The sequence below is a fragment of the Phyllostomus hastatus genome, unplaced genomic scaffold (genome assembly GCF_019186645.2).
Source record: "Phyllostomus hastatus isolate PE091 unplaced genomic scaffold, TTU_PhHast_1.1 phas_contig_30, whole genome shotgun sequence".
Taxonomy (NCBI): domain Eukaryota; kingdom Metazoa; phylum Chordata; class Mammalia; order Chiroptera; family Phyllostomidae; genus Phyllostomus; species Phyllostomus hastatus.
In genome coordinates, this window is record NW_025333841.1 from 8986550 (window position 1) to 9047497 (window position 60948).

Below are 60948 nucleotides of genomic sequence, written 5' to 3' on the forward strand. Positions count from 1 at the left end.
AAAACACTCAATCAGAGAAGGAAAAAAAAGAAAAAAGAATTAAAAAAAATGAGGCTAGTTTAAAGGATCTTTGGAACAACACAAAGCATAACAACATCCACATCATTGGGGCAGCAGAAGGAGAAGAGAGATAGAAAGGGATTGAGAACATGTTTGAAGAAATAATAACAAAAAACTTCCTTAACCTGGTGAAGGACAAAGACACACAAATCTAGGAAGCACTAAGTGTCCCAAACAAGATGAACCCAAAGAGGCCTGCACAAAGGCACATCATAATTAAAAAGACAAAGGTTAAAGGCAAAGAGGGACTCTTAAAGCAGCTAGAATAAGATAGTTACTACAAGAGAGCTCCCATAAGACTGTCAGTTAATTTCTCAGCAGAAATATTTCAGGCCAGAAGGAATTTGTGTGTTAAAAGTGATGAAAAGCAGAGACTTACAACCAAGACTACTTTACCCAATGAAGACATCATTTAAAACTGAAGAAGAAATGAAGAGCTTCTCAGAAAAGAAAAAGCTAAAAGAGTTCATTACCATCAAACCAGTATTACAAGAGGTGTTAAAAGGAAGAAGAAAAAGAAGAAGGAGGAGGAGGAAGAGGAGAAGAAGAAGGAGAAGATGAAAGAGGACCATAGTTACAAAGAATAAAATTGCAATAAATATGTACTTATCAATAATTACCTTAAATGTAAAGGGCTGTAATGTTCCAACAAAAAGACATAGGGTAGCTGAACAGATAAGAAAACAAGACTTGTATATATGCTGCCTACAAGAGACCCACCTCAAAATAAAAGACCTACACAGACTAAAAGTAAAAGGATGGAAAAAGATATTTCATGCAAATGGAAATGAAAAAGAAAGTGGGGTAACAGTACTTACATCAGCTAAAATAGACTTTAAAAGGCTATAATAAGAGACAAAGAAGGATGGAGTTTTCTCAAAAAAAAGTTAAAATGAAACTGTCTTATGACCCAGTAATTCCACTTCTGGGACTATATCTGAAGAAACCCAGAACACTAATTTGAAAGGATATATGAAGCCTTATGTTCATTGCAGTGTTATTTACAATAGCCAAGATTTGGCAGTAGCCCATCAGTAGAAGAATCTATTTAAAAAGTTGTGGTACATTTACACAATGGAATACTACTTGGCAATAAAAAATAGAATCTTTTATAAGATTCTATTTATTTGTTTTTAGAGAGAAGAGAAGGGAGGAAGAAAGAGAGGGAGAGAAACATCTATGTGTGATTGCCTCTCACATGCCCCCAACTGGAGACCAGGCCTGCAACCCAGGCATGTGCCCTGACTAGGAGTCAAACAGACAACCTTTTGGTTCACAGGCCAGCGCTCAATCCACTGAGCCACACCAGCCAGGGAAAAAAGAGGGAAATCTTAAGTTTTGTAACTTCATGGATGGACCTGGAGAGTATTATGCTAAGTGAAATAAACCAGTCAGAGGAAGACAAACACATGATTTTTCTTATATGTGGAATCTAATGAACAAAATAAACTAACAAAATAGAAACAGACTCATAGATAGAGAGTAGACTGACAGCTGTGAGAGGGGAAGGGTGTTGAGGGGTTGGGTGGCTGGGTAAAAAAGTTCAAGTGATTAATGAAGAAAACCTCACAGACACAGACAACAGTATGGTAATTACCAGAGGGAAGTGGGGTGGGGAGAGGGTAAAGGGGAGATAAATAGTCACAGAAGGATACATGACTTCGAATGGTGGACATACAATACACTCTACAGATGATGTTTTACAGAATTGTACACTTGAAATATATATAATTTCATTAACCAATGTCATCCCAATAAATTCAATAATTTTTTTAAATTTAAGAAACACAAAATACATGTTATATTTTCACAGTAGCTGCAGGATGATGTTACAGCAATAACAATCTCATCAGTTTGTGAAAGCATTTAGTATACAATTGTCAATATGAAAACTGGCCACATCATTTATTAAGGTCCAAATATAGCAGTATTATACAAGGGAAAAACAAAAAGACTAGAAACCTGGTTCTTGAGTAGACCTTCATATCAAGGTTTAGAATTGGATATGAACCTAAATACTTTGTAGAACTAAAAATTTAAGTGTCATAGCTATAACATGCCAGCAAATATATGAGTATAATTTGGAAAACATTTTTTAAAAGATTTTATTTATTTTTAGAGAGTGGGGAAGGGAAGGAGAAAGAGAGGGAAAGAAACACTGATGTGAGAGAGAAACATTGATGAGTTGCCTCTCATATGCATCCCAACTGGGGACCGAACCCACAACCTAGGAATGTGCCCTGAATGGGAATCAAACTGATCAGGACTAATTTGAAAAATTCTTGACATTTAACATATTCATGAACTTGAAGGGATAGAAAGAATGAGGGTAGGGGGTTATGTGGATTTCATGAAGAAAATAAAGTTTGGTGTTTTTTAAAAATGCATTGCAATTTCACTTATGTAATTTCAAATTGAGGGCCAGTGAAAAACTAGTGAGTTAGGAGAAATCAAGAAAACTGGAATTGTATCATGGCAATGTTGCTTGTATCACTTCCTTCACCTCTCTGGAGCTCCATTTTGTCATCTGTACAATGAAGGTTTGACCATATGATCTGTAAAGTCAGCTCATTCTTTTTCTTTTTAATTCATAGTCATTGTCATAAGAGGAAAAGTGGACGTTCTTGAGAAAAACCCTTCAGTGGAAAATACCTTGTCTCACGAACCTAGAGGACATTATGCTAAGTGAAATAAGCCAGACATAGAAAAATAAATGCTACATACCACTTAAATGAGCAATATAAAATAGTCAAACTTATAGAAGCAGAGACTAGAATCATAGTTACTGGGGGAATGGAGAGTTGCTACTCAATGGGCTTAAAGTTTCAATTATGCAAGATGAATAAGTTCTAGAGATCTGCTGTACACATTGTGCCTATAGTTAATAGGATTGTATTGTACAATTAAAAATCTGCTAAGAATGACTATCATCATATGATCTCACCTATAATAACATATAAATAAATATCATATGAACTCACCTATAAGTGGAATCTAATCAACAAAACAAATAAGCAAGCAAAATATAACCAGAGACATCAAAATAAAGAACAAACTGACTGTAACCAGAGGGGAGGTGGGAGGGGATAATGGGAGGAAAAGGGGGAAGGATCATCAAGGAATATGTATAAAGGACCCATGGACAAAGCCAACAGGGGTAGGCTTGAGGGTGGGAGGTGGGGATGGTGGAGCAGGGTTGGGAGTGGTTGGGAAGAAATGGAGACAACTGTACTTGAACAACAAAAAATATATTTTAAATAAATAAGAATGGATATCACCAATAAATCAACAAACAAAAAGTGCCAGCAAGAATGTGGAGAAAAGAGAACCCTAGTGCACTGTTGGTAAAAATGCACACTGCTGCAGCCACTGTGGAAAACAGTGTGGAGTTTACTCAAAAAAATTAAAAATGGAATTGCCTTATGACCTAGCATATCCACTTCCAGGACTATATCCAAAGAAACCAGAAACACTAATTTGAAAGAACATGTGCACCCCATTTTCACTGAAGCATTTTTTACAATTGCCAAGATATGTAAGGAACCCAAGCATCTATCAGTACATGAACGGATTAAAAAAAAAAAAAGATGTGGGCCCTGGCTGGTGTGGCTTAGTAGACTGAGCGCTGGCCTGTGAACTGGGGGTTTACTGGTTCAATTCCCAGTTGGGGCACATGCCTGAGTTGGGGGCCGGGTCCTGGGTTGGGGGAGTATGAGAGGCAACCACACATTGATGTTTCTCTCCCCCTCTTTCTCCCACCCTTCCCCTCTCTCTGAAAATAAATACATAAAATATTTTCTTTTTTTAAATAGATGTGGTAGAAACATTTACCTCAGTCTGTTGAGATCTTGCTTCCAGGTGCATCCTCTATTTGGCTCAATGGACTTTCTATTTATCTATCTATCATCTATCTATCTATCTATCTATCTATCTATCTATTACTTCATTTGTTCATTTATTTATTTATTTTTACATTTTGATACCTGGTAGTTGTTTATTTGTTTTTTGCACTTTCTAATTTTATTATTTATACATTTTCATTGCAAAAAGTTGATAATGGCTTCTTTCTCTTCCATCAGCTTTGCACTTGTGATCATTTATTTTATATCTCAGGTTGCTCCTTTTATTCATATTACATCCTCATTGACATTTTCTTTTACCACATGCCAAGAACAAAAAGAAGAGTTGGTTTTATAACTCTTAGAGAACACATGCCACCCTGGCTGGTGTGGCTCAGTGGATTGAATGCCCGCCTGGGAAGCAAGGGGTCTCTGGTTCAATTCCCTCAGGGCACATGCCTGGGTTGCAGGCTAGGTCCCTAGTAGAGGGTGCATGAGAGGCAACCACACATTGATCTTTCTCTCCCTCTCTTTCTCCCTCCCTTCCCCTCTAAAACAATAAAAATAGAAGACATTCCCACACCTTTTATTTTTATTTTTTTTTAAAGATTTTATTTATTTATTTTTAGAGAGGGAAGGGAGGGAGGGTGGGGGGGAAGAGAGAGAGAGAGGGAGAGAGAGAGAGAAACAGAGAAACAGAGAAACATCAATGTGCGGTTGCTGGGGGTTATGGCCTGCAACCCAGGAATGTACCCTGGCTGGGAATCGAACCTGGGACACTTTGGTTCCCAGCCCGCACTCAATCCACTGACCTATGCCAGCCAGGGCTTATTTTTATTTTTTATTATTGTTTTTCAGTTATAGTTGTCCCACCTTTTCCCCTATTGCTCTCCCTTCCCCCATGCCCCCACTCCTACAGTCACTCCTCACCCCATTGTTGGTGGCCATGAGTCCTCTATTCATGTTTCAAATAAACTTTTTTTAAAGATTTTATTTATGTGTGTATGTATTTATGTATTTTTAGAGAGAAGGGAGGGAGGGAGAAAAAGAGGGAGAGAAACATCAATATGTGAAAGAAAGCATCGACTGTTTGCCTCTTGCACACCCCCAGCCAGGGAACTGGCTTGCAACCCAGGCATGCACCCTGATGGGAATCAAATCAGAGACCTTCCAGTTCACAGGCCGATGCCCCATCCACTGAGCCACACCAGCCAGAACTCAAACAAACTTTCATAATTTTTTTTAAAAAACAAGCTCTTGTATATATACATCATGGAACACTACTTGGCCATCAAAAAGAATGAAATCTTACTTTTTACAACATGGATGAACCTCGAGGGTATTATGCTAAGAGAAATAAGTCAGACAGAGGAAGACAAATACCATATTATTTCACTTATGTGTGGAATCTAAAGAACAAAATATACAAACAAAATAGAAACAGACTCATAGATAAACAAAACAGACTGACAGTTGTCAGAGGAGACAGAGGTAGGGGGCCTGGGTGGAAATAGTGAAGGGATTAAGCAGTATAAATGGTAGTTACAGAATAGTCACAGAGATATCAATTACAGCATAAGGAACCTAGTCAGTAATATCATGATAACTATGTAAGGAGTCAGGTGGGTATTTGAAGCATCAAGGGAGATCACTCTGTGAAGTACATGATTTTTTAAGGATGTTGCTATACATATGAAACAAATACAGAATAATATTAAGTATAAACTATAATTGAAAAAACTTTTAAATCTGTTAACAGAGTGGATCTTATGGTTAAGTGTTCTTATCACATAATAATAATAATAATAATAATAATAATAATAATAATAATAATAATAATAATAATGGGGGTGAAAGGAAATTTTGGATATGATAAATGTGTTTATGGCAAAGATTTTGATGATAGTTTTACAGGTGTATACTTATTTTCAAATTCATCAAGTTGAATATGTTGATATATAATGTTCAGCTTTTTGTATGTCAATCATATCAATAAAGTGGTTTGTTAAAAAAGGAAAATACCCTGTCTAGAGCTAAAGGTACTTGGAGACTATGAGGCTCTTCATTCAATTCTGGATATAATAACATATTCCATATGTATATTAGTTAGGATTCTTGTGGTTGCCAGTGACTTAAACCCAGATGGAATTTTGCTTAGGCAAAAATGGGACACTTAGTGGTTCATATAACCAAGTCATCAGGACAGGGACAACTGAAACAAAGAACTTGATTAACTGACAAGATTCTTTCTCTTCCTTCCCCTGTTCTTCCTTCTTCACATTTCCATCTCTACTTCTCTTGAGTGTCAGCTTCATTCTCTCAGACTAATTTCTTTCACACAGCTAGAGCATGGCAGCTGGCAGTCCTGTACTCATAACTCTCAGAGTTGCTGCCAGAGAGGAATTTATACTTAATCTTTTTATTATTATTATTATTTTATTGTTGTTCAAGTACAATTGTCTCCATTTTCCCATGCCACCCACCCCCACCTCCCACCCTCAATCCTTCACCCCTTTGGCTTTGTCCATGGGTCCTTTACACATGTTCCTGGGTGACACTTTCCCATCTTTCCCCTGTTATCCCCTTTCCTCTCCCCACTGGTTATTGTCAGTTTGTTCTTTATTTCAATGTCTCTAGTTATATTTTGCTTACTTTTTGTTTTGTTGACTAGGTTCCACTTATAGGTGAGATCATATGGTATTTGTCTTTCACCACCTGGCTTATTTCACTTAGCATAATGCTCTTCAGTTCCATACATGCTGTCGTGAAATGTCAGAGTTCCTTTTTTTGCTGCATTGTATTCCATTATATAAATGAACCACTGTTTTTTTAAATATATTTTATTGATTATGCTATTTCAATTGTCCCTTCCACCCCTTTATTCCCCTCACCCTACACCCCCCACCCACATTATCCTTCCATATTTTGTGTCTATGGGTTTCATATATAAGTTTTTTGGCTTCTACATTTTCTCTACTATTCTTAACCTCCCCCTGTCTATTTTGTACCTACCATTTATGCTTCTTATTCCCTGTACCTTTTCCCCTATTTTCCTCCTCCCCCTGCCTGCTGATAACCCTCCATGTGATCTCCATTTCTGTGATTCTGTTTCTATTCTACTTGTTTGCTTAGTTTGCTTTTGTTTTTGTTTTTTTTTAGGTTCAGTTGTTCATAGTTGTGAGTTTGTTGTCATTGTACTGTTTATACATTTGATCACCTTGTTTTTCTTAGATAAGTCCCTTAAACATGTCATATAATAAAGGCTTGGTGATGATGAATTCCTTTAACTTTACCTTATCTGGGAAGCACTTTATCTACTCTTCCATTCTAAATGATAACTTTTCTGAGTAGAGTAATCTTGGATGTAAGGTCCTTGCCTTTCAGGACTTTGAATACATTCCAGCCCCTTCTTTCCAGCCCCTTGTTGCCTGTAAGGTTTCTTTTGAGAAATCAGCTGACAGTCTTATGGGAACTCCTTTGTAGGTAACTGTCTCCTTTTTTCTTGCTGCTTTTAAGATTCTCTCCTCTTTTTAAAAAAGATTTCATTTATTTATTTTTAGAGAGGGGGAAGGGAGGGAGAAAGAGAGGGAGAAATATCAACGCGTGGTTGCCTCTCATGTGCCCTCTACTGGGGACTGGGCCTGCAACCCACTCATGTGCCCTGACTGGGAATCGAACCAATGACCCTTTGCTTCACAGTCCAATGCTTAATCCACTGAGCCACACCAAGGCTCTCCTTATCTTTAATCTTTTCTAATGTAATTAGGATGTGCCTTAGTGTGTGCTTCTTTGGCTCCAACTTCTTTGGGACTCTCTGAGCTTCCTGGTTTCCTGGAAGTCTATTTCCTTTGCCAGATCGGGGAAGTTCTCCTTCATTATGTTTTCACATAAGTTTTCAATTTCTTGCTCTTCCTCTTCTCTTCAGGCACCCCTGTGATTCAGATGTTCAAATGTTTAAAGTTTTCCCAGAGATTCTTAAGCCTCTCCTCATTTTTTCCAATTCTTGTTTCTTCATTCTGTTCTGGTTGAATGTGTATTTCTTTCTTCTGCTCCAACCTGTTGATTTGAGTCCTGGTTTCCTTCCCTTCACTGTTGGTTCCCTGTGCATTTTCCTTTATTTCACTTTTCCTAACCTTCACTTTTTCCTCTGTTGTTCAACCATATTCAGCCAATTCTAGGAACATTCTGATTATCAGTGTTTTGAACTCTACATCTGATATATTGGCTATCTCTTCATTGCATAGTTGTATTTTTTCTGGAGGTCTGAGTTGTTCTTTCATTTGGGCCATTTTTTTTTTTGTTTCAGTGCACCTGTTACATAGTAAGGGGCAGAGACTTAGGTATTTGTTAGGGTGGGGAAACTACTGTGCTTCATTGTGATGCTGTGTGTGGGGGAGGGGTCTGAGAGGGAACACTGCCACTTGCTCATCTCTTGGCTGACTTTCAGTCACTTCCCATGCTATCCACAAGGAAATTGGGCCATTCTGGTGCTGATTCCTGGGTGGGTGGGCTTGTGTGTGTTCTAGGACCCTGCGGGTCTCTCCAACAAACTCTCCTGTGAGGCTGAGAGTTTCTCCCACTGCTGCACCACCCACAGGTTTTTTCAGTCAGAGGTTTTGAGGCTTTATTTCCCCACACTGAAACCCTGGGTTGCTTGGTCTGTCCAGCTCTCCAGTTGTTCCTCCCCATTTATCTGCATGCAAATGTGAGACCATCAGCTCCGCCAGTCACTGTTTGCCCCAGTCCTCTAGCCACCACCGTGCTGCCTTGCTGTGAGTCCTCTCTGCCCCAGTGGCCCATCTCTGCCCCTCCTACAAGTCTGGATGAATGTTTATTCTTTAACTTCTTTTCCATACAGTTTGATTTTTTGGAAGTTCTGGTTGCTTTTTGTTTTTATATTTGTTTTTGTCCTTCTTTTGGTTTTGCTAGGAGGTACAGTGTATCTACCTATGCTTCCATCTTGGCTAGGGGTCTCTGTACCACAGTTTTTTGATCCACTCATTTGCTGATGGGCACTTGGGTTGCTTCCAGAGCTTTGCTATTATGAATTGTGCTACTATGAACATTGAGGTATATAGGTTCATTTGAATTAGTGTTTCAGAATTCTTAGGGTATAATCCCAGCAGTGGTGTTGGTGGGTCAAAAGGCAGTTCCATTTTTAGTTTTTTGAGGAAATTCCATAGTGTTTTCCACAGTGGCTGCACCAGTCTTTATTCCCACCAACACTGTACTAGGGTTCCCTTTTATCCACAATCCCTCCAGCACTTGATGTTTGTTGATTTGTTTATGATGGACTTTCTGACCATTGTGGAGTGGTATCTCATTGTGGTTTTAATTTGCATCTCTCTGATGGCTAATGATGCTGAGCATCCCTTCATATGTCTCTGGGCCCTCTGTATGTCCTCCTTGGAGAAGTGTCTGTTCAAGTCTTTTGTCTATTTTTTAATTGGGTTTTTTGTCTTCCTGAAGTGGAGTCATGTGAGTTCTTTATATATTTTAGAGATCAAACCCTTGTCTGAGATACCATTGGTAAATATGGTCTCCCATATGGTTTGTTCCCTTTTCATTTTGCTGATGTTATCTTTATCCATGCAGAAGCTTTTTATTTTGATGTAGTCCTTACTCTTTCTAATGTCAAGTACTGAAAGTCCCAGGAAGGATTTTGACTGGCCTTTCTGGGATTAGGTGCATGTGTCTATACCAATCACTGTGTCCAGGCAACAGAGTTTTTAAAGAATATAACAATCAGCCAAATAAATTGTTGGAGTAGAGAAAGGAGTATTTCCCAGAAGAAGAGTGCTACTCTGGGTAAATAAAACACTAGATAGCCACTGTAGTGAGGCCTCCTTGTCTTTGATGGAAGAATGCTGAGTACAATCAACAATAATGCCAAAAGATCCTATTGCATTTTTGTAATTAAGTGATGCTATAGACTGAATGTTTGTGTCCCCCTCAATATCCCTATGTTGAAATACTAATCCTCAATGTGATGGCATTAGGAGGTGGGACCTTTAGGAGGTGATTTGGTCACAAGGGTGGAGCCCTCATGAATGGCATTAGTGCCCTTATGAGAGGTCCCTTGCCCCCTTCAGCCATGTGAGAATATAAATAATCAATGCTGCCCATGAACCTGGGAGCGTGGTCTCACCAGACACCAAATTTGTGGGTGCTTTGATCTAGGACTTCCAGTGTCCAGATCTGTGAGAAATAAATTTCTGTTGTTTGTAAATCACCCAGTCTATGGTAACCCATAGACTGCAGCCCAAATGGACAACAGAGTCTTGAAAAGAAAATATATTGCTATGTTGAAGCCCAAATGGACAGCAGAGTCTTGAAAAGAAAATATATCACTATATTGAATCCAAAGGACTGTAAAATATGTTTTACAAACTTCTTTTCTGTGATGAATGTATAACCTATGATTTTGCAAGAGACATCCACTTTCTATCATTTCACTCAAGGAGTAAGCAACAGGAACTTCATCCATTGTTATTATTCATAGCAATACTTGATATTTACATACTATGGCATTTTCATCAAAGTATCTCAGAGCACACAATTAGCAAGTATTAGTCAGTTTTCAGATGGGAAGTCAGAGGTGCTGAGAAGGCAAAGCCAGGCATGATGAGTCTGCCTGGGATGATAAACTTCTGGAAAGTACCTTTTCTAACCCTGGCCTCATCAACCAGTTCAAAGATTACATGACCTCCAGTCTAGAAGCCCCATTCCAGTCAGAAGTCAAGAAAAAAGGAAAGTCATGCTTTCATGGAATCAGAGACTCTCAGATATGGAGGAGGACTTGGGCATCAGTTGCAGCCCAACTTCCCACCTGTGCATAAACTCTTTCTAGATGATCATCTATTGTGAGTGGTCATGCAATGTCTAGAGGCTGACCACTATTTATCTCACTAAGCAACACATTTTATTGTTGGAATGAGAAGGTTATTCTTTGCATTGTACTCCAACTTCTCCAGGGCAGTCAGTCTCAATTTTTTAATTCACTCTCAACAACTTGTTCTGTGAATGATACCCATCTAGTATAGATATTTAGACTAAGAACTACTCTCTGTTTTCCAGGATCTCAGTGTCCAGTGGAGAAAACAGATATATCCATCTATGGTAGGTGCTTTAGTGAAGGTGTAAACATGGGAGCACAAAAGTGTAAATTCTTACTTTTCTCTAGAGAAGTCAAGGAAGTTTTCCTGGAAGGGATAACCCCATACCTGATTTTTGAAAAGATGAGTAGGAATCTCTCAGATGAACATGATAAGAGTGTGAGAAAAGGCATGATGATGAATTCCAGGATCAGAAAGAAGGTCACTATGACTGGAGTCTAATGTGTAAAGGAGAGAGAGCTCATAGATGTGGATGTACACTTGGAGTCAGGTCTTAGAGTCTTGTAGGACAACTTAAGGAGCTCAGAATATATTGTGAGAGCAACTGAGGGTTTTAAACAGGGGAAACAAGATCAGATTAATATTTTAGAAGGATCCCTCTAGCTGCAGGGTAAAGAAGACTGACAGCAGCCAAAGGGGAATGGGGAGGGCCGATAAGGGTGGGAAGAAGAAGAAGGGAGTAAGTAGTAAAGGAACATGTATGAATGACCAATGGAGATGGACAATGGTGTGGGGACTGACTGTGGGAGTGGGGTTGGGAGGTGGACTGGGTGGAGGAGAGCAAAGGGGGAAAACAGGTACAACTGTAATAGAGTAACAATAAAATATTTTTTAAAAGAGTGGATTTGCCCTGGCCAGTGTGGCTCAGTGGATTGAGTACTGGCCTGTAAGCCAGAGTTGTTGGTTCAGTTCCCAATCAGGGCACATGCCTGGGTTGCAGGCCAGGTCCCCAGTAGGGGGCATGAGTAGGGGGTGTGTGAGAGGCAGCCAACTAATGTTTCTCTCACACACCAATGTTTCTCTCTCTCTTTTTCCCTCCCTTCCCCTCTCTCTGAAAATAAATAAATACAATCTAAAAAAAGAATGGATTCGAGAGCACCAAGAGTGGCAGCTAGAGAGGCTATTACAATAATCCAGTGAGAGATAATGATGGCTTGGAACAAGGTAGTAGTGACAGAGGTGGAGAGAACTAGATAGATCCAGAATATAATTTTGAATTAGTGCCAATAGGACCTCCAGGTAGAGCTATCCCAAAGGTAGTTGGAAATATTCGTGAGGATCCCCTCTCTTCCCTGCACCATGCATTTCTCCTTTCTTATTGCATAAAAGCCATCAGCAATCAAACACATTCTAGTAATTCCTATCTTAAAATAAATTCTCTTTTGATCTTGTATACACATGTAGCTATTTCCTTCCCAAACAAGTTTTGGCAATTTTTTTTGCAAAAATAAATTGACTATACTGGCTCCATTTCATTTCTCATTCACTCTTTAAAAAATAGCTTTATTGAATATATAATTCCCATATTATACATTTCACCCATTTTAAGTATATAATTTAATAGGTTTTAGTGTTATAATTGTGATGGTGGTGGTTATATAAATCTTCAAATGTAATAAAATTGCATAGACACACACACAAGTACCTATAGTATAATGCAGAATTTTAATAAACTGTGGATTTTACCAATATCAAATTCTTAACTTTGATATTATACTATAGTTGTATAAGATGTCAACATCAGAGGAAAGCTAGAAAAAGGCTGCTCAAGACTTCTCTGTGTATTTCTTTTCAACTGCCTGTGAATTTATAATTCTTTCAACATAAAACATTACAAAAAACATCTGGAGGCCAATTAAGAGACTCCAAATATGAAGTTGTTTGTCAGCTGAGAAGAATGTATACATGCCCATTATTAGTGCTATTATTTCTCTCTTACCCTGTTGATCAAACTTTCCCCATGTATAACAGCCCAAAATAGTATTGCCAAAGTAAGTAGCTTTGCCCATTGTGGTCACTCCAAGCAAAACCAAAACCCTTTTTTTAAACCTTGCTAAAGCTTTCAGTCCTCTATCAAGCCACCTCTTCCAAGTCCTTTTCCCTTGCTTCAAGAAAGCAACATTTCCGATCAGGTACTAAAACATTTTTATTAGCATGGTTAGAGGCACTTATACAAGGCTGTTACATCTAGTCAGAATACAAGTTAACAAGAGCACCAGCACCCTGAAATTTACAGACTATATATGTATATATTGTATATATAATGACTGTGACATTTATCATTAACTAACCAGAATCCAGACATAATAAGAACACTCTGCTCTTTTGCTTCAGAAATTAGCTTATTATTAGTTTAAGTATTTCCCACTCTCCCTAGACTGGGTTAAGAACAAGGGCATTGGAATAAGGTTCAAATTCAGCTCTTACACATGGGATGTGAGAATGCAGGCCAGTTGCATTGACTTCTACAAGCCTCATTTCTTTATCTATAAAATAAGGTCATAATTACAACTGTCTTAGAGGTTTGCTGGTATGAGCCAATGCAATATTTAAAAATGCTTAGCATGGTATCTTCTGGTATAAGATAAAAACTTAATACAGAATAGTACTACTAGTAGTTTATCATCATCATCATCATCATCATCATTATCATTATCATTATCATTGTCATTATTAGTTTACCACTCACGTATAGTGGTAGCAAATGTCTAGAACACATGGTTTTAGATTTCACCCCTTGTAAATCTGAGTGAGGCTAGTCTTTTCTATCTGTACCCTCCCAAAAACTCTTGAGAAAATCTTCAGGTTTTAAGTAACCCTTTACTTCTTTGGGGTCTACACTATGGTTTTGATTGAATTTCACTCTGACATTTAGGTTCAGTCAAAGGTAGAGTTCAAAGTGAAATTTAAAGGCACTTTTATGCAATTGTAACTGAGAAAATTGTGCGAAATGGAAAGTGCTGAGTTTTGCACAAATTTTAGGTCAATTTTCTTTCTTAGGCCAGACAACTCTGCTACACTGGTGGACCTATATGCCTAGAAGAGAAAAATGGCTATGGTAAGAGAAGAGGCCTCCTTCTCTATACAATGAATATCCTGGGCATGACAGAGAAATGGTTGGGAGAAAGGTAAATATGGGATCTTGTCCAGCGGCTCAGTCTCTTCTGGATGTATTGAGTGACCTTTAGGCAGTTGCTTTCAGTCAGAGGCATGTTTGATGAAGCTGTAGTGGGCATGGGGTCAACACAAATGCTTCCTCTCCAACATTTCAGATAGGAAGTAATTGTGGACACATGATAAAACTGTCAAAAGCACATGATATCTGCTATGTAAAATACAAAGCACAAGTCAATAGTGTTATTAGTTCTACAGCACTATAACAAGATAGTTGTTGCAGTAGAGTGCATGTTTGTGTACCCTCCCAATTCATCTGTTGAAACCTAATCTCCAATGTGATGATATTTGGAGATAGTCATTTGGGAGGTGAATAGGTCATGAGGATGGAATCCTCACTGATGGAGTTAGTACCCTTCTAAAAGAGGCTCCAGAGAGATTCCACTCCACTTCTGCCATGTACAGACACACCAGGAAATCTGTAACCTTGAAGAGGGCCCTCATCAGAACCCAACCAGGCTGGCACCCCATCTTAGACTTCTAGCCTCCAGAACTGTGAGAAATAAATGTCTGTGGTTTATAAGCCACCCCAGCATATGTTATTCTGTTATAGCTGCCCAGACTAAGACAGTTGTTTGTGAAGATAGAGAATTAAAACTTTAAAATCCAATACTATCAGGTTTACAAAGACAAATACCATATACTGCCATTTATATGCAGAATCTAAAGTTCAAAATAAACTACCAAACAAAATAGAAATGCCCTCATAGATACAGAGAACAAACTGATGGTTGCCAGAGGGGTAGGGGGTCGAGGCACTTGGTAAAAAAAGATGAAGAGATTAAGAAGTACAGATCAGTAGTTACAGCATAGTCACAGCGGTGAAATGTACAGCATAGGAAATATAGTAAATATTTTGATAACTATGTGTGGTATTAGGTAGTTACTGGAAATATCAGGGGAATCACTTCATAAGTTGTACAAATGTATGACCAACATGCTATATTCCTGAAGCTAATAAAAATAATATTGAATATAAACTTTAAGTGGAAAAAATAAAAATTTAAAAATATGTCATGTTTAAATAATCAGCACTCCCACAACCTTTCAGACATATCATTCCCAAAACTAAAGCCATATATTATCAATGAAAAACCTTTTCTGGGGTGCCTTTTGGGTATAGTGCTATAGATGCACACATTTTAAATGATACATGAGATCTATTTGAAACAGGTCCAGCCATTGTTAATATAACAAGAACGTTTTGTGAGACATTGATATAACCGAGCAGCCAAGAGAGTGGACTGGAATGTGCATGCATGAACAATGATGACTTCACTGTACTAGTCAGTGGGGGTGGTAGATGCCATTGAAGGAGAATGTGTACTGTATGACCATAGCATTCAAAATGACTGAGCAAGTAGAGCAACAAATCTACATCAAATTTTGCATTAAGCTTGAACATTCCTCCCTGGAATGTATTGGAATGATTCAGAAGTCCACAGGTATGGGCAACTGGTGATTGGCAGCTTCATCACAACAGCACACCCTCTCATGCATCACATCTTGTGCAGAGCTTTTTGGCAAAATCTCAAATCATCCAAATGACTCAGTCCACCTAAGCCCAGATTTGGCACCCTGCAACTTCTGACTTTTCCCAAAACCAAAATCACCTTTGAAAGGGAAGAGATTTCAGACCAACAATGAGATTCAGGAAAATATGATGGGGCAGCTGATGGCGATCGGGAGAACTGTGTGAGGTCCCAAGGTGCCTACTTTGAAGGGGACTGAGGCATCACTGTCCTGTGTACAATGCTTCTTGTATCTTATATGTTCAATAAATGTCTCTGTTGTTCATGTTATATGGCTGGATACCTTCTGGACAGACCTGTTAATAAACAGTATTTTGTCAGTAGTAGCCACAAAATAAACCCCTGGGTGAATAGAACATGCAGGAACATGACTGAACATTGTGGTTGAGGGATCCTGCAACTAGAAAACAGATTTGATTAATTACTTTTCTACATTTTCTCTGAGTATTAACTCTTCAATTTTCAGGCACATTTGTAATTCATTGCTTGGTAAGGGATTTAGGAAGAAAAACCATATAGGCCTTTCTCATCCCAGCTAAAGACAAACACCTGAAAGTTTTCAATTATCATTTCTTTAGGGAAGGTTTCTCTGACATTTTCCCCAGCCCCAGTAGGTTAGGGTCTTATGGGATTCCACAATCTCTCATTCCTTTCACTCAGAGTGCACATCACACTTATAATTAGATAACAAATTGTGTAATTGCGAGTTTAGGGCTTTTTTTTTCTGCTAGATGGTATACTCTCTGAGTAAAGGGACTGTGTCCATCTTAGTCACTGCTTACCAGAAACTTCTCCCTCAGAACTTGGCACATAGTGGGTACTCAGTAAATATTGTATTTCTGAATTAATTCCATTTTCCATTTCTTCACCCATCATTTATCTGAACTAGCTATATGGGTTTTTTCTTGCAAACAAGAAACTTGAGTAGAATGCAAAGGAATTAATGGAAACAGCAAGGTCTCTGAAAAAGCTTAGCCCAGGTTTCTTTCTAATAGTTTATTTTGCAATGAGATTAATTCTGTTTGTAACAGGAAAGGCCTGTATTTCATACCCCAGTGCTTGGATAGCTAGATCTGCTTCCTCCTTTCAGCAGGGTAGTAAAATGTTACACTACTATTTTCCTTACCTCCATTCTAGTTTCATTTTTAGGTTGCTAATTTGACCTTTAATTTTCTTTTTTTTTTAAGGCATCAAATGCAAAGAGAGAGTAGGTATTTTCCCCAGGTGTTATTACCAAAGTGAGACATCATTTCTTAGATTCTCTGTAGTTGGGGACCCAATCACAATTCCTCACACATATGCCAGAATGTAATCCATTCTTATCCCAGGGACAATTTCTCTTGAAAATTTAGGCTGTGTTATTTATAGGAATGTATATTATTAAGAAGAGAATGGTGTGGTATATGTTTTGTGTATAAAACCCAAGGGCTTACCAAACACTAGTCTTTTGAATATAGGATGTAGTAATTACTCCCCCCATTTAGTTCAGAATTTAACAAATATACCTAATTTCCTACCACTCACCATTCCTATAGTATTTTGGTAGAACTTAAAAGCACTTACCCATTGGGAGCCTGTCCTGGAACCTAAACTCCCCCACCTACAAAGCAAGATATCAAGCATAATATAAACTCAAAAAAGGAGCGTGGCACTTCTTATGAATTCCTTTTAAAATACTTATTAATGTTTTTTTCTTATGCAAAATGTTGGTTACATATTTTAATATATATATGAAGGCATTACTTTTCTACCTCAGCTTCCAAAAGAGATGACCACTCCTAGTTATCTTTTGATCTCAGCCTAGAATGCCACATCACCTCCTTCAGGAAGCTTCCTTGTACCCCCACCAACAGAGTAACCTCCTGTGTGCTTCCAAAGCAGCCCCAGCAGGCCCATCAGAGCACTTGGCCCTGGGCCTCCATCAGCCTGTTTCACATTTATATCTTCCACTAGACTGAGAGCTCCCGAAAGCAAGGAACACATCATTTTCATTCATTCAATTCTGCCCTATCTTGCTTCTGGGCCTTCACTCCTAATCATACTTCATGGCTTTGTTTAAGCAATGCCTATTATGTGAAGCCTTCCTCAATGTTTTCCTGCATTCCCCCATCCTAGACTGAAATCTTATAGCTTTGTGACCCAACTGAATTTGCTATAATCACCTATTTGCTAGTCTGTGTCCAGTGATGTGCTGGTTAATGTTTAATAACTGGTTTTCCAAAAAAAATTTTAGTTTAGAGTGATTGCTGTTTTCCATGGTATAAGTATTCCTACCATGGTCAATGTAGGAGTACATTGCTACTAATGTGGGATCGCTCAGCATCGAGTTGGGAAGAAATGCCTAGCAACACAGCATTATATAGTATTTTCACTATACAGATACAGTAAATGTAGACAACCAGAAAAGCATACATAGTAATAAAAGATAGACCAATGATTAGGAGGTGATAAGCTTTGAGTTGGTATTACCTTTGTTTCAACTATATTTTTATTTAATTGTAAGTTCATATAACTTATCTTTTAATAATAGTGTATTTAAAAATTAGTTTGCAAATTTTCTGAATACTTAGCAACTCTTGAGCCAGTAGGAGCTGGCTCCAGCACATCACTATCTCTCTGACTAGACTATAAGCTGTTTCTCTGACTGAGACTGGGACTGTCTTATTCCTCATTACACTTCCAGCACATAGCACTGAGAAACCATTAACTAACATTCACTGGTGGCAGCCTGGCAAATTCATCCTTTTGTCCTCCCTCTAAAAAAAAAATTAAGAGAGAGCTCAGTGTGTTGTTTAACCACAAAGGCCACTTGGCAAATGCTCTAGAGGAAGCCAACCAACCTCAGCTAAGAACAAGGTCAGATCTCTGTAATATATATATAGCACCTCATGACCAACTTCCTACACACTGAGCTAATGTGCCACTCCCTGTTGAGAAACTCAACATGGTTCTGCAAGTGTTTTATCCTCTCCTTGAGGGGTTAGCTCCAGCTTTCTTACTAAGGAAGCAAATAAGGATAGTACAGGTCTGCCTTTTAAAGCCAAATTCACACCAAATCTCAATCAGCAAAAGAGAAATTTTGCCTTTCCAAGCCTCAGACACTGATTTAATTATTTCAAGATCCATTAGAGTTCAATGAATTTCAACCCAACAGATGAAGTTAGACATTTTCCTAAGGTTTCTTGTAATGGATTTGAGTGCCCCAGTGCACCAGGTTGACCACCAGCAGGGCAGAACCATAGCAATAGTCACAATGTGTTTGAGGCCAAATCCTCACTGTAGAAGCCTACCTTTCAGGCATTGGAAATGGACTTTTTATAATCATAGCAATAGCTAACATGCAATGCGTTCTTCCTACCTCTGTGTTCAGCATCATGGGAGGCCATCCCAGTGGCCTAGTTAACAAGGCCTCACATGAAAGTCTTCAACTGTTGCTACTCTAATTTTAATTGTCAGTATATTGGGATTGTTGCCAATCTGGTAGCATCAGACTGTGTGGTTGGGATGAAAAGGTTCTGCAGTACAAACTGGTAGTTATAAAATTACAACATAAAAAATATAGTCAATAATATCACAATAAATTTGTACAGGGCTGGGTGAGTAATTGAAGCAGTGGGGTGAGGGGGGAACCGCCTGTAGAGTACATGAATTTCTAACCCCTTTCCTGTACATCTTAAACTAGTACAGAATTATATTTAATGCAAGTTGTATTTGAAAAATACAAAACCTTAAAAAGAATAATGCTGTGGCTTTCTAAGAAATCAGAGGTAGGGAAAAATTCTCTCAGAGACTATTTTCTTTTTTGCCAAGACGGTGCATTCAAATTGGCAGGAGATGTGGCTTCCTCAATAAGTGTGCTGAAATTGCCTTGAATCACTCCATTCAGAAGCTTGGCAGGAAGAGATCCCACAGGCTCAGCTTTATGCCTCTCTGGGATCCGTTAAGTGACTTGAAATCCGTTGGTTTTCAGGGCAGTGGGTGACACTACCCACGGTCCCCTACAGATCTTCAATAGGTTGACATTTCATATCATTTGAATAAATCAAAGTGACAGAGGTGCATGAAGTTGCTGAGTTGGGAAGATGATAATAAAGAATTGAAAAAGACATTTTCACTTTCTTGCTGATAAGTGAAATAAGTAAATTTTGAAAAGGAAGTGGGATGCTTTAAGGGAGGAACCTTCTCAAAGAGAGAGGTGCAGTGGTACCTCTTTGTTGGCCAGTAATACACTAGTGGGGAAATGAACCCTAAAAACCCAATATGTAGAATCCACACTGTTCTTCAAAACAAGAAAGCCCCAACTTGGTAAGTCCTTCTTATCTTGGAATAAAAACTCAGTATTACATGGAAAATTGGATCCAGTTTCCTTTGAGTGAAACTTGAGCCTTGGTCCACCAAGGCTGTTGATCTTTATCTTTTCCCACAAAAGGAAAAAGGATTTTTTCTACCACTGTTGAAAACACAAGCTTAGGTAGGTGTTTTCTATCTATTGTGTACATAAACAGCCTAACACTGCTTTCAAGCTACTTTGTTCAAAATGAGTTTCAAGAATTTTGTGAGTAAAAACAAAAAGCAAGCAAGCAAACAAACCAAAACCCTAAACTGTTTTGCAATTTGGGTCAGAAGTTGAAAAACACAATTGTGAGGCCTCATTCAGGAAGGAAGATCTTTTTCATGCTAATCAAGTACTAATTATAAAATCAGTGATAAATGACACTGTGTGGAACTAAAAAGAAGGGGGTGGGGTGGTGCTACTTCATAATTTAGTCACCCTTGATTGGAAAGTGGGTGTTTAGGATTTGGCACCAAACCCCAGCGACTGACTCTACAGTGTGTGTTTCTCTCACTTTGGGTTTTCAGTTTGGACACAGAAACAGCAAGCCAAAATTTAAAGCCAGAAAGGATAATCTTTAAAAGGCCAAGATGCAAGGAATAGTAGGTTTCAGGCTCCTTTGTAACTTCTAAGATCCTCGGCATAAATGGAAGTTCTGATTGGGGGGACTAAAGCCATTCTATGACCAAGTCATAACATTGCCATTGTCAACTGCCCAGAACCAAGTCAGGGGAAGTGTATTTTGTGTTTAGAAAGTAAACCTAAAGCAAGTGGTCTCAATTTTGCCTGCATATTAGATCACCTAAAGAACTTTTTAAACTCTTAATGTCCAGACTGCACTCCAAATGCATGAAATCAGAATCTCTGGGAATGAGCCTTAGGAATCAGTATGTTTTAAAAGATTTTTTATTTGTTTTTAGAGAAAGGGGAAGAGAAGGAGAAAGAGAGGGAGAGAAACATCAATGTGTGGTTGCCTCTCACATACCCCCTTACTAGAGACCTGGCCTGCAACCCAGGCATGTGCCCTGACTGGGAATCAAGCTGGCAACCTTTTGGTTCATAGGCCTGTGCTCAATCCACTGAGCTGCACCAGCCAGGAAAGGCATCAGGGGTTTTTTTTAATGTATTTATTTAATTCAATTAAGTAACTTTTTAATTGATTGATTTACTTACTTATAGGTATCAATATTTTTTTAACTCCCTAGGTGATTTCAATGTACAGCCAAGGTTGGGTGAGAATCATGAATCACACAGTAATAAAGCATTGCTAAAATAATAAAGTGTTCTAATGCTTATATAGTCTTGTGTTTCTTCAAATGGTGCTTTCTCTTATAGCTGGCATGCAATATGGGCAATTAGTGTTGTTATCTTATTTAATTTAATTTACTTTTTAATTATATAGTTTCAGGTGTACAACATTATAATTTGACATCTTATACACTACAAAAATGATCACCCTGAAAGTCTAGTTACTATCCATAACCATACAATTTACCCTTCTCACTCCTTTTGCCCACTTCCCCTCCTTCCCTCCTAACCAGATGGTTAGGATGGTAACCAGCAATCTGTTTTCTATATCTATGAGTTTATTTTTGTTTTATTTTGCTCATTAGTTTATTTTATTCATTAGATTCCACATATAAGTGAAATCATATGGTATATGTCTTCCTCTGAGTCTTTTCAGTTACCATTATACCCTCACAGTCTATCCATGTTGTCACAAATGGCAAGATTTTATTCTTTTTTTCATGCCTGAGTAGTATTTATTTTATATATGACATTGCATTTTAGCATTGAAATATATTTAAAGTGAATACCTAATCAGGGGGCCAAGTAGGGGCCTGATATTGAGCAGATAGTAAGCTGGCAAGGCTGATGCACTTCTCAGATAGAAGGGCTCCTGGTGGCTTCTGTAGGCTTGGCACTTGGTGTGGTTGGCCAATCATTTGCTATCAAATAATTGAGGTGCAGCCAAAGTATGAAAGCCAGCCAGGTACACAGAGTCTAGTCAGAGTAGGCAGGGTGTATTTGGGAGTGAAGTTTGAGACAATGTGGAGAGGCATCAAACATAGAAGCCCCTGAGTATGGGATAGACCACCGGAACATGCTCAGGGCAAGAAGGTACTTCAATCTCTACCACACTGTAGTCCTTTATTCAGGTGCAGGTAGTGTCCACCCTTCTCTTTGGCAGGGTTTTTTGGAGTTTTAGGAGAAGGATCTGCTAAGGCATCTTCATGCTAGGTTCTATTTTGTTTTATGTTCAGCATGCTCTAGTCAAGAGCTACCTATCTGGTTGAGGACAAAGTTCTGAGATATCTAAGATTCTCCTGGGTAGGGAAGCTGTTTGCTGGTTTGGTGGGGCCAGGTATATCAGACCCTTTGTCCATGTTTGAAGTCCTTACTTACTCTGGCCCAGTTGCTTTCTGGGTCTGATTGTTAAGATGGCACACAGTAGTAGTAGGACTGGAGGGCAAAGGACAGTTTTGAGAGACGCATAGGATGTTAAATTGGCAAGACATGGATGATTGATTAGCTGTGTGAACTAAGGGAAAGGGAGGAATCAAGAATGACTCCCCCAAAATTTTGAGAATCATACATTGTTTGTAGGATTGTAAAATAGCATATTCATTATGGGAAATAGTTTGGTGGGTCCTCAAAAGTTTAAACATAGATTGCCATGTGACCTAGAAATTCCACTTCTAGAGAACTGAAAACATATATCTGCACAAAAACATATGTGAATGTTTATGGCAGCATAATTTATAAAAGCCAAAATTGGAAACAACCCAAATATCCATCAACTGATAGATGGATAAATAAAATATGGTACATTTATACAATGGAAAATTATTCAGACATAAAACAAAGTGAAGTTCCTATTTATGCTACAATATAGACATGCCTTACAAACATTATGCTAAGTGAAAAAAAGCCAGTCACAAATATGATCCCATTTATATGAAATGTCCAGAATAGGCAAAATCCATAGAGAGAGAAAGTATATTGGTTATATCTAAGGGTGGGAGGAGTGACTGCTAATGAATATGAGAGATCTTTTGGGGGGTAATAAAATATTCTAAAACTAGATTGTGGGGCTGGTTGCACAACTCTGAGAATTTACTAAAAAGCAGTGAATTGTATACTTTAAAATGGTGAATATATGAATTATATCTCAATAAAAAAGAATGATTCCCAAGTTTTTACTTCGGCTAGCTGAGTAAATGATAGTGTCATTGAAACAATACAGAGAAAACAGGTGGCAGAACACATTTAAGAGGGACTAGTGCCTGTGGGATATCTAGGTACCAATGTCCAAAAGACAAGTGGGCAGTGAGTCTCAAGCTTCTGGGAGACGTCTTGGTGGTTGAGAGAGATTTTGGAGCAACCAATTTGGCCATCAGTGGTAACTGATGTTCTGGGAAAAGATGTAATCACTTAGGAAGGGAGTGTAGTATATGAGGGCTGTAGGCCAAAAGAAGATCCCTGGGGACACAAACATTTAGAGGATGATAGAGAAAGAAGAGCTCATGAAGGAGCCAAAAGAGGAGACTTGGGGAAATTTGAGGAGGTGCAGCAGAGTGGGAAGAGAAATTGTCATGTGATCCCAGAGCACTGAGATAGAGAGAATATCCAGTTCAAATACTATGAAGTAATTCTTTGTCCACATTCTCAGTGCCAGCCCATACTGACCCTGTTTTGCAGATGTGGATAAGATGAATTTTGTCCAAAGTTATATTCTCTATTATTTAAAAATTTTCTTTAACAAGGTAATTTGTTCAATAAAATCATTTTTAATTATTTTGTTTCCCCTTTGCTACAAAATTCACTTATTTCCAGCCAGATAAAATTCTCCAACTGCATATATGGGTACATATTATAAGGTCCTTCTTTGATAAATGTCTCATTAACAAGATCCATTTCTAATTATTGAAATATATATCAAACATCTTTGTGTCTTAAAATAAAATGTAATTAAACTGCTAATGGATAAGCCATAAGTCTCTGGTCACTGATATGAGTGGTGTGTGATTCCTCACTGATGAGTCCAGAGCAATATTGACATAATCAAATTCAATGATATTTTGTTTAATAAGAACATTTTAAAATTCTATTTTACAAGTCTTTGTTCCTATGACAGTTTACCCCTTACCCCTGTACCTAGAAAGGCAGAGGTCACCTCTCTGGGGTAGATTTTGTTCCTCTACTCTCTGTTGCCCCATTATTTCTACAGGTGCTCTTGGAGACAAGAGGAAGAAGTATTGTACCTGGAAGACAGAAAAATGAGCTGTCAGAAAGTTGTCTGCCTCACATGTTGACAGTGATATTAAAAGCTAATGTTTATTAAATGTTTACTATATGACAGGCATAAGCATTTACTCATTTAGTCCTCAAAATAACCTTATAAGTTAAGTACTGTTATTCTCCCCATTTAAAAGGTGGGAAACACAAAGCAAAGAGACCTGAAGTAATTTGCCTGGCACTATATACAGTTTGAAAGTAGCTGGACTCTTAGGAGCACTTGGCCTCAACCACTACTCTAGTTACATCTCAGTAAGCAGCACAAAGCAGTGTGGTGCAACAGTTATGGAAATGGATTTGAAGTCAGACAGTCAAGTCAAAGCTCTGTAACCTAATAGCTAGCTGTGATGCATACGGTAATTCATGCAACCTATATGAGCTTCAGTTTCCTAATGTATATAATGAGGATATTAATATTTGCTCTGCATATCTCACAGGTTTGTTGTGATAATCAAATGAGATGTATAGTAAGTGAATGCTTAAAATGATCAAGCTCTGTGCAAATGAAAATAAGTATCATTATTGTCTTCCCAGAACCTCACTAGGAAGTTGACACAGAAGGAGCTCAGTGCTGCCAATTGAAGAAACACGCATATCCTGCTCAATGCTTTTTTTGTGACACTAAATGCACTTTACTGTAATTCTCTGTTTGGGAAATTGGCTTCCCCATTACACTGAGTTTGTCAAGAACAAGGAACAGAATTTGTTGCCTCTGTCTCCACATCACCTAGTTCAGTACCTGGCACTGAAAGGTCACTTGATACATGGTACTAGTTCATGGTAGTAATAACGGTAGTAGCAATACAAAGAGAATACAAAGAGAATCCAGCAGCAGCACTTTCAACGAGTCACTTTTTTGGCTACTATAGCATCAGCCTGTGGTCATCAGAGAACAGCAGAGAGATCCCCTCCTTCCCTGCCCTGGCCAAGCATAGCCCTGTCTCCGTGCAGGCCTCTGTATCTGGGCCAGGTCTCCTTTCATCTCTAACCTTGCACAGCATTTGGCCTGTCTCCAAAGGGGTGGAAATCACACTCAGTTTGACTAAAATGTTTCCCCAAACCTAAGCAGTTTGCAAATTTCAGCCTGAAACTAGGGCAACAGGAGCAGTTTTAGTCACCAAGGCTATTTCCAATGTTAACTAAGCCGCAGCATCCATGAGGTCTGAAACCCCAGGAAAGGACAGCACTTACCACTTCCGTCCCACAGAGCTCAATGCATTTAACAAAATGTCCTATAGAATTTGGAAAAACTTTCTGGCTTTGGAAGATTAAGAAATAGAGACTTCTGGGTTTGTTTGTTTGTTTTTAACTAGTCTTTTCAAAGTTCCTTTACAGGGAACTGTCTATCTACATATTATTTTGATCTTCAACAGTTAAGTAGAGAACCAAATTAAAGTCCCACAAGTCTGGGCTGGGAGTCATTAAGTGATTAAATGGATAGTAATTGTTTTAGCTAGCAATGGGAAGAAGGACCCAGCATATTCTGCTTGTACTGATGGGCCAACATTATGTTTTTCCATTTGACACCAAAGGCTGCTGAACCTAGTGGCCTTTCAGGTGAAGGCAAAAAAAGCTTTCTATTTATTTACATGGTTTTCACAAGATTCCATTTTAATATCCCTTAATTACTCTACAGCTGTTGAGCATAGGGCTTAAGAATATGGGCTTTGGAGCCAGGCAAAACCGGCTCTCAGCTCTATAACTTACCAGCTGCAGGGGCTGGGCCACTTACTTTACCGCTCCAAGCTTTAATTTCCTTATCTGTAAAATAGCAACACTAATTCTTGCTTTGAAGGTTCAATGAGATGATGCATCTAAAGCACTTAGCCCAGAGCCTGCTAAAGGATAAGAGCTCAGTAAATCATAGCTCTTATACTCAAATATTGTAAGACTTTTAAACATACAAGCAATTATGAATTCACCTTGAGGATAGTCAGTGGTAATGATAAGATGCTCAAAACAAGCCCTGTTTAAGAAATGAGGCTTAGGGGATGACATAATTGTCCAAAGTTAGTCAGAAAATACTAGAGATGAACCTTATGGCCCCTCTGAAGCCAAATGCCATACTCCTGATTGCACTAAGCCTCCTTGGTCAACTTTGTTCTAAAGGGGCAATCTGCTCTTCCCTCCAGCCATAGATCTCTCACAGTCCTGGTATAACACAATGCCTTGTGCCCGCTTTAAGGTCTGTCAATTAGCTCACTGGTCTAACTGAGGCTGGCTCCCAAGAAGACAAGCTATTTTTCTAAGCTCACAGAGTTATCTGAACAAGGAATCCTGAAGAAGAGTGGTAAATATATTATTCCATAGCATTGTACTTCTTGAACATAGAGTATAATTAATATTCCATACATTCAATCATTGATAAACATGGCACTGGGATGCAATGATGATCAGGGAAGATGTAGCTCACAGTCTAATGGGTAAGACAGGCAAGGGAAGAGTCAATGGGATCAACATGTGTGATTAGTACTATAATAAAGAAGCCCAGGGAGCCATGGGAGCTCAGAGGAAGGCAGCTAATCTGGCTTTGGGTGAAGATTGAGGAAGGATCTGTAAAGTTTATTTGTTCTGTTTGTTGACCAAGAGTAATATTAATTGCTCAGTGGAGCAAGATCATATTCATTCATTTACTTATTGAACAAAAATTTACTGAATGAGGTCCCTCTGCCAGGCACTGCAGTAGGCAGAGATGACTCAAACATGGGTACTGCCCTTTTAAAATTTCACTCTTTTCTTTAGTAAGTGAGTGGTGATGATGCTTTTTAGTTTATTTAGAATTATCCACTTCATCAACTTCAGGTAACAGGTAACAATAACTATGTAAGTCTGAAGAACTCATTGGTTGGGTTTTTGCCTAGTTAAAAAAATCCATTGATTGTTCTTTTTGTGTCACAAAATGTTTTGGTTCATTAACAGAGAAACCTGCCTGAATTTCTGGAACCTTATAGCATGGTTATATATTATGGTATTAGTTAATAGAGTCTTGAAGACTGACCTTCAGGATTTTGAGGAAGAATTCAAACCCAGTGGCAGTGATATGAGCAGACATGTCACAGTGAGGTTTGTCTCACCTACCATGGTTCAGAGGATGCATTACCTTGCTTTGATGTACAGTTGAAACAAAATCTAGGAAATGTTCAAATGGTGTGTTTATTATTGATTCTAGAATGTCCCTCCATGGTACCTCTTAAGAATACAGTTTCCTGCCCTTTCTGGTGTAGCTCAGTGGACTGAGTGTGGGCCTGCAAACCAAAGGGTCACCAGTTCATTTACAAGTCAGGGCACATGCCTGGGTTGCAGGCCAGGTCCCCAATAAGGGGGCATGTGAGAGGCAACCACACATTGATGTTTCTCTCCTGCTCTTTCTCCCTCCCTTCCCCTCTGTCTATAAAAATAAATAAAGTCTTTTTAATTTTTTTAAAAGAATGCAATTTCCTACACCCTTACAGTGGTTTAAAAGTCATTGCTACTTGTTTCTGATATGTCTTCTCTTTACTTGTTTTCATGTTCTTCTTTTGCTATTTCTGCCTGAAAGTTCAGACAGAACTTTCTGTCTGAAAGTTCCATCCTGGAGCTTCCAACCTTGCACTTTCTCCCGAGACTTAGAGTCTATAATAGGATCTTGGCCTTATGAACTTTAAAGATCAGAAAACAGTCATGATTCTGATTTTCCAGTGAAATACAGCAGTGGTTCCTGTGAGGTCTTTCCATGTTATTTGGGAAAAATAATAATTGGGTCAAATTGTTACTGTGATTCTGAATTTCCACTTTTGGTAGAGTTTGGCCAACCTGCTTGGCAGGTTATCTAAAAACTGTTGTCAGAGAAAATTCTTTCACCCTTCTGGAATTTTGTCCTTTGGTAATGAATTTAATAAATCCTAGGGATTAGCTCTTCTTCCCTAGGAGAACTCTGCAAAGTTTATCCCCTTTGGAAGGCTTTAATGGACACCTTTGCCCAGAATGACTACATGGAACCACAATTTTTGGCTGTGGGCCAAGAAAGTTATCTTAACTTGCACTTCTCACACTTGTCTTGAATTCCCTCTGTATGCTCTGGGGAAGTTGAAGAATAATGCTTCTAATAGGAGGACCTCAATAATCCAGTCCCCAACAGCTGAGGTCACCTGTCTCTTTCAGTTGTCCACAGCTAAAGTGGGTTGGAAAGAATGTTGAGTTTAGAGTCAATCCAACCAGGACTAGAGTCAAGACTTCCCAGCTGTGTGACCCAAGACAAATGACTTTACCTCTCTGAGCCTCCATTTTATCATCAGTAAAATTAAAATAATAATAATATCTTCCTGATAGGGATACTGTGAAAGTTAATGAGATAATGCATGTAAAGTGACTTAGGGTGACCAACTGTCCTGGTTTGCCTGGGAATGAAGGGTTTCTTGGGCCATGGACTCTCAGTGCTAAAACCAGGGCAGTCTCAAGCAAACCTGGATGGTTAGTCACCCCAGATGAATATGAGTAAAATGTTTCCTTTCTTTGTTGTTATCACTGAATAGCCACCATTTCCAGGTCAGAAGATTCTGTCTCCCCACAAATATCTTATCTACATCCCCTGTCTAATCTAGGCAATCTGTCCCAAGTACATGAAAGTCAGAGATTAAGACCCTCAAACTGTAAAGTGCTGTAAATGTTTAAATTATTACTATTACTCATATTGTATATATATAGTGACATTCTAATAATTTTATAGGTTCAATAGTAGGATATAGAAAGCCAATAAAAAAGATTCAACATTTATTGAGTGCCTATTCTCTGAAAAATACTATACTAAGCATTAGAGTCACAATAATATACTGGGGAAAACTGAATAATAGAAAAATGAGTAATAGAATTATAACTTCTCTTTTTTGATAAACTTTTAAAATGAGTCTGACTTTTTTTATTTTCCAGCTTTACTGAAGTATAATTGACACATAAAAATTCATTTAGAATGTACAACATGATGATTTGACATATGTATACATTGCTAAATGATTACCACAATCAAGTTAATTAATACATTCATCACCACTTGTGTGTGTGTGGCGGGGGGCAAGGGCACTTAACATCTACTCATCAATTTCAAGTATATAATACTGTGGAATTAACTATAGTCACCAAACTGTATGTTATATCCTCAGAACTTTTTCATCTTATAACTGACCAACCCTTCCCCATTCCCCCAACTCCTTAACCCTTGGTAACCACCATTATACTCTCTGATTTTGTGACCTCAGCTTTTTTAGGTTCCACATATAAGTGAGATCATACATTATCTCTCTTACTGTGTCTGGCTTATTTGCCATAGCATAATGTCCACCAAATTCATACACACTGTTGCAAATGGCAGGATTTTCTTCTTTTTATGACTGAATAATTTTTCATTCTGTGTGTGTGTATCACACCTTCCTTATCCATTTGTCTACCGATACCAGTGGATGCTTTGGTTGTTTCTATATCTTGAATATTGTGAATAATGCTGTAGTGAACATGAGGCTGCAAATAGATATCTCTTCAAGATACTGACTTCATGTCCTTTGGATGTAAATCCAGATGTGGGATTTCTGGATCATATGGTAATTATATTTTTAATTGTTAAAGGAACTTCCATAGTGTTTTCCTTAGTGACTGTACCAATTTACATTCCCACCAACAGTGTGCAAGTGTTCCCTTGTCTCCACATTGTCCCCAACACTTGTTATCTCTTGTCTTTTTAATGATGCTATTCTAACAGGTGTTAGGTGATATCTCAATGTGGTTTTAATTTACATTTCCCTGATGATTAGTGATGTTCAGTATCTTTTCATATACTTACTTGTTGGTCATTTGTACATCTTCTTTGGGAAAACATCTATCCAAGCCCTTTGCCCATTTTTTAATCTGGGTATTTGGGGGGTTTTGTTGCTGTTTTGCTGCTCAGTTGTATGAGTTTCTTAAATATCTTGATTATTAGTCTCTCATCAAATACAAATATAAATTTTTATTATGCTTTGCTTTATTGTGTTTCACAGATATTGTGATTTTTTACAGATTGATAGTTTGTGTCAATCAAGTCTATCAGCCCCATTTTCCAATAGCATTTACTCACTTTGTGTCTCTGGGTCACATTTTAGTAATTCTAGCAATATTTCAAGCTTTTTCATTAGTATTATATTTGTTACAGTGATCTGTGATCATGATCTTTGATGGTACTCTTGCAATTGTCTTGGGGTGCCACAAACCTCACTCATATAAGACAGTGAAGTTAATCTATAAATGTTGTGTATGTTCTGATTGCTCCAACTGGTCATTCCCCCATGTCTCTCCCTCCTTGGATCCCCCTATTACCTGAGACACAGTACTGAAATTAGGCAAGTTAATAACCCTAAAATTGCCCCTAAGTATTTAAGTGAAAGGAATGGTCACACATCTCTCACTTAAAATCAAAAGCTAGACATAATTAAGCCTAGTGAAGAAGATATGTCAGAAGCTGAGAGAGGCCAAATGCTAGGCCTCTTGTACCAAACAGTTAGCCAAGTTGTGAATGCAAAGGAAACATTCTTGAAGGAAGTTAAAAGTGCTACTCCAGTGAACACATGAATGATAAGAAAGCAAAACAGCCTTATTGCTAATATCAAGCGTAAAATGCTACCAAACAGCATCGCTTGCTGCAGAGAAACAGTTTGTGAAAGGAAGGGTCAATCGATGTGCTAATTTCATTGTGACCTTATTTTAAGAAATTGTCACAACCACCCCTCCCTTCAACAACCACCACTGTGATCAATCAGCAGCCATCAACACTGAGGTAAGACCCTCCACCAGCAAAACTATTATGACTTGCTTAAAGCTCAGATGATTAGCATTTTTTAGCAATAAAGTATTTTTAATTAATTTATATAAATTTTTAGACATAATGCCATTGTGCACTTAATAGACTAGAGTATAGTGTAAACATAACTTATAGGCAGTGAGAAACCCCCCAAAAATTGTCACTCTCTTTATTGTGATATTCACTTTATTGTGGTGGTCTAGAATCAGACCTGCAATATCTCCAAAGTATGCCTCTATAAGGTTTTCAAATATTTTCTACCACACTGCTGATTGCCTTTTCATTTCATTGAATGTTTCCTTTGCTCTGCAGAAGCTTTTTAGTTTGATATAGTCCCACTCATATAATTTTACTTTTCTTGGCTGTGCTTTTTTTGTTGTCAAATCCAGAAAATCATTGCCAAGGCCAAAGTCAAGGAGCTTTTTCCCTGTTTTCTTTTAAAAAAATTAAATGAAGTTTGGCACCACCTGGCTTATTTCACTTAGCATAATGCTCTCCAGTTCCATCTATGCTGTTGCAAAGGGTAGGAGCTCCTTCTTTCTTTCTGCTGTGTAGTATTCCATTGTATAAATATACCAGGTTTTTGATCCACTCACTTACTCATGGGCACTTAGGTTGCTTCCAGCACTTAGCCATTGTAAATTGTGCTGCTATGAACATTGGGGTGCATAAGTTCTTTTGAATTAGTGTTTCAGGGTTCTTAGGGCATAATCCCAGCAGTGGAATCGCCAAGTCAAAAGGCAGTTCCATTTTTACTTTTCTGAGGAAATTCCATACTGTTTTCTACAGTGGCTGCACCAGTCTGTATTCCTACCAACTGTGCACTAGGATTCCCTTTTCCCTACATCCTCTGCAATACTTGTTGTTTGTATATTTGTTTATGATGGCCATTCTGACTGGTGTGGAATGGTATCTCATTGTGGCTTTAATTTGCATCTCTCTGATAACTAGTTTATTTCATAAGTCTCTGGGCTCTCTGTAGATCCTCCTTGGAGAAATGTCTGTTCTGGTCCTTTGCCCATTTTTAATTGGATTATTTGTCTTTCTGGAGTGGAGTCATGTGAGTTCTTCATATATTTTGGAGATCAAACCCTTGTCTGATATATCATTGGCAAATATATTTTCCTATACAGTTGATTCCCTTTAGATTTTGATGATGTTTTAGTTGAAAAATAATTATTTTATTTTTATTGATGTAGGTTTTGGGAGCTATTAATTTTCCTCTGGCCATTGTTTTAAATGTGTTCCATAGATTCTGATATGTAGTGGTTTAATTACAATTATTCTTCAAAAATATATAATTTCTCATTCTTTCACCTATTAACTAAGTTGTTTAATAGAGGTTTGTTTGTTTTTTAATTTCCAGATGGAAGTTCTTTTTGTTTTTTGTTTTGGTTTCATTTTTAAATTCTAGTTTTATTCCATTTAGAACCTAGATGTTTTAAACCATAGATTTGTTTTGCTTATTTTTTAAAAACTTTAAATAAATAGAATCCTGCTATTTCCCTATTTGGAACTCCAAAGCATTTCTGTTTTCAAGGGGAAAAAAACAATATACTCCCAAGGTACCAAGCTCTTTTGAACTGGAAATGCTTCTATCATACTTACAATAATTCTACTAGCTATTGAGGTTAAGCTAGTTAGAGTGGACATACCACTATTGCAATTAGGCTTTGAGACTTGAAGCCCCAGGGTTAGAAAATTTTGAAAATGTGTTCCAATTGTGTTCTCAAAAGTAACTTTTCTGCCATTAGCAAGCTGGAAGCAAACTAACAGAAAATGATAATGTAATGCTATTTTCTCCAGATGTTATTTCAATGTATGTCACTTTCCAATTTCACAAAGAACACATTCAGAGTATTTCAAATTAAATATTCTGTCATTGCCTTCATAATATGAGCAAATCATTACCAGAAAACTAGGTTTTTGTACCATCTAGTGGTGCATCCAAATATAGCTGACACATAAATGTTTCTTAAGTTAATGATTCTTTAAGAGGCACTTTAAGGGTTCAGATTATTGTGGGTTGTTCCATATGTAGATTATAGGTGCAAGAAAATGTTAAACTCCCTCATCCTGCTATTATTATGAGTTCTGTGCCTTTATTACTCACTTTGTCAGGAGTACAATAGATTCAGGTTTACAGTCTGAAGATTCTAGATCTGCATTGACTACAAGGATAAGGGCAAATAAAAAAAAACTTACACTGTTAAAACAGAGAACATAACATGTTCATCACCTCTCTTCTACTCTCTCCTTTTTTAAAATTTCTTGGACATTGCTTAAAAGTCCCCAGAACTTTCTAAGGCTGGTTTTATTTATTTCAAATGTGGTAAAAAGCACATAATGTGAAATTTATCATCTTAACCATTTTAAGTGTACAGTTCAGTAATGGTGAGCACACTCACATTTTTATGCAGCAGATATCTACAGGATAGGGAGGAGAGGGAGATGGAGGTGGTGTTTCTTATCCTCAGAAACTCAGATTCAGTAAGTCTAGGGCAGAACTGAGGAGTATTCATTTTCATCAAGCTCCCCAGGTGACAATGAGGCATCCAGTGGGCCTTTTAGGAATCATTGATTTACATAGACCACATAGGTCTGCAGAAGTAACCATCTTCTGTGCTGGCCTGGTAAGTGATTTAAGATGTGCCTGGGCCCTGGCCTGGTAGCTCAGTTGGTTAGAGCATTGTCCTAATATGCCAAGGTTGTGGGTTCAATCCTTGGTCAGGGCACACACAAGAATCAACCAATGAATGTGTCAATAACTGGAACAAAAAATCAACATTTCTCTCTATTTCAAATCAATAAATAAAAAGTAAATAAAAACATATGCCCGAGACTGACCTAGGGCTCTAATCTGGCATCAACTTTAATTCTACCTCTGTGTGACAGTGTCAATCAACCTCACTAATCTGACCCCACAAATCTACCTTTGAAGTTTGATTTTCAACTGTTTATCAACCTGAATGTTCCACTCCAGCTGGTCTAGTCTGATTAGCATCTATTCCATAAGTCTTGAGATTTCTTTCTGTTTCTGATCTAAAAATAGTGCTATATGTTTTTCAGCTGAGTCTTCCAGGAAGCAGGCACTAAAAGTTAGGGACATGAGAAGTTTATAGGGTCTTTGTGGGTAACACCTGTGAAAGAAAAAATGAAGAGGAAGCAGAATTGAGTAGGGAAGAAACTCAGCCCATGATGCAAATCTGGCAAAGTCTCAAATGATTCAACAGGAAATCTAGAACAAATATTGCCCATTAGAGGAGTACCATGCTGAGCAGAAATGGCCAAGCCCTAGTACATTTAAAATATTCAGTCACTGGCTGGGGGCTCTCTGGGAAGATCATAGCCTAAGCAGATCCTAAGTTACTACTAATAGATGAAGGCACTCGGCTAACCACACTCTTTGCAGGTGAATGGCAAACCCATGGCCACCATGGTTCTTTCTTCTGTTCTTCAGTTGTCCAGACCCTGTCCTCTTCTTTGAACCCCAGTATGGTAACCGTCTAGAGGTCATGTCATAACTACTACATTTGTTTCAAAATACAGGCTATTAGAGCAGGAAATGACCTTAGGAATCATCTCATATTAGAGATAAAGAAATTGAGACCCAGAGTGTGTGTGTATGCATGTGTGCATCTGTGTTTGTGTGTTTGAGAGAGAGAGAGAGACTTATTCAAGATGACACAGCTAGCTAGTCAAAGCCAGGATTGTAACCCAGGTGTCCTCTCAGTTCAGGTTTGCAGTAGCACTAAATAATTGCTTTCTGCCCTGGCTGGTGTGCCTCAGTGGATTGAGTGCCAACCTGTAAACTAAAGGGTCTCTGGTTTGATTCCCAGATGGGGCACATGCCTTGGTTGTGGGCCAGGTGCCCAGTGGAGAGTGAATGAGATGCAACTGCACACTGATGTTTCTCTCCCTCTCTTTAATTAAAAAAATGCTTCTCATTTTGAAAGATTAGTGGAGAGATTACTTTTCACCTAAAAAGTAACTAACTGCTGCAAATAGACTCAACTTGCTTCCAAGCATGCATAATCACTAAAATGAAGAAAAAATAACCAAACTTCTCTTTGAGAAGATCTTTGAGGCTTAATTTAGTCTTAAATATGTAAGTAAATAGTGATTAAAATTGTAATTTTCATGAAAATGCTATAATTCATTCATTTCTATAATCATCACTAATTTATAAAAATTCAGTGACATATTATTTTAAAATCTCATGCATTAAAGGAATTGAAATGGGCCATTGCATTATTACTTCACATTTTGAAAAAACAAGTGGTTTACAAAATTATTTTTAAGTAATTATGTTAAGCCAGAGAAACAATTATGAAAAGGACAGAGGTTATTGTTTGTATGGCAGTAAAATAACTCTTATATTCTAGTTAGCATTTATTTGTGAAGGGATGATTTTATTTTCAGTGTTACACATGATACTGATTTTTAGAATGGAAATGCATAAACATAGGTCTCAATTGGATGTGCAAACATTCTTATTTGGAATCTAAAAAGATAGTCTTTGCTACCAGTAAAAGGAAATTGTCACTTCTTTTTTTCAGGACAGGAATTCTTCAAGTAAGTAAGTTTACAGCCCATGTAAAGCAATTCTCATTCTTCCAGATGGTAAAGTTCAGGAATGGGTATGTGTTGGTAGGGGTGGGGGTAGGAGGTGGGGTGTTGAGGGTGGGCAGCAGCTGGTGAATCAGAGCCTATCAAGCCACTGTCCAATTTCTCAAAACTGTAGAGAAAAATGTAAATGAGGTTTATGGTCTCTAGCTTTATTGAGCCTCAACTTTCCTGTTTCAAACCTTGATCAATCTGCTAATTCCACATGCCCCTTCAACTAGAATCTCATAAGATTATTACTAGGTGTATAGATGAAGCCATGCACATGCACAGGGGCCAATGACACTACCTTTGTGTGTGAAGGGTGGCACACATCTTGTGTGCACTTTTAAATGTAAGAGTAAAATGCCAAAATGAGTCAAGGAAATGCTTTTAAAGTTAGCCTGTTGGACATAAGGTGGGAAAGGGAAAAAAAGGTAGATGTAGAAAGCCAGAAATCTAAGACTGAGATTTTTTTTTAAATCTGAGATTTTAAGTAGGGGATGATCTAGGCAGAAATTTACCTATGTGTCAGAGCAGAGGTTTCTCAGAGACCAGAGGACCTTTCTTCCCTGTTTATCAAAAGGGAAAAATTAATTACTGCTTCCAGTTTTACTCAAAAACATCCAAACTGAGGGATTTTCAGGGAAATGTTATCATTTTATCCAGCCTACATAACATGCTGGCTCTCTCAGAATCACTTCTTTCCCCTAAGTATCATATTAAGACCTCAGTTCTGAAGGTACATGGCAACCCAAGATAAGCACACACTTGTATAAATTATGTGTCACAAGTGCTAGAATCAGCCTCCACTGTGGATTTTCCCAACTAGACCATGGCATTTGAAGGTAAATAACTTTGAGAGAAAATATACTGGGTAAATTTTTCTTTTACTAATCTAGGAAACATGTAACACACTGGAAAAACTGTTTTTGACATCGAAGAAATACTGCATTACTGTCAAAGTCATCAATTCACTCACACAAGAGCTGTGGTCTTTATTTGCATAGCAGATGGGAGAAAAATATCTAACAGTCACCCTGATGTTGATAAGTATTATGGTAGAGAAAAAAGCTCTGAAGTCAGAGACATGGCTTCAGCACTGGCCCTGGCCCTGGCTATGTGACCTTGGGAGGCTATTTACCAACTCTGAGTCTCAGTATCCATATGTATTATGTGACAATAATAATGCCAATCTCAGGGTTATTAGAAACTTTGCACAAAGTCAGGAATGTGAAATAATTTAGGATTAAGTATAGCATAATCCACAAAACTGAAGCTTTATTATTCACTCTATCAGCTGTTACACAGGAACAAGTAGGGTGTGAGTGGGGGAATATTTACAGCAGGGGCTTCCAGGGTTGTCATGTGATAAGTACCAAGCTCACAGTGGATACAAGGCTGTCTACTAGATTAGAGAGATAAATGAGTTTGGAGAAATTTGTCTTTTTATCTGGAACAATCTACAGGGAGGTTCTGCTGCTATGTCTTGGACAAGTCATGTCTTTCACCACCTGTAGTTCATCTAAGTGGGTTATCTACATGGGTGGCCCTAATGGTTCTATGCTGAAAAGAAAGTTAATTTTCCCTGATTTTACTAACAGTGAAAGAGTTGCTAAAGGAAAGGTTATGTTGTTCATGGAAGACAGGTTGCACCTGTGGAAGGCTGCAAGGTGCTCTTAAGATCCAGATGAACACCAATGGGATGTAAAGTGACAGAGTCCCCATCCTCAGAATTAGAGCAGACAGGAACACATAGAATTGCAGCTAAGAAATGCTCTGGATACAGAACTTACTCTAGGTCCAGTTTGGAATGAGGCAGTTTGCTAACTAACTAACTTACTAACTTCCAATAAGTTAGTCCCTTAATTTCTCAGCAATTCTGGTTGGAGATACTTTTTTAGAATTGAAGAATCAAATCTTCCAAGTAAAAAGTATTTTATTTATCAGAACCAGCCTGAGACCTTTACAGCTTCCTTCCAGAATGTGAAGATACAGAAAATTTCTAGCCTCAAACTATTCTTAATGGATCTTGCCCACCCTACTTTCATTTTGATTTTGGTAAAGGTAGGAGTAAATCTGGTCACAGTCTGGTTAAGGTTGGAAAGCTTCAGGCTGGTCCTGGTATCGCCATTCAATTGGAAAAGTAGGACAACCTCAGAAGATACCTCACAGTCAGTCTTGGTTTGATCTTTCTCCCACTTGTGGAGAGTAAGGGGACTATGATTTCTAAGTAGAGAGCAGTGGGTGTAGTGACAGGGTGGGATGAGCAAGCAGCTGTGCCTCCATGCTCCCCATCCTTGAACAGCTTTTCTAATGATTTTATATGTTGGAGGTTCACTTAGCAAGTTTGAAAACCCCTGCCATAGGGCACAGGTGCCAACAAAGAGTAGTATTCAATATTAGGGAGGATGGAAACTTGCTCCAGACTTGGTGCTCTTTAGTGGTGAAAAGAGGAAAAGACGGTGATGTCTTCAGACTCTCTAGATTCACAGTAGAAAATCATTAGTAGAAATTCTCTTCTTCAAACTGAAGTTCAATAAAAGAACAGATCTCTTCTTCTCTCTGAAGACTGGCTTTCTGAAGAAAAAAAAAAGATAAGCACAATGAGGAAGAAGCTGCCTTTGAGGGTCAAGGAGCCCAGGTGTGAACCTTAACCTCACTACTGCCTAGCTGTGTGACCTTGGGCAAGTTACCTAGCCTATCTGAACCCCACTTTTTCCATATGTCACCTGGGAATATTAATGACACCTGCCTTATTTTCTCATCTGTGAACAGAATATAAATAGCACCTCCATTATAAGTAGGTATTGGTTCTTATTTTGCTTCACTTCTGTAATTCTTGTTATTCTCATCTCTAATGATCTTTTACTATATCTCAGCCAAACATTCCCATAGTCACATGCTAGAATTTGAAATCACCTGCCCAGGTGACACCCTTGTCATCTCAATATCAAACATCTACTGTTCAACCACCACCTCCTATGTCATTGACTTAAGTAGTCTTATTTCTGCATTTTAACATAATCTAATCCTCCATTCATTCCATCAACCTCCACTACACACTACCCTCCATCTGTCTCTATTTCTTTCTTTTTGTAGCTTAGATACCATGGTCCCTTGTGATAATAACTCACTTCCAAACACTCTCAGCTCCTTTCCTTTTTTCCTCTTTCCTCATTCATCATGCTCACTTGCCAAAACATCAACCCTGTCTAAGCCTTATCATTGGCCTTCTCTGTACATTACACTAACCTAGCACCACTGATGAAAATTGCACAACCCAGCTGAATTTTTCCACTTGAAACTCATGATCTAAGACTTTAGATCAGCACTAAGAAATCCTGCTCATATTTGTCTATGAGCAGGCTTGCATTCCCAGTGCTCAAGAGGACTTTTTCATACTTTTCCACCTTCTTCAATATCACTAATTTCCACCCTCAGCTGATGATCTTGCCCCATAGCCCACTGAGAAAATAGAAATCAATTGATTAGTACTCTGTAGACTCCCCACAAACAAGCTTATTTGCACGTGTGTCCTTGTTTTTCTTTTATATGCTTGCAATGGTAGAATGTGCCCTCTTCCTAGCAAATGTCAACACTTCCATATGTCTGTTCCATGTTCTCAGTGACTTCACCCATGAAGTTATCCTCATCCTCCTTCATCTTTTTTTAAAGATTTTATTTATTTATTTTAGAGAAGGGAAAAAAAGGAGAAAGAGAGGGAGAAAAGCATTGATGTGAGAGGGAAACATTGATCAGCCACCCCTCACACATGTCACAACCAGGGACCAGGCCAGAAACCCAGGCATGTGCCCTGACCAGGAATTGTACCAACAACCTTTCACTTTGCTGAATGATGCCCATCCCACTGAGCCACAGCAGTCAGAGCCAAACTTTTCATCCTTGTTGGAGCTTTCCCATTACCATACAAATCGGTTCTAATATTTGCCTTTAAAAAAGCCCTCCCTCTAAAAATAGTTATTTAATTGGATTATGTTAACATCATTTATAGGTACCTTTCAGCCAAAATGAAAAGGCTTGGCAAATTTGCATTTTAAAAGAGCAGCTAAAGCCCTGCCTGATGTGGCTCAGTGGATTGAGTGCCAGCCTGTGAGCCAAAGGGTTGCCAGTTTGATTCCCAGTCTAGGGCACACGCCTGGGTTGTGGGCCAGGTCCCCAGTAGGGGGTGCATGAGAGGCAACCACACATTGATGTTTCTCTTCCTCTCTCCCTCCCTTCTCCTCTATCTTAAAAATAAATAATAAAATCTTTTTTAAAAAGAGCAGCTAAAAATCTGCCTACAAGAGACCCACATCAGAAAAAAAGATCTACATGACTGAAAGTAAAGGGTTGGAAAAAATATGTTCCAAGAAAATGGACAGGAAAAAAAAGACAGAGTAGTAATACTTGCAGAACACAAAATAGATTTCAAACCAAAGGCCATAGAAAGAGACACAGAAGGACATTTCATAACACTCAAAGGAAGAGTTCATCAAGAAGATATAAACATTGTAAACATATATTCACTCAACATAGGAACACACAAATATATATGGAAAATCTTAGAGGACTTCAAGAAAGATATAGACAGCAACACACTTATAGTAGGGGATTTTAACACACCACTGTCAAAAATGGACAGATCTTCCAAACCAAATATCAACAAGGATGTTGTGGCACTGAATGACACACTACATCAAATGGGCTTAACTAATTATACAGAGGATTTCACACAAAAGAAGCAAAATGCACATTGTTTTCCAGTGTACAGGGAACATTTTCAAAGATAAACCATATGACAGGACACAACATGAGTCTCGACAAATTCAAGAAAATTGAAATCATATCAAGCATTTTCTCAGACCACAAGGGTTTGAAACTAGAAACCAACCTCAAGAAAAAAAAGAACATTCAAATTCATGGAGTCTGAACAACACATTATTAAACAATGAGTGGATTAACAATGATATCGAGGAAGAAATCAAAAAGTTTCTAGAAACAAATGAAAATGAACACACAATAGCTTAAAACCTATGGGACACAGCAAAGGCAGTCTTGAGAGGGAAGTTCATAGTGATACAGGCCTACCTAGAAAAGATAGAAAAATTTCAAATAAACAACCTAACCCTACATCTACAAGAACTGGAGGAGCACCAACAAACAAAGACTGTAGTGAGTAGAAGGAAGGAAATAATCAAGATCAGGGCAGAATTAAATGACAGAGACTAAAAGAACAATTCTAAGGATCAATAAATCCAGGAGCTGGTTCTTTGAAAAGATAAACAAAATTGACAAGCCTTTAACCAGACTCATCAAGAAAAAAAAGGGAGAGGACCCAAATAAATATAATCAGAAATGAAAGAGGAGAAATTATAACTGATACCACAGAAATACAAAGGATAGTAAAAAATTACTATGAACAACTATATGTCAAGAAATTTGATAACATGGGTGAAATGGACACATTTTGAGAAACAAGTAATCTTCCAAAACTGAATCAAGAAGAAGCACAAAGCCTGAACGGACTGATAACAGCTGATGAAATTGGAGCAGTAATAAAAAATCTTTTGACACACAAAAGCTCTGGACTGGACACTTTCGCAGGAGAATTTTACAAAACATTTAAAGAAGAGCTAACCCCTATCCTTCTCAAAATACTCCAAAAAATCCAAGAGGAGGAAAGACTCCCGAACTCTCTTTATGATGACAGCATCATCCTAATCCCAAAACCAAACAAAGACACAAGAAAAAAAGAAAACTACAGGCCAATATCATGGATGAACATAGATGCTAACATACTCAACAAAATATTGGCAAACTGCATTCTTCAATACATTAAAAAGATCATACACCATGATCAAGTGGGATTCATCCCAAGGATGCAAAGTTGGTACACTATTCACAAATTAATGTGATGTAATACATCACATAAACAAAAGGAAAGACAAAAATCACATGATCATATCAATAGATGTGGAAAAAGCATTGGATAAGGTAGAGCACCCATTTATGATAAAAACACTCAGCAAAGTGGGAATAAAGGGACCATACCTCAACATAATAAAGGCCATATACAAGAAACCTACAGCCAACATCATACTCAATGGTAAAAACTAAAAGCTTTTCCCCTAAGATCAGGCATAAGACAAGGGTATCCACTTTTCACCACTTCCATTCAACATGTATTGGAAGTCCTAGCCACAGCAATCACACAAAAAAAAAAAGAAATAAAAAGCATTCAAACTGGAAAGGTAGAAGGAAAACTGTCATTGTTTACAGATGCCATGATAGTGTACATAGAAAACCCTATAGACTCCACCAAAAAACCACTCGACCTAATAAGTCAATTTGGCAAAACAGGGGGATATAAAGTCAATATTCAGAAATCAAAGGCACTTTTGTATACCAACAATGAAATATCAGGGACAGAAATCAGAAAAAAAATCCCATTTGTTATAGCAACAAGAAAAATAAAGTACCTAGTAATAATCCTAGCCAAGGAGGTAAAAGACCTGAAACCAATCCAGAGTATTAGGCAAATCGTAAGAGCTAAACCTCCCCAATAGATCTCAAATACATATACTTCTTTTTCCACTGACGCTACCTAGTCCAGGCTATTATATTTCCATGCTTCTTGCCTCCAAACTGATCTCTGTTTTCATTCTTGTCTTTCTCCAATCTATCTATACAGTTTATGTGACCTTATTAAATCCACAGTGAACTTAATAAGGGTCTCCCAGGGTTCACCAAGTCACTTAGAATATGAAATTCAAACTCCCAACATAATCCAAAATACTCTCTGTCACCTGGCCCTTGTCTACCTCTCCAGCATAGTCTTGTGCCACTTTCCCTTTCACACTACTCTCTGAACACAGTGACCTTTCTCTCATTCCTCACACACTTCTGGGCCTTTACATGGGGCAGCTTTCTCCATCTCCCTCTAGCTCTACCCTAACTCTCCCTAAAACTGGCTCCCGCACTTCTTTGCAGCCCCTGCTTACATGTTCTTTCCTCCAAGAAGCCTCCTTTGACCACCTTATTCAACATTGGCACCCATCTTTCTCTATGGCAACACCATGTGTTTCCTTCATAGCACTTAATCATAACATGTAAAAATTTTGCTTTTTCCCTTTTTCTTGGGGGGAGGGGGTTTTGCCTTATCCACTAGATTATTAACTCTGTGAAGGGACTGACCAAGACAGATACACACACACACACACACCTCCAAAGGCATATGTGTATGTCTTTGGTATGTGTATATATACCAAAGGCATACCAAAGGCAAAGGTATGTGTATATATATATATACACATACATACACACAAAGGTATGTGTATATGTATATACATATACATACACACAAAGGTATGTGTATATATACACATACATACACACAAAGGTATGTGTATATATATACACATTCATACATACACACAAAGGTATGTGTATATATATACACATACACACATATACACACACACTCTGGCAAATAGCAATATCAATGTCCTTATTATCTATAGGCATTGAAGCAATATACATTCAGTTTCTAGTTGAACAAATGAAAAAAATCAAATTTACTAAAAATTTTGGCACCAAACTTTTTGGGAATCACCTCAAGAAAATCTCTCTCGCCCTGGTTGGTGTAGCTCAATGGATTAAGCGCAGGCTGCAAACCAAGGGGTCGCTGGTTCTGTTCCCAGTTCGGGTGCATGCCTGGGTTGCAGGCCAGGTCTCCTGTGGGGAGAGGCAACCACACATTGATATTTCTCTAACTCTTTAAAAAAGAAAAAAAAAGAAAATCTCTCTAACTACCCTTCTGGTTGATTGTTTTCCTGCTCTACATGGTCACTGCATCATAGGTAACCAACAGCCCACATGAGGGGACTAGGCCATATTGGAAGAATAAGAGGAGATTCTGCCTTCCTTCTTTTGACAAATACTTACCTGGGACCTCATGAAGAAAATCTTTCAAAACTACCAAAATTCCTACCGAAAGGTTTATCCAGTTCACTTTAAAATTAGGTTAATATAAAATATGTAAAGAATCAAACATACGGAGGCAACTGAGTCCTATGCCAAACCTACCAAAACAGGAAGTGAGGTCTCAGGGTCTGTGCATTTCACAATCTCCACCTGTGGTTCTCACCATCAAGTAAGACTGGGAGACTGGCTTAAGAGCAAGCATGGGCTTTGCTGGGTTTTCCTGGTCTTTTTATTTAAAGCCCTAAGAAGTTACCTTCTTTCCAGTCACCTCACTCTGCTGTCTCCCTCTGCCCAGAAGCACAGTGGCAAGATGGCCACCTCCCCTCAATTACTCTCTACTTGGAAAGCTCATTCCCTAGCCCTTTCCCAAGGTAATATTGCTCCTTTGCATGCTTTCCAAGACTTCTGCATCCCTCCCCTATTTGAGGATAGTATGCTGGCCACAGATATACAGTAAACCCGTACACAGTAAAATAATCTTACCAGTTGCTACTTTTCACTGTTGTATACATGATTTAAGTTGGAATTATTTTTGCTGATTTATGCTTATTGTAATTTATGATTTCGATATTATGATACTGTGAGAGCAGAGAGCTTGTACCTCTGCTATTTGCTGTGATCTTAAGGCAAGTCTTTTCACCTGTTTGAAACTTGTTCATTTTTCTGAATCACCTCAGATTCAGCTCAGATTTTTTAAAAAATTCAATAAAGTTGATTCTGTGTCAAAATTAAAAAATGCTCAAGGATTTTATAAGTTACCAAGTGCATGGGCTTTTTGAGACTCAGATGAAACAAATTCTAACTATGAAAATACTAAATAATAGCCCTGGCTGGCATAGCTCAGTGGATTGAGCGTGGCCTGTGAACCAAAGCGTTGCAGGTTCGATTCCCAGTCAGGGCACATGCCTGGGTTGCAGGCCACAGCCCCCAGCAACCACACATGGATGTTTCTCTCTCTCTCTTTCTCCCTCCCTTCCCTCTCTAAAAATAAATAAATAAAATCTTTTAAAAATACTAAATAATAGAAATGAGGGTCTTTTCAGTTGTTAGAGATCCTGGTATTTACATTACAAGCTTCTCCTCCAGTTTTTTCTCAAGATGTAGAGACACACTATCAAAAGCAGAATATATACTTACTTTCATGTGCAAGGCTATCACTGGCAAGGTTGACACTTGCAGGACCATGAGCTGGGGGAAAATATTTCGTACCTAGAAAAGTAAAACATGGTTGAAAATGAAATCTCTTGGACTGGGTTAGAAAGTGCCCAGTTTTACTCCAGGTCTCCCAAATCACCTACCCCTCAGTTTATGGACATCTAGCATATTTTTTCTTAAATGCTGCAAAAATGCAGAACCTTCTGTTCTTAAGGCCCCCTGGGCCTTGTTCCCATCTTCTTCTAGGCAGTGTTTCTAATTAAGGGTTGCTAACTTCCCCAACAGATCAGGAGCCATCTGTCACCAAATAATTCAACTAGTGTCAACATTAGTAGAAAATTGTGAAGACTTTGTGACAGTCAAGACTTTAATGATACACATTTTTAAAAATTTATTTAAAAATAAAAAATAAAAATGTATCTAGAAGCTGGGGGACTGGAATAATGCCTGCATTATAGTTTTACCATGGTATACCTGGCATATAGTAGATGCACACTAAATACTTGATGAATTGGATTTAAACTGTATAGAGTTATGTTTGTGAGGCAATAATTTGTGCCATCTGCATTCTAACCAACTATTCAAACAGAGCTCTGCTGTGTATATGCAGAGCAGATACAAAAACATAGTTGGCCAAATTTTCCCTCTAAATAAAGTAGGAACAGATGTTTGACAAAGAGTACATGGTAGAAATTTTCATAAGTTTCCCAAGCATGACATTTTAATAATTTACTCTTTGTAAGTACATTTCTAATCAAACTCTAGAAATGATGGACTGGTATTTTAATGGGAAATTTTTTTCAGCATTAGGATAGAACACAGTGCTTGACTTATGGAAGCTATGCTGAATAAACCTTTTGTGTATGATATACTTATTCAGAGTAAAGGTAGCTTCTACCAATTTCTCTCAGAAATGGGACAATAGAACCCCAGATATGTATTGACTAGGGAGGTCTAAAATAAAATTCACTGAGTGTGGAATGTAGAGGATTCAGACTTGGCCCCATGAAACTATAAAATATATAATTCCCAGTATTTCATGTAAAAGGCAAATCTTGTAGTAAAATGTGTTGGGTTTGTTGGTGTGTGTGTGTGTGTGTGTGTGAGAGAGAGAGAGAGAGAGAGAAAGAGAGAGAGAGAGAGAAAGAAAGTACACCTCAGGCCATATCTTTCCCTATCCTTTTACAAAGAAGGGAGTCCTGTTTTTGGTTTTTTGGTTTTTTTTTTATGGGTATTTTGCATCTAGTAGGCACTAATTAAATAGTTGCTGAGTGAGTGAGTAAATGAAGAATTGTTTTAGTTCAGTGGGAGGGGTAATGACCAGGGAACAGGAACCCAAGAGAAACTGAGCAAGAGGAGCCCAGTGCACAAGTGTGAGCCACATACAGCCAGGCACTGTGACAGTCTCCAGGCAGCAATGGGGCTGCCTCTGCAATTGCTTTGAATTTTAATGTGTGGAGCAGATGGCTAGTATAGATTACCCTTGTTTTTGCCCAGGAGCCTGGCATCACTGCAAGATGCGAACCTGTTTGGAGGATAGAGTCTGAGCTTGTAGGTATTCCACAGTTTTGTTTTACAAATGGATTATTTGGTGGCTTACAGTGAGGTGAATGCAAACCCTATGAATTTAGGCAGCAGCCCATCATTTTTCTAGGATAAGTCCAAATCAACAGACTGGGTGAATATTCTCAGCCAGGTTCATCTGGCTGGCTCTCTATTTAACCCTTGATTCATTAAACTGTCAATGTCAATGAAGCCTAGTGAAGATACAGAGAACATTTAAGCAGAACACTCTGTCCCTCAGAAGCCTCATGTCCAGACTGGCAGCAATTAGTCTTGACACCCTGCCTTATGCCAACTCACTCTCAACCCTAACCAATCAGAGGCAAGCCTCCAAGTATCTAGAGGGATTTACTTACAGTGGGCTGAGTTGAAAGGCTGGCTGAAGGGAGATCCCATGCTTCTGGTTGCCTGGTCAGAGTTGCAATTCTCCCACATGGCAGATTGCTGAGGATGAGCTACACATCTCTCTTGATGGGGAAAATTCAGGAGTGACTGATATTCCCCATCAGGCTCAGCCTGAGAAACTAAGTGCCCCGAGGAGAAGGCACAAGGGTATTCAGGCTCTGGGGAGCTGGTGCTGGCTGGGGAAGAGAAATGCAACAGCTGGCCTGGCTCAATAGAGGGACTCACAGTCAGGGACTGAGGGTACTGAGTGATAGCCATGGGCTCAAACCCATTCATGCTGCAGTTGGTGACACCCTTTGCAAAAGATACTTCTGGCTGTGGCTTTGTCCATTCAGAAGAGAAACACCACTCATTTGTAGACATGTCCAAATCATCTCCAATTTGGAAATGTCCATCTAGGAAGGAAAGATCTAGAACATGTGTTAGATGTTTATTATTATCATAATGGAAGTAACTTAATTTTTTCTGGTTAATACATACTATATTTTTTAATTTGAAAAATGTAGCCCTGGCTGGTGTGGCTCAATGGATTGAGTGCTGGCCTGAAAACTGAAAGGAACCAAAATGTTGCTGGTTCAATTCCCAGTTAGGGCACATGCCTGGGTTGTGGGCCAGGTCCCCAGTTGGGGGCATGCAAGAGGCAAGAAATTGATGTATCTCTTGCACATTGCTGTTTCTCTCTCTCTCTTGCTCCCTCCCCTCCTCTCTGTAAAAGTAAAATTAGTAAAATATTTTTTAAAATAAAAATATAGGACAGGTTTTTAAAATATCACTCACTCATCATAATATCCAGAGAGCATAAAAAGCCCTAACTTATGTGGCACAGACATTCTGCTCAACATTTCATATCGTTTACAATGAGCAACAGGTGATGGTTGGCCTCTTTTAATGAAATCAAGAGCAAAGAAATATATATTAAGATTTATTATCTTAATATAATAAAGGGGATGAATGCTATTTTTGAAAACTGATATCTGCTGACCAGTAGCAATTCAGGACACTGTATAGCACAAATGGAGTGATTAAGCTGACTAAGTATAACCATTGTCTGTGTTTCATATTCAGTGAGGGTACTGCATGTCCTCAGCACAAATTAGAAACAATGTGTAGCCTCAACAACTGGGCAGTTTCAATCTGAACTGGCCTTACTGATCTTGTACTTATGACCTAGGCACTGAATGCAGGGTCCCTATGTGTTTTCAGTATTTCTTTGAACTGCTTCCCTTCCAGAAATGTTAAGAAGAGTGTGTGGCGTGCCACACTCTCTGGCACCAAGGTCCCATTTGGTCACTGAGTGTACCAGAGCAGTTTGAATGGGAGCCTGAGGGGAGGTACATACTGTCCCATTTCCAAGTTCACAGCAACCCAAAAGTGGGCCTTGAGTGGTCTGGTAAAAGCCACCTTTCCATACTAGGCTTGAGCGTTGGTGTCCCATGGAGTAGAGATCCTGAATCGTGGTGGGCCAATCTTTCTCAGGATTCTTGGGCCAAATGCTCCAGCAACCATACCCATCCACTCTGTAAACTAATAAAGGTATCCTAAACCACAGCCTGGACTGGTTCAAGGTTGCTGCTACTACTAGAAGTGGCCCTTGGTGACACTTTCTTATCCAAGTCTCCCCTCTTAGTTACCTTTGGAGATGAGTGAGGGAGCCCCCGGAAAGACTCTGCTGCCTTCTCAAACCTCAAACTACATTAATGAATGGAGAACAAGTAAGGAACACTTTGGATCTGGGATACTTAGAGCAGGCTGAATTTTTCTTTCAATAGGAATGCAAGATTCCATTCCATATACTCCAACTCTGAATACAAAGACCCTGCCTCTTAGTCCCATCCATGCCTGTATAATTCCCGAGGCCTCTGGTCTTAATACTAGGTCCTGTTTAGAGATTGCTAGTGCCCATTTGCTACTCTCTCCCTTTAGGGTGAAATTGGCAAGCTATTCCCCTGCCTCCTAAGAAAACCCAGAGACACTTCCCACACCTGCCTATATACACTTTTGAGAGCCCCAGAACCCTCTAGAAAGCATCTCTAGGTGCTAAAGACTTTGTTTCCACCCAAGAGGACTCTATTTTTGCATCGTAGCCCTGCTCCCCTATTCCAAACTAGTTTCTATACACAAACTTAAATGTTACCTCCTCAGAAGGGATCTCCCTGAACCTGCAGTCTAAAGTTTGTTATCCTGCTGCCACTGTCTGTGACTTTCCTCTGTTTATTTCCTTCACAGCAATAGTCCTAATCTATAATTTCTGCATTTATTCACTCACCCATTCACTCATTCATTCACTATTGGCCTTCCCCACTAGCCAAAAAAACTTGAGAGGACTAAAATCATTTTTCTTGTGTTCACTGCTATATCTTCAGGAACTTGTACAGTGCCTGGCCCATAGTAGACCCTGACTAAATATTATTATAATGAATGCATGCATGTATGCATGTACTCACATATGTATATGTGTGCTTATGCATACAAGTGCACATACAAACATGTACCCACTCTGAAACACATGCATACATACAATACTTCCTCACTAAATCTACACTGAGGAGAGCAGCATGTGAAGTGTGGTTAAGAGAACAGATTTTGATGTCAGACTGAGTTGGAGTCTAATCCCAGCTCTGCTTTTTCCTAGCTGTGTGACACTGAACACACCACCTACCACTTCTGAGCCTCACAGAATTGTTGTGAAATTAAATGAGATAATCTATGTAAAGAACCTGGCACAGTGTCTGGTACATAATAGGCACTCAATAAGTGATAGCTTTTGCTGTTATTTTTATTAATCATTGTTTTGGCTTATAAACCCAGTTTGAGCTCATATGCATAGGTTTCTTTCCTAGTCTGCAACACTCCATGTAATTAACCCAGGAAAAAGCAAAACGGTAATGTATGAGGCCAGAGGGTCCTCCCTGCCCTCAGTCACCCAGTGCCAAGAAGGGAGGGGGGAAAGTGAGCAGAAAAAACCATAGCAGCAGCACTTCAGGGCTGATGTGGGGGATCAAGTAGGTACTTCCTCTAAAAGATATTTTATGAAAGGACTAGTCCAGGAACATATATGAGACACCATGGACATAGATAATGGGGTGGGGATTGACAACGGAAGTGGGATGTGGGCTGGATGGAGGGGGACAAAGGGGGAAAGACTAGGACAACTGTAAAACATAAAAAATTGAAATATTTTAAAAAAGAGATAAAGAAGCAAATTATTAAAAGAGAGAGAGACATTTCAGAAGCCTGTGCTCAGTATGTGTCCACTCTCAGGTAGGAATACATCAGAGATGGGAAGGAACAACTACAAATCTAGAACAGCTTTTGTTTATTGGGCATTTACTGTGGAGAAGACTCTTTGATTAACACCATGCATACATGGTCTTATGTGATCCTCACAGCAGCCTGGATGAGAAAAATACAGACTCAGACAAGTTAAAGTAATTTGCCTAAGGCCACAGAGTTAGCAATGGTAAAGCTGTCTGATTCCAAACCTCATGTTCTCACTGTATATGACTTCCCAACATTGCAAAGAGTACAGTGAGCTGGGCACTTTCCCACACTACTGGGGTTGGAGGGGTGGCAGGTTATATGCATAACATTTCTGGGGAGTAATTTATCACTACATATCAAAACTCTAAAATTTATGCATATACTTTGACCCAGTCATTACACTCATAGCAATTTAAGGATATTAATGATGCATGTAAAAATTTAGCTACAAGATTCAAAGTGGCATTTATAATACAGTGAAAGATTGGCAATAATCTAAATGTCTAAAAATTTTAATAGATTTAGTATATCTAACAGAAAGATACTCTTGAGCTATTAAAATGATATGTAGTAGAATATGTAATGGCACAGAGATACATACAACTATTGTTAATTATTAAAAAGTTACAACCCATTTTGTACAAAATAATGTTATGTTGTAAAACTTAGTATGTGTGCATAGCCCATGTGGTTTTGTGTACTGATTGTTTACCCATGTTTTCTAAAATATTCAAAAATTAACACATTATTTTCATGCTTAAAAAGTTCTTTTAAAGTAAAGAAGTTTACTTACTTTAAATTTCCTTACTTTAAAAGAAGGAGTTTTTAACTTTTATGAATGAATAATTTTAAGCCAATCTTTGATCCAAAGAATCAAAGTTAGCAGACTTATCTGTGCTTGAAGAGCCTGGAATTTTGTACCTTCTCAGGACCCAGAAAGGTCCTCTGAATCCCACTTTCCATATATCAATTCCCCAAATGTCTCAAGATCAATCATTCCCTCTCCTGCTGTGAAATACTCAGAACACTCTTGAACATCACCTCCCCACCTCTCCACCTGCCTCCTTGTTGCCATTTTAACAACAAGATCTTCTACAGCATTTCCTTTAGTGTATACTACTACCATACTCCCTTCCACATGTTTACTTAAATCATAAGATTCTCTAAGAAAATCACATCACCTGACTGGAAAAGGAATCTCTTGGAGAGAAGTAAATTCTGCAAAGGTGAGTATATCAAATATATATCAACTTCTTGTCCAAAGTCAAAGAGTAAAGCCAGAGTGATGGCATCTGAAAACAGGTGAGCTCTTCCCCTGCAGGCAGAGGCCCTAGTTGGCCACTTTGCATGAAGTGTCCCACTTGGAGGCATATACATCCTCCAATAGGAGCAAGGCATTCAACATGTGTGCTCAACAACTTCAATAAAGAGCTCTTAAAAATCAATAAGACCCTGGTCTATTTGCACACTTCAAAAAGGTGATAAAGATTCTCATCAATTCACATCCAGCTGGTAGGATGACTTCTACATTAGGCACAGCAGGAATAGTGCCTAGGGCCCATGAATACTCTTAGGAGACCATGAAAATATTTTAACTGCTTTTAAAATGGAAAGAAAATGAATATACTGATGATAATGAATATATAAGATGAATGCAGCCTGGATTATGTTTGTTTTTATGCCAATGCAGTCACAAAATGTCCTTTTTCATATCTTTATGAGGAATGGGCCTATGAAGACAAAGTGTCTAGGGTCCATTAAAGTCATACAGTAGCCCTGGACAGCTTAATTTCTGTGGCTTTCTCTAAACATAGATATTTTAATGAGCACATTTTGACATAGCTCTTAAAATAATTGTTTTGAGATGTAAGAATACATATTTTAAAAAGTTACCAAATAGTGAGTGCAGTAGACACCCTTGATATTGTTAAGGGTGGGAAGAGGGATGTGGTGAGGTTCTACCTACTTGTCTCTGGTACTATCCCTGACCACCAGATCATCCACTATTAGTGGAGAGGAGGCTGGGTGTACCTACTAGGACATGCTTTTTAATGTCATGAATGCTTTGGTGTTCCTGCCCCTGTGAGGCCAGCAATAGTAGTAATAGTAATCACAACTATAATGATAATACTGATAATGGTGATAATGGCAAATAGTTATGGTGCTCTTATTGTGAATTGAGCAGTGAACCCAGCATTTTACACAATTGAGGAAACAATACAATAGGTAAACTAATTTGATTGAACAGTGTCCATTTTCACATTAAACTTCTAAGAAATGGGTGGCAGCTTCTCTCTAGACCAGGGATGTCAAACTCATTTTCACCAGGGGCCACATCAGCCTCGCAGTTGTCTTCAAAGGGCTGAATGTAATTTCAACTCCTTAACAGTTACGGAGTAGTTACATTTATACAGTCCTAAAATTATTTCCACCCTTTGAAGGCAACCATGAGGCTGATATGGCCCCCAATGAAAATGAGTTTGACATCCCTGATCTAGACAATGTGACTTACCTTCAGCAAATACATTTATGTCTATGTGCATTAAGAGAAATCAGAGAACTGTCTTTCAGTAGTATCCTTGATAGGGAAGTCCAGCCTCCTCCCTCCCAACATGCTTACCATTACTTAGGACCATATCTTTACTCTGGCTCAAGGGGATCAATTCCTGGGGTTTCTTGATATTGCGCAGAGCTCTGGAGAAGTGTTCATCCACTACACTGCTGATGTCCCCTTGAAAATAGGTGAAAATGACACACCGGGGACCCCACTCAGTTTTTACAGGCTTCTCCATCTGGGCAGCACTCTTCTTCATTTTTTCCATTGTGACACAGGTGATAGCTGCAGATGAAATGTAAAAGATTACTGGCACTATTTTTCCAAGTGGCTTAGCTATAGTTTGGATGAACAGCATACTTGAGGGCAAGCAGTTAGCTCAACAACCATGTTGTACTGATCTGAGGATGAGCTGAGGAGAGTAGTCTGATCAGTGTTCAGGAAACAATAAGACAGAGCTCTATGAAGCACTAAAGGGGTCCTTCCTCACAAATGAGAAGAATTTTCTGGCAACATGACTAGAAGAGCATCAGGAAAAAAATAACAAGACCCCGACTGGTGTGGCTCAGTGAAGGGTCACAGGTTCAATTCCTGGTCAGGGCACATGCCTGGATGGTGGCCCAGGTTCTCGGTTGGGGCTGTGCAGGACACAACTGATCAGATGTTTCTATTGCACAACACTAATGTTTCTCTCCCTCTCTCTCTCTCCTTCCATTCCCCTCTCTCTAAAAATAAATAAATAAAATCTTTTTAAAAAACAGCAATGAGCCCTGGCTGGTGTAGCTCAGTAGATCGAGGGCAGCTTGTGAACCAAAGTGTTGCTGGTTTAATTCCTAGCCAGGGCACATGTCTGGGTTGCAGGCCAGGTCCCCAGTAGGGGGCATGTGAGAAGAAACCACACACTGATATTACTCTCCTTCTCTTACTCCTTCCCTTCCCCTCTCTCTAAAAATGAATAAAATCTTTAAAAACATAACAACGAGGTCAAATCACAAAGTAACTTGCCTTCTGGGGAAGTGCCTTCCTCCTCCCAGAACTATATGTAGATCTCCCTAGACAACAGGGTGAGCTGCCCTGTAGAGCTGACTAAGGAATCCAGTGGATATTGACAATTTCAGTTGTCAAAGTAAGCATTGCTTTCCATCTTTTCCTCTTCCATGCAAGAGAATAAAACACATCAATTTCTCCCACTCCCCCTGATGCTGGAATCTATGTATGATGATGGCCTGTATCTACCCTCCACCTCATCTTAGAAACTAGCAATTACAAACCATACCAGTCCTGAGGACTCAAGAGAGTTATATTCTGAACCAAATGTAGATCTCAGCACAGAAACACAAACACACACACACACTTTTTAAACACTAGTATATTGTGGCAACATTGGTAAAAAAAAAAAGGGGGGGGGGCCTGAAGCAGCCCTGGCTGGTGTGGCTCAGTGGGTTGAGTGCTGGCCTGTGAACCAAGGGATCGCAGGTTCAATTCCCAGTCAGGGCACATGCCTTGGTTTTAGGCCAGATCCTCAGTGGGGGACACGCAAGAGGCAACCACACATTAATGTTTCTCTCCCTGTCTTTCTCTCTTCCTTCCTCTCTCTCTAGAAATAAGTAAATAAATATTTAAAAGAAAAGTGCTTGGAACATCAGCTCTACACACGACCTTATTCTCTGCACCTAGAACAGGGACTGCAATAGAATAGATAGATGTTCAATAGCCATTTGCTGCATTGCCTTAAACTTGGCCTCTGTAATTGTATTGTAACTGTGAGCTTCTTGAGTGCACACAGCAGGCACTCAAGACATGCTGTGACTCTTTTAACTGGAGAAGTAGCACATCTGATTACTTCTTTACCTTTAGCTACCTATGTGCTCAGGCTAAAGACACATGAAGAATCTATTCATTTTTGTGAATATAATGAAAATGAGGAGAGTTGAATAGCCTGGTCTGTGAGATCTTTCAAGATGGGTCCATTTCTTACTCATTTCTTTATCCCTAGCACCTAGCACAATGTAGGTAGGTATTCAGTAAACAAGGGCTGAATGGCTGGATGCCATTTCATGCACAGACAGCACAATGCAAGGAAATCATGTCAATTAGAGAAGTCAGAGGATCTGAGGTTGGCTTTTGGGAAACCACATGACCTCTCTGGGCTTCAAATTCCTTTTGGATAAGATGAAGAGATTGGAGTATATGAATTCTGCAGCCTGTTATTTTATGGCTCTGTTAGAAGTGTCAACAGATTATGATGGGGATGTTAGGAAGGAACCTTACAGTCAGTAGGGACACTTTCTAAAGAACTCTCCTTTCAGAATCATTCTAGCCTTAGTCATAATTGGACTATATTTTCTGCAGAAGCTTTTGATTGAGCACTACTTGAAAAGTGAATCCATTGTATCCTTATTTCAAAAAACATGTGAACAACCACTTTGAAAAACTGGCAGTTTTCTTATAAAGTTAAACATAGGCATGCCACATAACCCAGCAATCCCACTTCTAGGTACATATGGTCAAGAGAAATACAATCATGTAGCCGCACAAAGACTTGTATATGAATGTTCACAGCAGCTTTATTTATAATAGCCCCACAGTGAAAAACAAAAACCCAAATGCCTATCAGTAGGAAAATAAATAAAATAGCTGTGACATTTTTATACAATGGAATGTTATTCAACAATAAAAAGGAATAAAATACCAACCCACACAACTGCATGGAATAATCACAAAAACATGTTGAGTGAAAAAAGCCAGAAAGAAAGAAATATATATGATTCCACTTATATAGAACAGGCACAAATAATATCTAGTGATAGAGGTCAAAAAAGTGGTTGCCTATGGGGTAGAGATTGGGAAGAGGCAGGAGAAGAGGCTATTGGGAATGTCCTACATTTTAAGGTAGGCAAAGGTTATATGTGGATGTATACATTTGTCAAAAGTCATCATATTGGTCCCTTAAGATTTGTGCATTTTGCTGTAGGTAAATTATTCCTCAATGAAAATGTACATGATATATTCAGATATTCAGAGTTGTAGAAATAAAGCAAAGGTGTTATCCTTGAGCACATTATGAGATAAGTCAGAGAAAGACAAGTACTGTGTGTTATCACATAAATGTGGAATTTTAAAAAGCCAAACTTGTACAAGCAGAAAATAAGATGGTGGTTACCAGAGGACAGGACAGATATTGTTTAAGGGTACAAACCTGCAACAAGTTGTAAATAAGCCCTAGAGATCTAGCATACAGTACAGTGAATATAGACAACAGTGCTGTATTATCATCATCAAACTGCTAACTAGAACTTAATTATTTCAACTGCTAAAAAGGATAATTATATAACATGAGAGGTGTTCATTATGGCTGCAATGGCCATCATATTACAATATATAAATTTTTCAAATTAACATGTTGCACACCATAAAGCCACACAATGTTGTATGTCAGCTATATTTCAAAAAATAGCAAAAATAAAATAAAGCAAAGGTGTTATGAATTATAAAGTGATGAATGTGGAGGCAGTACTTTTCCTAAAACTATCATTTACAGAATTCCTACTTTGTGACAGAAATATATCATATATTTTCTCCAATCTTTTCAAGCCTCAAAGTACTCATTATCCCTATTTTAGAGATGAACAAACTGGGGCTTAGAGAATATGAAATAAACTGCCCCAGCCACACAGCTACATGGTGGCAGAGCTGGGATTTGAACCCAAGTCTCTCTGGCTTCTATGTCTGTCCTTTTGCCCTTACTGTCTACCGGGGGTGGGGGGACTAATAGTCCCTTCTCCTCTGTGGGCCTCAGTCTCCCCATCTACCAAATGTGAAGGCATGGCCTCTAATTTCTGGAGGACCTTGAGCCAGGACCTTATCCCAGTGATTTGGTTTCCTTTATAGAAGAAAGCAGAATATTTGTGCATTCCCTCAGGGCTTCTCTTTGAAGTCTCTCCCTTCAAGAGCCTCTTAGTACCTTTGTAGGACTCTATTCTCAGAACTGCCTGTGGCCACTGCTCTAGGCTCAGGCTTGAAACAGCTTGCCACCTATCTATCTTTACTAAGTCTCCTTGGCGCCACAACAGAAGCAAAGAGAAACTGCTGGCTGGACCCTTGGAACTTCAGAGCCCTGAAGCACATTCCTAGTATCCTTGGGATACTAGAACATAGGCCACCTGGCCACAGGCAGAAAAGGGTACAGATGAAAAAAGTCACAAGCAACATCTTAGGCCCTTCACCTTGGAGGACTCAAACCCTAGAACTGAAGATCCTGAATAAACTGCAAATACAACCTCTGCCCTGTGTTACTTCCCAAACACACCGACATGCATTCAAAGGGAAGCCATGGGCTACTTGCACCAATCCAGTTCAGGAACAGTTCTCTTCATTGCACTTGGCCTTCAATGGATAGGATCTGTATTTGAGAGATGTTAAAATTCTGAGAACTGCTATTTGGCTTAATCTTTTGCAGAACTGCATTTCACCACACCTCTGGAGAAACTTGAGCAGTTTTATCCTCCAATGAGCCTTCTGTGAGGGATCTCTACTTACAAGTGAATTGGTCAGGGTGGGTTTGGCTTAGAAGCAGATGCTACAAAGCTAAAACTGAGGAGATATCAATGAAGCAGAAGAAAGGATGGGGCTTTCTGAAGAAGGTGTTTCTGTATCAGTGCCTGGCTTGCAGTAAATGCCTCTTGCAGACAAAACCTTGCCAGCTGTGCAATGACAACAGCAAAAATATAAAAGTACACAATAGCTTTACAATTGTCCCAGTGCACAAAATATACAGACACCAAGAGCTCCAAATACCTCAAAATATTACCCAATCTTTTGCACAAACATTATGACATGGAATACAATACAGGCTGTTTGGCCTCAACTCTACCACAGTCTACATGCACGGACACACCACCTTTCTGCAGAATGGTTCCCAGCACCCAGGGTTGGGCTGGGGAGTCAAAGAGGTCGTCACAAGGATCATTTGGAATAAAAGCCCCATAGGGACTAGATTGCATCTCCCTGAGCAAAGCATATGATGCTCACCATTCCCCACACCCTGATTCCTTTCCAGTTGAATTTCCATCCCTCCTCCACCCCCCCACCCAAAAAATGTCCCCAGCTTGTCCTACCTTAATTCCCAACCATCAACGGAGACAGAGCAAGATGAAGATGCAAACCTATGGCTGAGTGAAGGTGTGTTTTGATGGCTAGAGCTGCCTGGCCCCCTTCAGAGCAGCTGAGAGTGTGCAGGAGCAGGGACCGGAGATTTTGTATCCTCTACTCACTGCTTTCTGCCCCTCTAGTAGAGCTATACAAGGCATTTCCTGCTAGCTATCTATTAAGAATGCAGAAAATGCACTCCAACAAGTCAATCGGGTTGGGCACCTGCAGGAATGAGGAAAATAGGTAGCTCTTTTTTATTTCTTTCTTTTTGCATTAAAAAGCACTTAGGTATATTGTCTCTTAAAGTAGGTGGCCAATTGTTTGCCCGGAAACCACACACAGAGTCAATAACCTCTGAAACATCAGTTGTGGGGTTTGGATCAAACTGATGTCACTTTGAGTCTCAGGAATTGAGAGACTCCTTTAATTCATTACTATTTTATCCCTCTTTCCCCATGATGAGAGAAGAGGAGCCCAGACCCCCAGGATTCTGGACTTGTCGCAAGTTTCTGTGGGCCCCAAAGGAAGTCAGGATGTCTCTGAACCTACAATACACTTCAGCTGGAGATTTGGAGCAGGGGGTCCCAATCCTCATTCTGAAAAATCTTCAATATTACTTCAAGAGGTAGCACCGTCATTGAGGCCCCAAACCCTGAAGCCATTCTTTTCTCTCTCATTCTCTATTTCAACAATATTAATTGAACAAATATTTATTAAATACCTACTGTGTACCAAGCAATATTCTGGGAGTTCTGTTATATAGTGAATGAAACAGACCACATCTCTACCTTCATGGAATAAATATAGACACATTATATGTTTGTGTGTACATATACATATATGTAGGATGGAAATAACTTACAAAGAGAAATTAATCAGGAAAATTCAGAGTGCTAGGGTGAGGTAATCATTTATATAGGGAGATCAAGAAAGGATTTTCTGATAAGAAGAAATTTGAGCAGAACCCTGAGGTGGAAAAAAACCATGTTGATACCTGCAGTCCTGATATCTGAGGGAACATCAAATACAAAAGGTGGGATCCTGCTCACTTGCTCTGTGCACAGAAGAATGAGTAGGCCAATGTGGCTGGACAGGAGGGAGTTAAGGGGGAGAAAGACAAGATCACAAATGGCCTCAGCCACCAGCCTAAGTCCTTTGCCTTTCCTCTAAGTGAGAAGGAAACCCACCACTAGGTTGAGAGGAACACATCAACAAAATGCTCTACCTTCAAAATGCACTCCGATCCTTTGTCATCATCCTGTTAGTCCTTTCTCACAAGCTTACCCTAGTCCAAGACCCCATCATTTATCCCCAGGACCACTGCCACAGCCTCAGCTGAACTTCTGCTTCTACCTTTAGCCCTCTTCAATCCATTCACACCCAAACAGTCACAGAAATCATTTTAGAACATGCACAGAACCCACTCAGTCACTTCTTGTTTTTTTCCTGTATGATAGGTTTTTAAAAATTGAGATATAATTGACATACAACACTATAATTAGTTTCAGGTGTACAGCATAATGATTCAACAGACATGACATGTTTCAGATGTACAGCATAATGATTCAACAGACATGTTTCAATGATGAAACAGATACAATATATTTGTATATACTGTAGAATGATCACCAAAGTAGGTCTAGTTAATGTCTGTCACCATACATTGTTACACACCTTTTTTTCTTGTGCTGAGAACTTTTAAGATCTACTCTCTTAGCAACTTTCAAATATGCTACACCATATTATTAACCATAGCTCAGAAGTCAAGCATTTGGCTTTAGTTACTCCTTGTTTAAAAACTTTCAATGATATCTCTCCAAGTCTCATGGCTACACATCCCTGCATGACCTGGCTCCTTCCTTGCTGTCTCTTCTGATCTCTTACCACTCTCTCCTTGCTCCACTGCAGCTCCACTGAATTCCTAGCTATTCCTCAAACAGGTTAAATACCCTCTAGTCTTTATCCTCTCTCTTTCTTCTTCCCCAGATGCTCATCAGACATCCTCATGACTTGCTCTCTAGCTTCATTCAAATCTCTGCTCAGTCACTTCCTCCAAGAAGCCTTCTCTAAATGTCTTCTCAAAAGGAGCTGCTTCTCAATTTCTGTCCTATTAACCTACTTTTTCTTATAGTACTTTTCACCTCTTGACATCATATTGCTTGTTTATCTTTACACTTTGTCACCTCTTCTATAAAATAATACTTACAATATAGTAAGGTGTTTGGTAAATATTTGTTGAGTGAATGAATAAGTAGTGGTAAAGAGAGAAATTACTGGACTATTCACATAAATAAACATACAACTGTAATGGTAATAAATCAATATCTGGAACTAGGAGAGCTTTGCTAAGGAAAGCTGGCTTCATCTGAAGTCTTCCCTGAACAAATAATGCTTAAACTGAGATATGAGAAGCCTAGAGGAGTTAACCAAGTGAAGAAGGGAGGGATGAGTGTTTCCAGCTGAGAAAGCCATGTGTGCAAAACCCTGTGGTGGGAGGAGCCAATGATTATGCTCAACAGTAAAAAGGAGTGCCATGTGCATCTAGAATGGAGGTAATGGGAGAAAACATGGCATAAGATAAGCTGAAAAGGTAAGCAGGGGCCAGAACAAGCAGGACTTTGCAGACCATATGAAGTATTTTTTTCTTTTTCCTAAGAATAATAAGCTTTTAAAGGGTTTATAGAGATATATGTTGATGAATGTGGAGAAGGGAAGGGTGAGAGAAGTGACATAATCAGATGTGCATTTTGAAAACATCTATCAGACTTCACTGTAAACAAAGGATTGAGAGAGCAAGCAGATGTGAATAGACCAGTTAGAGGGCTATTTGCATAGTGGGAAAATGATGGTAGCAGCATCTAGAGATTATAGAAGGAGATGGAAGGATTTAAGATATAGTTAGAAAATAAAATTTATAGATTTGGTATTGAATTGATATAAGATATGAGGAGTATCAAGGATTAGCCCTAGTTGGATGTTGCATAAGTTGATTGATGAGTGTGCCCTTCACTAAGCTATGAAACATTTCAAGAGTAACATCTTTAGGAAAGAAAATAAAGATTTATCTTTGAACATGCTGGTTTTGAGGAGTTTTTGAGCCATCTACAAAGAGATGATATTTTTTAGTAGGGAGAGAGATCTGAGTTGGAGATGTAAATTTGGGGTCTGATGGTACAGACTCAACCAAGGAGAGTGGAGAGCAAGACATAAAGAAGAACTAAGACCAAGCCTTGTATAACCACAGTATTTACTGGTCAGGTAGAATTGATGAGCCAGAAAACACTACTGAGAAAAAATGGGCAAGGAGGCGGGACAAAAATTAGGCATGGTTCA

At 38.8% G+C, this 60948-nt stretch overlaps 1 protein-coding gene across 1 annotated transcript; it reads right to left on the reverse strand.

Moving 5' to 3' along the window:
* Positions 1 to 38076: 38076 nt before the first annotated feature.
* On the reverse strand, positions 38077 to 57713 carry VGLL1 (vestigial like family member 1). The gene is made up of 6 exons (XM_045839457.1): positions 57582 to 57713; positions 52537 to 52749; positions 51039 to 51041; positions 46601 to 47023; positions 44679 to 44735; positions 38077 to 38120 (listed from the first exon to the last, which is right to left on the reverse strand). Exons 2-6 carry the CDS (start codon positions 52730 to 52732, stop codon positions 38077 to 38079), a joined length of 723 nt encoding a protein of 240 aa, XP_045695413.1. The 5' UTR covers positions 52733 to 52749; positions 57582 to 57713.
* Positions 57714 to 60948: the final 3235 nt, after the last annotated feature.

Excerpts from the sequence above, each read along its gene's own strand:
- VGLL1 (XM_045839457.1), bottom strand. The coding sequence starts at position 52,732 with ATGGAAAAAATGAAGAAGAGTGCTGCCCAGATGGAGAAGCCTGTAAAA. Across the intron at positions 44,736-46,600 it reads GCCTTTCAACTCAGCCCACT|GTACGAAATATTTTCCCCCA; the intron begins GTAAGTAAATCC and ends TTACTTTTCTAG. Across the intron at positions 38,121-44,678 it reads TGTCAACCTTGCCAGTGATA|AAAGCCAGTCTTCAGAGAGA; the intron begins GCCTTGCACATG and ends TTTTTTCTTCAG.